Consider the following 71,359-nt stretch of genomic DNA (forward strand, 5'->3'; position numbering starts at 1 on the left):
CCATTTAGATGGACAGCCCTGAAATCAGGTGGTATTAATGGAACCTCTCAAGCCTGCAGATGACCAGGACAGGCCCACAAGCATCTGCCATCCGTCCTGGGAAGAGGTCTGTAGAGACCCCGACTCCAGGCTCTAGCGATCTGCTGAGTCAGCCACGGGCGTGGGGGGCGGGGTGGGGGTGGGGGGGGGGGGGGTGGGGGGGGGGGGGGGTGGGGGGGGGGGGGGGGGGGGGGGGGGTGTTGGCTGTTTCCAGCAGGGCGACTGTGCTTCCATGACTGGTGTGTGGACTGGGTGGTGTAATGACTGTTTTGTTTTCTAATGTGTAATTACTCTTTGTCGTCTCTATTACGAATCCACCGAGCTTGACTGGAACAGCAAGATGGAATCAAGTTTGGGGTTGGGATTCAATGCGTGGGAAACACCAGCTTCTCCCCATGCCTGGGACAACCTTGGGCCCTCCCAACACCCTAGAGCATCAAAAAAGGGAGAGTCTGGGGCCACCTCATAGATAAGAGGCCATCAAACCTGTTCCCATACCCCACATCCACTATCCCCAAAATGACTGTAAGTAGGGAATTCCTATGGATCCTTCCTTTCTTCCTTCCTTCCTTCCTTCCTTCCTTCCTTCCTTCCTTCCTTTCTTTCTTTCTTTTTTTTTCCATTTTTGGGACAGGGTCCCATGTATCACAGGCTGGCCCGCGGAACTCTGTATTAGCCTATGACAACCTTGAACTGGCAATCCTCCTATTCCCGTCTCTAGAGTGTTGGGCTTACAAAAATACACCATCATAGTCAGTTTATGTGGCTCTAGGATTCGAACCCACAGCTTCCTGCATGTTGGGCAAGCACTCTAAATCATGCAACTGAGTACATAATGGGTTCCTTTTCCTTTTCAAAATATCTCCAGAGTGTTTATAGGGAACAAGGAAGTGGGTAGGAAAGAGGGCAGGGAAAGGGGGAGGGGGTTGAGATGTTCTTGTCTGAATACTGGGAACTCCTCTTTCCACTTTCTCTAACACGCCCTGCCTGAGTTAATCTCTAGAGATGGTACCCCGTCCTGCTGGCCTCCTTCAGTCCACCCATGGAGGTGATCCCTCCTTCCTCACAAGGTTGCTTCACCCTTAGGTCAAGCAAACACGTGAACAAAGAACAGATTCCACTAGCTTGACTCCCAGGAACCCAACACTGAAGGGCGGGCCACACTAGCAGAGGCCCCAGGCCCCCAGTAACGTTCAGCGCTCTGCTGAGCATCGTAATACCTCTGGCTTGTGTTGCCTCTGGCCCATCCATAGGTGCCTGGCCCGGATGACCTAGCAGTCAGCCCAGAAGAACTCGCAGACGCCGGCCGGAAACGGGAGGTTCCTGGCCACAGAAAATGATCCATTTTCTCCACCCATTTGTCCCACAGGTCTCAGGGTAACGCTGTCTCCTTGGCGGCCCAGAGAAGAATGTGTTAAAAATTCTTCGCTGGGGAGTCTTCCCCGCCCCAAATACTTCATTCTAGGGCTTTCCCGACGCCAACTACTGGTCTCTAACCTCAGCCACCTTCTCTCGTTGAAATATGCACATCTCTCTTCAATAATTCAGATACCTGGGAGATTGGACAACTATAATTTTTTTCCAAACACTCCAGCATCCGGGTTGTCATCCATCATGCTTCTGTTTTATTTGAGATTGGCTTTGTGTGTTTAGCTGCCCTACTTTGTCCCATTTGCATGCAGTTATTTAATGGGCATTTATTTTAGCTTTGAAGATACGCTTTAAAAACCTAAACCGAGAAAAGGGGCAACGTCGCTTCCCTTGTGGATCGAGTAGATTTGCCTTCGGGGCCCATTGCTTTGAGGACAAGGGCCCTGCAGGTTCTGATTACGCATGAATTTTGATTCTGGGGAGAGGCACATCACGAAAATGGTTTGGCTTCCTCAAGCTCAAGATTTCTTTTTAACCAACCATGCTCCAGTCGGTATTCGTGTAGGACACAAGTAATTGTGTCCCAAATGCTTAAATAAATCACTGATGGGTGAAATCACTCGTGCTCACTTAAAGTGTAATGTGATTAAAAGATTATGAATTTGAAGCTAATATCTTGTCTCCCAGCTCCTGGACCCAAATCCTGACGTCAGAAATTTATCAACAACTGTCTTGAAATGTCCAGATACAATAGGTTTCTATGGCCAGTGCATTAAAGGAAAGCACTTAAAAATAAAAACGGGTATGTGTGCGAACATTCATTGCCATAATCGTAGTTTCCTGAGAAAAGGATGGAAGAGACACGGAGGCTATGGGGAGAGGGTGCTAGTTTATGGCATCTTTTATTTAAAAAACAAACAAAAAAAGTACACGGGGAAACGGAGGGGGCCCCCGCGGCGGGCGCTACGTCTGCGAGCTGATTACTGGGGCTCTGAAAGCCGCTCCATTCCCCGCACGGTGGGTAAGTCCTTTATCGGGGGAAGCCCCGGCCTCGCCCGCAGCCATCCGTCGCCCGGAGGCGTGCGCTGGGCCGGGGCGCGGGAGCTGCTCGGCGACTCCGTAATGACCCGGGTTCGCCGCAGCTGCGCCCTGACCCTTTGTGATGGCGCCGATAGCGCTCGGATGAAATTATGTCCTTCTCCGGGTGTGAAATTACCATGTTTATTAATTGAGCTAGACATTAGCTCTACCTTTTCTTTCTAAGCCGTGAAAATTTGTGATTCAGAGCAAATGGTTCTCCGACAGACGCAGTGCTCCATGTCCCTCCCCTCCCCTCCCAATCTCTCCCCTCCCCTCCCCTCTCCTCCGGTTCCCTCTCCTCCCCTACCCTACCCTGCTCTTCTCTGCTCCAGCTCCCTTCCCCCACGTCCCGGGCAGTTCGTGGGAGAGCTTTCTAGATGCGAGTACCCGGAACCCAAAGAGAGCAAGGCGACAGCCTGCGAGCGCGTGTGCGTGGCCATGAGCACACGGGGACGTTTTCCTCTTCTGCGAGTGTTATCAAAAGTAACAACAACCCCAGAGTCTGAATTACAGCTTCGCCCTCGGAATTCCTGATCAGTAAAACCCAAATCGGCTTCAGGACAAAGAAACATCAATCAGCGACAAAGACAGATTTAGCGTATTAAATCTTTATTAAAGTGAAGTCATTCTTATTGGAATGATGTATTGGGTTGCAGAAAGATTGGATTTTTTCCCCCTGATGTTTAGGATGGAGTCGTTGGTGGTGGAAAGCCGCCAGCGTTGCGGCCGCCCCCGTTGTTCTGGGTTGCGATTGGGTGCCTGGGACTCTGCAGGGGAGGGGGGTGTCACTCGCCCGGCAACAAGGCTTGGACTCTCTCCCCCAGGCTGGTTCACTTCCCCTCCTGCCAGCCTGCACCTTGATGGCATAGCATCAAGCATAGCCCTGCCCTCCCACCCACCTCCCTAGAAACTTTTCCCTTTGGTCTCTGAAATAGGGAAACTGAGGTACTGCTGGCGTTAGGTTGTTCTTATGTTTGAGAAATTGAAGTCTCCGGAGGCCTAGAAAAGAGAAAGAATCTTCTGGTTTTCTGAAACAAGACCCTGCCCCGCACAACCCAAAGGAAGTCCCTGTGCCTGGCAGGAGTCAGTATGCTTGCTCACAGCAGGCTCTAGGTCGGTCTCCACCATCTTTCCTTCCTTGAGGCAAGATTGGAGGCAAGAGCTGGCTGCCTTCACGCCTGAGGTGGACTCTCAATTAAATTGGCCGGACTGACCTCCAGCTCTGCAGTTGGCGAAAGCCCAGCCAAGAGAAGGGTTCAGAGGAAAGTCCTCTGCCCTCTGAAGATGAGCCGCCCAGAGTTTTCTGTGCTGCCTGCGAAATGGCTTGAATTCTTATCTCCCCAGGAGCAAACCGAGGGGCTGGGTCTCCAAAACTGCCTGCAGCTTTGCAGAATAGCAGCCTCAACTCCAACAAGATGTATTTGTGTCTCTCCACCTTCAGACACGCAGACCTCCACACCGACTGGAAGACTGAAAATGAATTGTTGGAATCAATTTCCTTGGAATACTCAACTTCTTTTTCTATCATATTTCAGCAACGGGCTGAACGTTCTAGCCAGTTGATTCAATTTAATATTTGCATAACCAACCGGAGAAGGTGGCAGACCCGATGAATGGATCTCTTGTTTGTTGTCAGTGTGTATGTGTTGTGGGGTTGGGTTTTTAAACATGGGGGGAGGGGTATCTAGGACTGTGCAGACTTTCTCCCACCCGTCAAGAACAGAGAAGCTGCTGATGACCTGAAGACAGACTACTGACCCTCCCCACCCCACTGTGCAGACTGCCCTTCCTCCCCCGTGCCTGCAGAATCCTCCCCATATTCACTAATAGGGCCTTTCGTTCACTCACTTCATCCAGCCCCGATCTTAGACCGCCTTGGCAAAACGTTTAAGATCACTTGGTGGCAAGGCAGGAGGACAATGCTGTCCCTTACTTTGCACATAGCAAAGAGACAAACAGGCTTTTCTAAAATCGAGGCTGTTTTAATAGGATTCCAGCCAGGGCACTAATTAAATATTTCACAGCTCCCCAACTTAATGTGCGAACACTGAGAATTTTTTCCACCAAATCATACAAATTGGCCTTCTCTAGCACCATCCCCCACCCCATCCACTCCTTCCATAACCCCCCCCCAACACACACACACTCAGTACCACAAACTCCTACCAACCGGTTTTCTGAATGGCATTACAAAGAATTTTGTTAAAGAAAAGCCAGACTAATTGCTGCCAGAAGACTGGGCTCTTGGAGAAGTCTGGTTTCCATAAACCAGATTCAGCAAAGGCTGTGGTTAAACCGAAGCCTATGGAAGGCTCTTAAGGTTTCCTCAGCAAAGGAGGGGAATACAAAGAGACACTAAGTTCAGCCAAAATGCTCAGGGGAGGGGGAGGGGGGCGTCAGAAGACTTATCTGAACTCCTGTTTCCTTATACGTCCGTCCCTCCCCTCAGAAGAACACTCAAACTTTTTAACTCCTTCTTTTTCCCCAAGCAACACCTCACAATGACTCACTGACTTGATTGTCACTCACTGTGACACTCTCTTAGCTAAGGGCTGAACCCTGAGCTAGAGGGTATGTAGAAGAGTTACTGTTTTTAAGTCCCCTCGGATTCCTAGTGGTACCTTTGCCCAGTCAGCCACTGTACGATACTTTGGGTTAGAACAGAAGGTCCCCTGAAAAACAAGCAGGTGGCCTTTCCCTCTTTTATTCAGTCACTGGCAAGGTAAGGAAGGGCCACTCCTGGAATCCTTGCCTCCAGTCCTCCTGAACCCAATCAGCAGGATGCAGGCTTGTCTTAAACTAGAGTTAGAAAATAGTATTGTGGGTGGGGGTCATTGAGGTCTTGACCTTTGCGTATTTCAGAAGGTAGAACTCCTCTAAAAAAAAATGATCTTGTTATTAAGGGGATGGTTTCATTTTAGCTTAAATGATCCAAATTTTCCTCTAGTCCTGTTCTTAAAGCTTTCACAGGTGTGGTCCCAGGGCTGGCTAGAAACGCCCCCAAACTCACTGCTTCCTAATTATGCCCCCCCCAAGCCCACCTCATTCCAGTTGATCCAAGAAGTTGGACCTACCTGATCATATGTCATGATGAAAAGAGAATAGAAACTCAAACCAGGCCTGAAAGCAAAGGCCTGTGATCCCAGGACAGGCCAGGGCAGGCAAAGAGCAAGCTTTCAAGGTCATCTTCAGCCCCAGAGGGAGCCACCTGGGGTGTGTGAGACTTCACCTCAACACCCCAAAAGGAGAAATGCATTCAGTTTCCATCCCATGGACATCAGGGGAGCCTTCAAGCGTTATTTGAACTTTGAAGAAACAGCTTCAATTTGGGAGGGCCTGTTATTCCTAGGCTCCCTGGTATTTGGAGGAAAGACCTTGCCTTTTTTGAAGCATTGTCTTGTTGAACATTTTCATTCAACTGGCTGTGGAAGGGGCAATGAGAAAAAGGGAGACTCTGCCATGTTTATTAAGTGTGCTCCTCGCCTCCTCACTGGGCATTATTAGCCCTTGTCATCCTGATGATTTATGCTGACCTCCTTCCCAAGATGCTCAGTGTTTCTTCTGAACTCACTGACCATGTAGGTGCAGGGACCAAGGAGGGGCAGTGAGCTAAGCAAATGAATACGAGTTTTAAAATCATTCTCCAGACAATCATCATGGTTGGGATGTCCAGAGAAACCATCCTTTTCTTACTTGCAGTCACTGGCAAAGTTAATGCAGTCTAGCAAAGGATAAGCCCCATTTTCTAGGTCCTGGAGGAATCAACCCCTCCCCACCCACCACCCCCACCTTTGCTTTCCATCCCAAAGCCTGAACATTTTGGAGGCTTAAGGAAGCATGTTTTCAAACATGTGCTAAAAATATGATTATGGAAATTGGCTTAAAACACCTAGACATTGACTTGACTCAACTCTATGATCTATTCGGGTGCCCCCAACAGTTTCTTCGGGTTTAGGAAACAGGCCAGTGGGATCGACATTGAATATCCATGCAACTGTGAACATCTCACCAGAGCAAGTGCTTCAGCCTAAGAGTGCACAAGCAGGAGAGTTGTCTGAAAGCTCCAGGGAATTTCATGACCTAAAGACATGCTGAATTCTACATCGCAGGATGAGAGGTGTGCCCGTTTAGCCCTGTCTCCTTCCTCTTGATGATCATAAAATAAATTGTTACAGAAAGAAACTACCCACATCATGGAACTCAGTCTCCACGAGGGATGGTTTGGGGTTTGAGATCTGTTCTTTACCCCACGCTCCCATTTTATATGCTAGCAGCAAAGCTCTTTCTCCTAACAGAACTACATTGGCTTCTGCCTATGTATTTGCAGAATAATTGCTACACAAAACCAAACCTCGTGTTTCCTTTTATATATTTGCTTTCGTATATTTTTCTCCAGTATAAAAAATAATTTTTAATCTGCTTCTCGGGTCTTTTCTAGGCTCTTTTCACTCCATCACCGCCCCTCCCCTTTTCCCCAAAAGCTCAGAATACAGTTAAAACACTGAATAATAGAGTGTGCACAGCATTCACATTTGCCAAGAGGGTCGGCTCCTCAGGTAGAAACGGCCACATACAACTTTTATTGGCGCCTGTTACTGGCAACCGAAGAGATATGATATGGACATGGAAATCAGCCCCAGGAATTTCTGTCTCAGCTTTCAGAGGCAGAGCCCACCAGTGATGTCCTTCAGGCAGGGCCTCTCCTTACACTCTGCTGACTTTGCTGAGCAAGCTTCTGCCTTTTCATCCCACCAGGCTGGCCAAACAGTACGCAGAAGCAATTCATTTCTGAGATTTCAAGGGAAAAAATAAACAAATAACTGAGATGAAACACGTTTTCCGCTTTGAGTGTGACCTTTGACCTTTTCTTTCCAGTACACCTGACACCGGGGGCTTAGAAGAGTTCTGCTTTGGGTCTGGCCTGCTGATTCTGATTCATAGTCTCTCTCTCTCTCTCTCTCTCTCTCTCTCTCTCTCTCTCTCTCTCTCTCTCTCTCTCTCTCTCTCTCCCTCCCTCCCTCTCTCCCTCCCTCCCTCCCTCTCTCCCTCCCTCCCTCCCTCTGAACTCTGAGAAAAGTTGTTGCTATAAACGCATCTCCCTGCTCAGGGCCAAGGGAGGCCGGCAGAACACTCAGGGTGTTTTGTTAAATGCTCCCGTCGTTCGCACGGGCTGGGACTTGATAAAAGGAGACAGTTTTCTGAAAAGATTTGATTGAAATGGCGTGTGCCAGGGCTGATGGGAGCCAGCGAGGGACAAAGCGCAGAGAATCCATGGACACTCGAGCAATTACGCCTCCACGCTGAAGGTGGATTAGCGCGCTGGAAAGAAGCATATGTTTGGCCCGGGGCGACACTTCCCCCCGGCTGAGCTTAGAGAATGGGAACGCGGAGAGCGGCTGGACCCGGAATATCAACTATCTGCGAAGCCCCCCTCCCCGGCTCAGCCCAGCTTGCCTCCCCGCCCCCGTCCCCGAAAAGTCAGAGTGGGTTTTACAAAGAATAGAGAAAGAGGAAAGAAGTAGGGGGAGAGAGAGATGGAGGGGGATGAGAGAGGAAGGAGGGATGGACCTATGGAAGGAGAGGGGGAGGGGGGAGTATCTCAGAGGTGCAAATGGGCCAAATACCGCCTCGGGGCACCACCCAAGCCTTTTTTCTAGGGTCATCCCACTGAGACACTCAGGCTTGGCAGTGGAGACCCAGACCAAGTCGGATGAATGGCATTTCCACACTATTAACTAGTTTAGACTGGGGTGTTCTCTCAAATCGGTATTGGACAGTGAATTAAATTGTTAAAATGAAACAGGAGATCTTGATGGCGACTGCATACGGCTACAGTATAGAGCCAATGACAAGGGGCGCTGGCCCGGCGACGATGCTCTAGGTGTAGGGGAAGACAGGCCTAGGGAGAATTGTGGACCAGACTTTGGTGCAATGGGCTGAGGGTTGGCAGCTCCTAGAGGGCTGTGGGAGAGAAAGGATTCCACTCGGGGAGTAGGCCAGTGTACAGTCCTGGGCTGGGGGTGAGGGAACTTCCGTGCTGCCTTGGGTCTGGAGGAGCCAAAAAGTTTGCCAAATCTCCCTGCAGTCTTTAATTAGAGTCGATCCTGTGGAAGGGGCCCTTAAAACCCTAACTCCAAACCTTCCAGCTCTCGTTGAACCCCATCCCCACCCTATCCACGCAGAGAAACAGTGGAGGTGGAGGAGGTGTAAAAGGTTTCCGACCTGTGCTTCAGTTTGATTGAATGGAACCTGGACGCACGCAGGTAGCAGGCTACCTCCCAGCCGCCCTCCTTAGCCCCGTGGGCACCCCAGGTTGGGCTCGAACCTGCCAGCCACATTGCACCTCCACCTTCGGACCAACAAAATCGAGTTGTGAGTTGTTCCCAATACCAGGAGCTCTAAGCAGGGTGGATCGTGGGGGCGGGGGGAAGGGGGAGATTGGGAGTGACTTTAGCAGGAGTGCCTCTTCAGTAGGCCTGTCCTGGGAAGGCTGGATAAAACCCCGCCAGGGGGTGCACAGGGTACCGCCCCCTCCCAGGACAATCCCCTTCAGGAGACAAAAAGGCAGCCTAGACTTGCTCCAAAAAAGACAAGGGGCATCCTGAAATAGGATTTGGTAGCTGACAAAGCAAACGGAAATTTGATCCTAGCATTAACTCAGTGCCTCAGGAAAAAAAAAATTTATTTTAAGCTGTATTAGCTAAATTTAGTTTGACCGTGGTGTGTGTGTGTGTGTGTGTGTGTGTGTGTGTGTGTGTGTGTGTGTGTGTGTATGTGTTCCATATCCCCGGGATATGTTGTAGTTTTAAAGAGTGACGATCTAGAGAGTACCCAGAGATTTATTCCTAGACAAAAACAGTGGCCCAGGCTGGTAAAGCTGAGAACCTGATTGACTGGGAACTTCAGCCCAATGATGGGATCACTTAGAGGGTTTGTGTTTAAGATTGTCACTGGCACCCAAAAGATGGAGGTTGCCTCTGTCTGGTTTTGGTTCTAGAATGCCGCTGATGGACCTAAGCACCTCCAGAGCTAGCAAAGTGCTCTACCACTGATCTACCTCCTCAGCCGCAAAACACAACCTTTAGCATGGTTTGAGTCACTTTTAAAAAAAGAAAAGAAAATCCTTCCTTGCAATTGAAAATATCCCCACTCCTAAGTTAACGTTAGTGTGGAAACAGCAAGTCAATCTGCAAAACTCAAGTTTAGCAGACTTGCTATTCCTGTGAAGAAGGGAGAGGGAGCAAGACCTGCTCAGGGTATGGAGGCCTCTCCTTCAACCTTCTGTTAGTCCGCAGTTTACTCAGGCACTGTTAACATTGCTGTTTTGTTCCAAAAGAGTTGCAGCCATGAAAGACAAAAGGAAAGTACAACCTTGCATATGAATAACACTTAAGTTCTGGGTTTTTTTTTTTCTTGAGGCCCCCAACTCATCCTATAACCCCGTTTCCTTCCTCTTTTTATACACAGCAGACTTTTTGCCTTAAACATGGGAACTTTGCACATAGCGGAATTACACAGTGTTCTGGCCCAGCATAGTTCTTTCTTCCCACTCTATAGATAACTCTGCAGTCCAGTTATTTCTTTGGAGATAGCACGATTTGGTTGGGAATATGTCTGGTCTATGTCCACACATCAGTGTTTCGTTTCATTGTACTGCTTACTCTTTTATAAATTGTCTCTCTCTCTTGACTTAGCTCATCCCTACTTTCAGAGAGGCAGTTAACTCAATTTTGATCATTAATGACACCTTTAGTTCTGACTCCTGGTTAACTTGGTCTTTGGGGTTATTGAAGATGAGCTTCTCCTAGAAGGGATACTCAAGAAGAATATGCTTTCAGTTTCTAGTCCCAGGTGAGTTGAAGGGAGGACAGTGTCATTAAGAATAACAGGAAGCTGAGGTAACATATTTGTTCAGTTCAGCTGTGGAGCCAAGTTTAGTGTAGAAAAGAATGGTTCATTGAAAGTTACAAGGACAGATATTCCAACACATCCTAGGACAGGATGCAGAGGTGTGAGAGGTGCTGTCACTTGCTCAGATTTTATTCTTCCAGGGTGGAGTGATTGACCTTTTCTGGAGTTGACTTTTGTGTTCATGGATTTTCTCTTCTCTCTCCCTCCCTCCTTCCTTTCTTCCCTCCCACACCCTTCCCATCCAGCAGTTAGCAATAAAGAAACATGGATCTGTTTCTTCAAGTCTCCACTTTGGATAATCAAATAAATAAGAGCAAATTTCAATCGTCTGGTCTTGGTCGCAGCCATCTCTGCACCTGTATGTAACTCAAGGGATGAAAATGCTGGTTATTTATGTTGTTACTTCTGCTCTCTCGGATCTCTAGCGAGTTGACCTGATTTTCATAGCCCTTTTACCCAGGCAATGAAGGTTCTTCCCCACTCAGCCTTCCCTCCACCCCATCACTGAGTGGCTTAAAAGATCTGTAACTGGGCTGAAGCAGCTGCTGGCTTCATGCCCTCCTCTAACTTGATTATTCTTTGGACACGTTAGGCAAGCATTAGTGATTGATAATGACGCTAATTAACCCCTTTCCTTTCCAAAGAGTAAACGGCTGCCAGCAGGATGCTGCAAACAATAAATATAAAACACTGCATACATCAATATCTGCTTAAAGCACAACTTCATCTGGGCACATGCAACTGGACTGCTTTGCTTAACAGTTCCTATTTATTCACGCATTTCTCAAAAGCCCGAGGGTGGGAGGCAGGGGAAGAGCTAGAGTTAAGGTAGCCTGTGACTTTAAGACCACAAAATGTTGTGTACCTGTCCAGCAAAGTAAAACTCTAATAGAAACCACGCAAGTCATATTTTTTTATTTCAATTCTAAACTTTAAAAATGAAGTAATTCAGCTTTGTTTTTAACCTATTTAAACTTAGAACATGGCTAATGACCACATGATTTTTTTTTTCTTTATGAGGAAACTCTCCTGCCTTACATAGAATTATTGTGAACACCCTTTGGGTTGAAGGAACTGGGAAGCATTGTTTATTAGAGTAGATAAAATTTGAATTTTAAGCAGGATTTGAGGGAATCCAGGTAAATTGGATTTGATTGTGCAGTCTAACATAACCTGAGTTGTAAAGAAACGTACATTAAATTTGGAATTTTGATAAATGAATATTCCTAGCAAGTGAATAAAATGTATTCAATTAACTAAAACCCTGTGCACTTCTGAACTGAAGTGGAATCGACTGTAATTGATTTATTTGAAACCAGAGGTTAAGGACTGAATTAGCTAAGTACAACTGGGTATTTCAGCCACTGACTTCTCAAATGTCAAATCCCTTCTATTTTAAATATTATTTCAGCTGCGGGGCATTGCGGTCCTGATGGTAGTTCCATCAAGAACACAAATTGTATTAATATTCGATTTTGGGGAAAAGTGGGTTGGATTGTGATTTTTAAAAGGGTGTTGAAGTACAGAAGAGGTGAGTCACCTAGAAAGAGCATTGTGTTTCCTTGAAAATTGGGTGTAGTAATTAGTATAGCCTGGTGAGCATCTTTTTAATTCAGCTATGTATCCTGATCTGGTTTAATCCAAAGAGAATCTTTGTTGTTAGCATATAAACACCAGACCTGTCGAGAGCAATCCTCATGTTTGGTTGGGTTCAGTTACAACAGAAAAAGCCAAAATTCACATAACCCTTGGTTAGCTCAATTTAAATTAAAAAAAAATTTTTTTTTGTAATCACCTCTTGGATCCCATTCCTCTTAAATGTACATAGCTTCTTTAAATTTTCTTGTTTAAAACCAGTGGCAATATCATGAGCCCAACTACAGAATAAAAATTACTGATTCTGTGCATTTGAAAACCATTGTTTATTTTTACCTTACACTGTTCCAGCCACCACTTCCTTTCTATCTTTCTTGGGATGCAAAGATTATATTGGGTTCAGGTTTTCCAACATAACAAGCATCTGTAAATCCAGATATGAATGAATGGTATTTAATAAGATTGTTTTCGTTTTAAAATGAGTATTTATGTGTCATTGGAGAAAGAGCAGCAATGTACGGCTGTTTATGAATGCTATTGTGCCTGAGGTTAGGATCCCCCACACAATCTGAGATGCAGCCAAGAAAAACAGTCCTGATAGACAATGCTTCACTTCACCTGCTACGACGCTGTGTGCATTTCATTTCTGTCAACAGTATGTACAGTTAGGGTTCATTCGCCTCATTATTTTGTTACATCTACGTTACAGTTAACCAGTCTCTCTAGGAAATAATAAATAACCGCTTTAAAAAACAATTGCCGCGTTGCGTTCTGAGAATACACTTTCCATTTGAATTTTTTTTTTTAACCCACCATTGTTATGAATTCTCTGGCTCTGGAAAATAGAATTTAGACTCCACCAACTCTCGTTGGTTTGTGGAGACTAATTTTACACTGCCTTTCGTAAGGAGATTAGAAGGAAAAGGTCACAAAATGGACACTCCGGAAAGACCTTTGCCTTCCTAGCCTTCAGCGTGCCAAAACACAGGAGCACAAGTCATTTCTTCTCAGTGTGCCCATCTACACAGCTTTTCTCTAAGCCTTCCTCCTAGCCAACCTCCGTATCTCTGTTATATATATGTATTTTACAAAGCCGTAAGTCAAATAAAAATAAAAAGCCACCTCATTTCCAAGGCAAAGAATTACAAATTCCATTTACAAAAGCTCTGAATTCCCCATCTTCCTGTGAAAGAAGGTCCTTCCTTCCCCCAGAGCAGGCACACAGTCCTGTTATTGTGGAGGACAGCTAGGAAAGCTTTGCAGGGCAGCCCACCCCCACCCCTCTACCCCACTTCTGAGGCGGTTTGTGTTTCTAAAAGGTCCAAGGAGGAACCAGTCCAGATAAAAAGGGGTGTGCTTGCATTTGGGGAGGGGGTGGTTGAAAATTCTAGGGATCCACCTACTTTACCACTCTCCTCTACTGGCCCCTGTGAATTCATCTGCAAATGAACTGTTAAAGCAAACAGGGGCAATTGGCCTCTCTTCTGCATCCCACCTCTATCTCTGCCACCTTCTCTCCTCCCGGAAAAATAGGGTTAGCGTAAGCCACGGACGCCTGTGCAAACAAGCGAAGGCTGAAATGGCCATCTCCTTTCTACTAATGAAGTAATCATTTCAATTTCACTTTCCTTCTGAGGCAGATTGGAATGCAGTTACGGGAGGAGAGCGTCTTCTGTTCTTCCGCTTATCACCAGCTTAGTCATTCCTAATGTTTAGTTCTGAGGGTTTAAATATTTTGGCTTCCAAAATGCAAATGAAAACCTAAAGGATCAACATAAATAAAATAAAACTTTATTTTTAATAATAAAGTTAATGCTCCCAGTCAGGAAGCAATAGTATGTCATTCCTTTAGCAGTACAAACAATCTTTTATCCAAAAGAATACATTGGCTTTTATTGTGTCATTTGTCTGAATACAGACTCAGTGGAATATCTAAATGATACCCTGCTCTGAACTCCAAGTTGAAAGTAAGTTTTTATTATACTTGAGGGAAACAATGGGTTCAGCTGCTTATTGCAAAGAGCAATTGCCAAGGGAGAGTTAAACTCAATTACTGTAACCATACTGAATAAAAAATACTGCCAAGAACAAAAATACGCCTGGGTAAAGACAGCCACTGAATAAAAAAAATCGACAGAAAGCGTATCAAATATTTATTTATCTGGGCAACAAAGGACTATGATACATTGACAGGGAACTACTGCCAGTGCAACCCAACACAGTACATCTAGAAGTGCTTCCCACGCGGCCAGTGAAGACACAGAATACCAGGTGGTCCCAACTGCTTGAAGGTGAACAAAAAGAGAGAGGGAGAGAGAGCACGGAGAAATCCCTAACCCTTGGTTTAAAGACAACATTTGTTTATTGCTCAGAGGATGCTTTTAGGGAGGACAGTGAACTCAAATAAACTTTATTTTTCTCCCCACGATACCATGGGAGGGTTATCAAACCGCTTCATTTAAAAAAAAAAAAAAATCTTTCCAGTGTCCCAGTGTCACTCGGTTCTCCTTTTGAGTTCAATGAACAGCTAAATGTGATACTAATTATATATAAAATTTTATTTTACTTTAAAAAAAGTTTTGTTCAGCTGTTTCAATGTCATCATTAACATGCTACCAAGGGGCTAAATTCATGAATTCCAGAAGGGGAGGGGGTCACCCAAACCCTGGATTTCTAAGTAAGTAAAACCACATGAGGAACTAATAGGGAGGACCCAAAACCCACTAAACAGGAGGTAAACGAGATCACCAGATAAATAAAATAAAAAAAAAAAAAAGGTTTAAAACAGACTCACCATATTTACAAATCCCATTAAATTACACATAAATAAATATATACAGAGACGTGAACACTGATTCCCTTATAGAAGTGGATTGTGTCATCAGAGGAAGTTCAAGTGGGCACCTTGCAGAGACAACTCCCACAACGGAAGACAGGACAGAGAACTTCTGTATTTGTGTTCAAGTTTATTCACAATACTGATAAAAATGTCATTATCCTCTCTGCCTTTTTTTTTTTTTTTAAAGTATGGCTACAATCTGAAGTATGCAAGGGAAGGCGATGAGTTAGTCCCATGAAGCTCGTATACTTTTTAAATTTTTTAACGTTCTTTTTTTTTTTTTTTTTTAGAAAAAAAAGTTTTAATGTTTGTTGTTGATTTGATTTAAAAAAAAAAAAAAAGAGGTTCACAAACGCGACAGAACTTCTCTTTGCTGGCTTCACGACCTGTTCTGTTCTCTGAGGCTCCAGATGAAGGTAAAGAAGGGGGTGTTGGTGCTGAAGGGGAAGTCGAGGCAGGGCGCTGAGTAGGCAGCGGCTGCCTGCCTCCCTGGCAGTCGAGAGCGAGCTGTCCCGAGGACTCCGGGGACGAGGGGCGGCGCGGCGGCGGCGGCGCGGCGTAGCAGCAGCAGGAGGAGTGGCTGTCCCGGAGCTGTCACCTGCCGGGCGGGGGAGGGGCGAGGGGGGGCGCGGGCCGGGAGCCGGGAGCCGGGCGGGCGGGCGGGCGGGCGGGCGCGGGGCGGGCGGGCGCAGAGCCTCACTTTCTGTGCTTCTCTTCTTTGTCACTGCTTTTGGCGCTGTTGTCCGTGTGGCTGTTGGGGTTGTTGCTGAGGTACATTTTGTCCATGGCCTTGAGGGCCTCGGTGAGATAGTTCTGCAGGGCGGTGACCGCGGCACACACCGCCGGGCTGCCGAAGCCGTGGGAGATGAGGTTGAAGTGGGTCAAACAACTCTGGATGCCAGGCTCCAGGATGGGGTTGGGCCGCGAGTTCCCCAGGGGAGATCGGTCCTGAGCCAGCAGGTCAGTGAACTCTTTGCAGATCTGTCTGCAGAGGGGAACAGAGAGCGAGGTGAAGCTCCCCTCGGGCCTTGGGGGGGGGGGGGGGGGGGGGGGGGGGGAGGAGGGGGGCGGGCAAGCGAGCAAAAGCATCTCTCCCTGCCGTCCGTCACCCCGGCGGCCACCTGGCCCCACCCCCACGCCCCCCAGGACCCAAGACCAGGCCCCTCAGAAGGATGAAGCCTGCCTGCTGCTAAACTTCTCTCCTCCCTTAAATGAGCAGCCTTCCTACCTCCAAAAGACTGCCTCTTCTCTCCCCATCCCCCAACCCCCAGGCACAGCAAACTTCAGCCTACATCTCTCTCTCGGTCATAGCCAACACCCTGAACACAGGACAGCATTTCACTGGCTGGATGTGGACAAAGAAAAGTTACACCGGAAGGGAGAAGCACAAGTGTCCCCCTTCAGTATTGTAGAACCCTCTGACTCGGTTTTCACCGTCACCCCCCCCCCCCCCCCCCCCCCCCCCCACCCCGCCTGCCCCTCCACACACACCCAAAGGAACCACAGTAACAGTTGGTGGAATGGAGTCTCCTCTCATTCATTCACCGTCTTCAACCAAATGAGGTTTGAATTTCAACAAAAAGGAAAACTTAGCTTTAAACAACAACAACAACAACAACAGCAGGGCCAGGGAGAGAGCTCATTGGATAAAGGGCTCGACCACACAGATAAATAAGGACCTGAGTTCGGATCCCCGGAACTCGTGTAAAAGCCCAGCTTGAGGGCTTATATCTCCAACTCCTGGCTGACAGAGACAGGGGTGCCCCAGTGGTTTGCTGGGCAGCCCATTTAGTCCAAATGGTGAGCTCTGGGATCAATGACAGACTGTCTCAAAGAAAAATGTGGAGAGCCACAGAGAAAGAACTCCTCCACAAGGAAGCCTGCCTGGCCCTGGATGCCAGCTCTAGCAGGGCCTTCCTGAGATGGTTACATCCTGGAGGTGAAGGGGCAAGGAAGCAGAGTCGCCAGGCCAGAAACTGTCCCACCCAAGGCCTCAGCCTCTCAATTCTCTGCTACAGTGCCCTCCAGTGACACCAGCTTTTGATAATTAAGGACTTCTAAACAAGCCTTTTAAATTTCCAGAAAACATATCAAAACAGTCATTTTCTTTTCAACCTGGAGAAGTCTATTCAGCCCAGGTACCTATGGAACATAAACTTGGGCCATCCTGAAACCCACTTGACAGCTTGCCTGTAGGCTAAAATTTAGAGTATGACTGTGACTCTGAGTGTGTGTGTGTGTGTGTGTGTGTGTGTGTGATGTGTGTGACAGAGAGAGAGAGAGAGAGAGAGAGAGAGAGAGAGAGAGACTGACTTCTGAAAACAGAAGAAATGGGATCCAGGATTATAGGTAAAAGTAGGGCACATTCTGGATGGCACATTTTGCAGGTCCCAGCTTAATCTTTGCCCTTGGAGAACATACGGATAAGAGAGAACACGTGGACTTAGGCAAGCCTGGTTGGTACCTCTGAGGACTTGACTGTGGTTTTTATGAAACAACACTGTCACAAACACATACTCTTTCAGTGAAATCCTTGCTGCGCCCCACACACATTCCCATTTCTTTAAAAGTTAGCAAATAAGAAAGAGACTGAGGTGCCGGCGAACACAGGAAGCACCCAGAACGTTTGTGCCCCATTTCAGAATTCCCAGCCAAGCTGAGAATGGAAAGTAAGAATGGAAAAGAGAAGAAAACACAAGACAAGTTTTGTTTCTTTTGACAGCAAACGGCCTAGCCCCCGCGGAGGTAAATGCCTTACTTTGTAGCCAGGAGCATGTTTTTTCTTGTCACTTGCTCATTGGGATCGGAATGTTGTCGGTTGAGAAATTCCGCTACTGCTTTGGCAGGGAATTCAGTTTCGCACACGTACCCAAAGTCCCTGGCTAGGTGGACGGCTTCTCCTGGCAAGAGGTAGGAGGAGGGAAGTGAGGGCCAGAGAACGAAGAAATTGGGATCAAAGTTTCCTCTCCACACCCAGCTCCCTTCCTTTTCTTCACTAAAAGCTGGAAGGAACACAGACCCTTGTTTTCTTACTTTTGACATTTCTTCTCTGTGAGACCAGGAGACCGTACTCATCAGCAGAAGTGCCACGTTGGCTTACAAGGCTAAAATGGTTTGAAAATGTTAAGCCCACCCATCACCCCCTACCCATCCACGACTGATGTTTGAAAATGGCTCCGCTGCTCCAGCCTCACACCTATCAACACATTCATCAAAGATGTTTCATAATTACTCCTTGAGCTTTTCAGCAAGGAAACAAATGAGAGTTTACATTTTAACTTGATCACGTATAATTATCTGTTCATCCAAGCCGATTAACCAGGAGGAGTTGAGGGCCACTCCACCGAGTCTGTCGTCTGTGTTGTTGATTTTCGAATCTTTGGTTTTAATTTCCTGAACCAGTTGGTTTTTACTGCAGGGCTTCCTGCCATTAGCTCCAGCTCCGGAAGAACGCATGCGCCAATTAGAGCATCAAAGCCCTCTCACAGAGCTTGTTTCCATAAAATGGAGCGGATCACAAACAATAACAGTTCTCCAGAAACTGCCTCTCCACTGCAGCTCTCAACCCCCAGACCCAGACCAACTCTCACGCTCCATCCTCAGCTGCCACCACCACTTTCAGGACGGAGAATTGGGGGGGGGGGGTAGGATATGAGCAGTGGATTTTCTACATGCTAGCATTATTTTAATATAATGTTGCCGTATTTGAATTCTTGTCCTTGAACAATGGCTTGTTTTTGAAAAGTTACATTATCATCATCTTCAACACCATTTAACACATGGGAATCATAGAATTCCTCTTCAAAAACATTTGTTTCAGATGTTTTCTAGAAACTCCCAAAAAAACTTGGAGCCAATAGTAATATCTCCTCTAATATACTATACAAAAAGATAAATATGCCTCATTGAAATATAAATGCTAGTTTTAAATCTTCCTGGGAATAATCACTATCTTTTTATTTTCCTATTAACATGAGATCTAATAAGACACAAAGAAATGCACAAGAAAGCTATGTATTCACCCCAACCCTTAATCCCAACCTTATACCAACTGAGTATCAGAAGAAGTTAGGAATCTAGGAGGCAGGAATGTGAATGGATTCTGGTGACAGTTTTTGTATAACTAGACAGGGATGCCATTTTGGCTTAAGAAATTTGGAAGGGTGTGTGTGCTAAAACCTGCCACAAGAAACTCTTTTATAATGTGTCCACTGCTTTTTCTCTCTCTCTGTATCCAACAATCCAAATTCTAAAATTGCTCCCTTCCTTCCCATTCTGCAGAATATGAACACAGTGAAGTAAGAAGTAAGGAAGGAGATGTTTGGGAAGCAACAGCCTGCAATGGCTTTTAACCCCAAGCTTTCAGGATGGTCTTAAATCAGGATGCAGGTCAAAGATTCTCACATTAATTCAGGAAGCAGTGGTCACGCATTTCTCAAATGCAGATGTCAGAATAACTTAAGTGATTTACTGCTGAGTTCTTTAGAGGAGACAGGAACTTGGGGAATGTGCAGCTCTTAAATTTGTGCATTGTTTAGGTCAAATTTGTGTTGAGGACAAGGGAATTTTGTGGGAGAGAGGAAGAAGAACATATAGGCATGAGTATATCTAAGTAGGCTCTGGGTTGTTTTTTGTTTTTTGTTTTGTTTCTTGTTTTTCCTTGACATCTCAGAATTCTGTTCATTCCAGTTACAGTTATAATCCATGGAAAGGTGAAACCCCCGAAGTGCACAAGATTCACCCCAACATCTGGCCACTAAATATCATTCATTTCCCCAGACAACAGCTCCTTTCTAGTTAGCAAGTGGATTGCTTACCTTCCACTAGTGATGTAAGCAGGGTGACATTGGCAGCTTTGCGTCTCCCTGCTGGCAGATTTAATCCTATTTTGTCCAGTTTTTCTCTTAAAGATCTTCCTCCATTCTTAGACTTCGCTCTGTTTCATAAACACGTGAAGACGGGGATTTAGAAAATATTGACTTGCTGTGTCACACTGAAGTCATTTTGAGCACTTTCTAAAATGTGTTCTTAAAAACCAAGAAGCATGGCCCCAGGGCAGGGGAGGAGAACCTAAAGAACCGTACAGAAAGGTCATAGGAAATAAAGACTTGTTCAACTGTAAAGCACTCACTGCATTCAGTTATTGTTGAGACTATTGTAGCAGGTTGGAAGCTTCTTGTTTTCCAGTTCCCTGAAGAAGACACACACACACACACACACACACACACACACACACACACACACACACAGTTCTGAACTCTGGAGTTGGAGGTATTCTTGAGGTCAGCTGATGACTGTGTATTTTCCCTGTTGCTACAATAACACAAACCCCAGTGGGGTCTTTAAATTGTCTTCACAAGATCTGCTGGTAGGTTGCTCCCAGTAACCAAAGTTATCATCACGCTCACATTTCCTGCTCTGGCTTTGGTCCCAATGGGAAATGCATCTCGACAACTGTTTACATGCCACGTCAGGAGCAGAACTGGAAATGTCAAAAGAATGATGGCTGATACCAGCTTTCAAAAATTTCCCTGATTTCAGAGACGATGGAGGCACTTCTAAATAGATGTCTAAATAGACTCCCATAATCAGAAAGTGGTTAAGATAAATTGTTTAAATAAAACAGCAAATTAATTAATTTCAGATTTTATTCCCTACTCAAGTGGTTCTTTAATTGTGTGGATTAGATTATACTCCCTTAGGTAAGCAGTCTCGGTTACTGGTGATGGGGGAAGGGGAGGAAAAAGCAGAGGGCAGAGAAAGATCTGTGGCAGTAAAGGAACTAAGGAAAAACCAAGTGACTGAACGATAAGAGTTGCGGATATTAACTCTGCAAAACCCTCTTAGAGGATGTAGGTGGCTATAACCACCAAGGCCCAACTCCGGGTCATTAAGATTCAGGAAGAAAGTTAGACAGTGAATTACGGGTCTTACTCCGAGAGAGGAGAGTAAGAGACATACTATTTGGCCAAAACTAACACTAGGCCTACAACTCACACCACTGGATAGAATTTTAAGATAGAGAAGGACACAGAGCTGGCTCTGAGGACAGAGACCCTCTGTATCCCTGGCCCTTGTGAAATCTTATCTACTAAAGGGCCCACTTCACCCCAGAGAGGTGAGAATCCCGTGTTAACAGACGCAGTCCCTGAGAGCGACTACGCATAATGAAGGGAAACTGGAAACGTGCCCTGCACACTGCCTGTCACACTTCACAGTAAATCCGAATCGTCAAAAGCTAGTGCCTCGGGCACCGAGCCTGGGGTTGGGGGTAGGGGGTGCCTTCTGGAGGGAGATGCCAGCAACCCGGGATGGGGAAGCATGCAGCAAGCGGAAGTCATTCTCTTTGCTTTACTTGAAAACCAGCCTCCACTCAAGGGCGGCCGGTTCCCATCAGAGGCTCTCCAGCGTGGTAAGGCAAAGCAAGAAGCCCAGAAGTTTTCCTGAGCTTGTAACCTGTGCGCAAGCAGAGAAAAGGCAGCTGCACGGCGCCCCATGGCTGCCAAGGCCGGGACTGAGCCCTCAGCAGAGACAGCTGCGCGTGCGTGCTGGAGAAAGCCGAGTCCCCGGAGTGCGCAGGCGCGCCGCCTCACCCCCGCCTCCGGCCCCGCCCACCAGGCGCCACTCTCTCCTCTCCGCCCCTTTCCCTAGCAGCGTGCGGGACCGCTACCGCCCCGGCGCAGGCGCATTGGGGCCGCGTCCGCGGGGCGGGGCGGGCGGGAAGGGCGGGGTGGGCGGGGCCGAGCCTCACCTCCGCAGGACTCCGCCCAACAGCGACGCGTTGAGACACTCGGGCGGTGAGAGGCGCCGCTGTACTTCCGCCACCGTGACCTTGTACTTCGAGGTGGAGCTGAGGAGCGACAGGCGACCCGGAACTGAACAGAAGACTTCGTTGGGGTTCACCACGCCACCGAAGAGGTTGTCCTTGTTGATAGGGATGGCGGAGACGGCGTTGCTGTTGGACTTGGACAGGGACACAGGGCCTGCGGAGACAGACGCGGGCGCGTGTTGTGGGGGGGGCGGGCCGACCGCGCGCTGCTCAACTCTGGAATCCCGCAGCGGCTTCCTGCCATCACCCTGGCTGCTAGCTGTCTAGAGATGGCTGGTGCTGTCGCTACCCCCTGGGCTCGCGGAGGGCTCCGGCGAGGTGCAGGAGATCGTGTTGGGGGAGACAGCGGGTGGGTTTCCTGTGCAAACCTAGGGCAGGGTTGGCGTAGCCAGGGTTTTGCAGACGAAAGGCTCAGTGCGGACAGAAATGGCTGTTAAAACCAGCGGATAGTTTCGATGGCTCCAGCAGCCGGTAAATGAGCATTTAGCTGGCAAGTGGTGGATTCTGTTGTCACATACTACACGAATGTCCTTTTATCGTAGACCCTTATGTTCCATTTTAAAAGACACTCGAGTTTTGGAGCTCATTCCAAGCCCGGTTTTGAACGGAACTCAAGAAGAGGCCTACAGTTGAACACTAGGAATGCATCCTTTTGTTGAGCGAATACTAAATGAACCTTGTCTGCCTAAGCCCCTTCAAAGAGGTGGGGGGGGGGGGATATATAATCAGTTAAAACCATAAGCTCTTCATTGTTGGACCTACCATTGTTAGAAAACAAATTCAAGACCTGCAAAACGAGGGGTCCATTTCTTAACACCAAGTAATTCAGATGCATCCGCCACCATTTAAGTACAATGCATTTGTATCTTAAAATTTCACATGGAGACATATAATAATAATATGCACACAGTCTCATCACAGCGTTCCTGTTTTGTTTTTATGTATTTTTTTTTAAATGGGGATATTCTAGTCGTATGGGGAGGTGAGGGGCTCTAGGTTTTGGATAGATCACTTGTGACATTAATAGCTCTGAGGAGGCTAATAGAGACAATAGGAGTTAAACGAACTCTTGAGAGATTACTAATAAAAGAGCCAATTATCATGTCGACTTGGAAAGAGCACCTCTTAAGATTTATCCCTTGCACATCTAATTTGACATGACAAAGACTTCACAAATGCAAAAATGAAACTTTAAACTAGCTAACAATATACTGACTGGGGTTAGAAATGGGAACAGTTTTATATAGCATCATCCTCTGGTGGTGCCTAGAATCCTGAAATTATTGCCACCATAACAACAAAAATATACTGCTAGTGCATTTAATACAAGAAACTTTATTTCTACATACTAAGCACAATGCAGATGATAAATTTAGTCAAATCATGTAACACCTTTTTAACCATTTCTAAATACGTAGGTCAATAGTGGCATCTTCAAGATGCTAATTTTAACCAAGAGCTACCTTTTTGTTAACCTAATTCACCAAGTTGTAAAGCCCTGAGACTCAATCAAGAGACTAGAAACTAAATCAGAGGACATGAAAGTGTTCTTTCCTGATAGAGTGCTTTTTTTCATCTGCCTTTTCATTAATATTAAAGTATTTGTATTATTTCAGCTTGATACACTTTTTAACCCTCATGGCCTTTAACTCCACACAAAGATTTAACGATGAAACCATTTCCAAATCGAAATGCCACTTCCAAATCAGGTCAACTCTTGCACATTTCATCTTGTCCAAATATGATTAAACTAAATTCATTGCTGAAATCATGATCTGAACAAAGCTAGCCTGTTGCCATTACCAAGATCCTGAGAGCCGGTTATTTAAGCATTGGTCTATGCCTATCTATTTGCTAATTCTGAGCCTTTAGGAAATCCTATTTGAAAAAAAAATACAGTCCTGCAAGTTCTTTTAAATAGCACTCTGCCTGTAAGGACATGCTTGGAATGCAGAAGGAAATGGCTTACCTTTCTTAATTACAGTTTGATCTGGGATGTTAATACCCGGGTCTTCTACATGCTGCAACAAAAGGATACACATGAATGTAAGTGTATAATCAAAACAAAAGGAAATGAATATTCCCTGCAAGGTGGGGGAGGGGAAGGTGGAGGATTCGAGTCCCCCCTCCCTCATAATGACATTTATATATAAACATCTCATCTTGGCTTACTGAATTTGGAGCTTTAAAACTCAAGAGGGTTCACTGTACACCCACAGCCCATTTCTTCTCCCCCCGCCCCCCAGCAGATAATCCACCTTAAAGAGGATGGGATGGGGAATAAAACTTTCTTTGAAAATTAAATGAAGTTTTGGAGTTCTTAATCTTTGTCACAGTCAATTCAACCTTTGGAAAGGCACCTAGCTTTAGCGTGGCACCTCAGCAGCTTGGGAGCCTCAGGGATCCCAGTGTCCAGGCAGCCAAAGCCACGGAAACACAATAGAAATGACAGGAGAAGAGTAACAGCAGTGTTGGGAACCCTGCAGGTAATACAACAGAGCACACACAGACACACACAGACACACACACACACACACACTCCTTCACTCAGGGAAAGCTAGAATTTTTTTAAACCGCTGCCTACAGCAAATCTGGCAGGAATGTGGAAATATCAGGGACGAAAATCCTTTGAGGCTGTTTTCCTGTTGTCCAGCAGCAGTGTGGGGTGCCCCCCTTTCTTTCTTTCCTTTTTTTTTTTTACAGATGGATGTGTGTGTGTGTGTGTGTGTGTGTGCATGTGTGTGCTAGAATCAAAACGTGATTAGAAAGTAAAATGAAATCATGTTTTCTAATGCAGAAACTGACAGGCAATATAATGTCTGGCTGTGTTTACAAATTAGCACCAGGGTTGCTGAGAGAGAAGATTTCGCAATCGTTACCAAGCACAGGCATTGCCATTTAAAAAACTATTACTTCCTTCTCTAGTCTTTGTCCAACAATAATACTGATTCGAACATTTTCCATTCTGTCTTGGATTTATGCTCCTGTTAATTGTGCCTGATCGCAATGATTCCGGGTGGATGGTACTAAGTTGCTTTATTACAGGTTTTATTATACTCAATGCTCTCATTTGTAACTTGCCTAAAGTGCTTCTGGATTTAAGTATAATTAAATTGAGAAATGTTCAGAAATGACTACTGCTGCAGTTCTTGTGTTTTAACTATATGGGGAAATATGATCCCTTTATGCATGCACCCTAAACCCATAAAGTAAATGTAGTGTGGCATAATACTTTTATTTCTGTTATTTCTAGCTAGACCTTGTCCACACAGGGAAGACTGTTAAGTTTAAAACCCCACTGAGATATTAATGATTAAATAATTTTCACCATCGACTTGATTTTCTTAAATATTTAGCAGTCATTCTTATTAAAAGTTAACTGTGGCAGCAATGGGAAAATTGAAAACAACCCTTTTCCTGACCCAAATTCCTTCAAAAGATCTTTTTTCCCCCCTGGAAAAGTGGGGGAGGGTGAGAAGAGCAGCAACTGGGTTTCTTGGTTTTATATGATCATCTAGTTAAGTTCTCCTACTGACCAATTTCACCACAAAGAGTGGCCACACAGGTATCAGAATTCCCATCAGCCACAGGATATTTTTGCAGAAGTAGACCTATTTCCAATACACAATAGCTCCAAAAGCTTAAGATATTATTTTGCTATTTGAGTGTTCCTAAAGAGCAGGCAAAGACAAGAATTCAGAGACTCTCTGAGAAAGAAAGCTAAAATCACCATAACTTCTAGTTCTGTTCAAAATTACTTTTATAAAATATTGCCCCAAATTTACTAATCATTGTTTTCTAAAAACATATGAAAACACACACACACACACACACACACACACACACACACACACTGCTTACTAAAGCCTTGCATTGGATCAAGAACCTGCTTTCCTGTGTTCCATGCAAGGCTGTTAAGCATAACCAACAAATTTCAGTGATTAACTGGGCTAAATGAGAGAGGTAATAAATTTTCTATTTTCCTGTAGAACTTCAAGAACGTTTTAAATCTGCCAGACAATCAGGTAAGTTCAGGTGGCCGTTTTCCTTACAATCTAATTCAGCAATCATTAAACTGTCAACAGACATACCACTGCTATATTTGATGCAGTAATTTGAAATAGCATTTAAGCAAAAATCACATCCAGATACATTTCCTTTCCAAAGAAAAGTACCTTTAACAGAAGTCTTTACAGCATTAAAAAAAAAAAAAAAAATTGGCTTGCTCTAATTCCATTTCAGGAAGATTGTGAGAAAACCATAAATTTATAGAGCTGAAGTTGAGGTGCTGGTTGCAATTTAATTTTTAAAAGTATTTTCAAATTATCAATAGCCTGAGTTATGCTGTAAATAGTACATGTGCTGAGGCCGTCCTTATTTAGAAATCATTTTAAACTGCATTTATTGTTAACTGAATTAGAACTCAACGCAGTGCCCAATAGTCTCCAAACATTTAATTGAATATGCAGTGTAGCAGATTCTGATAGGCGTTGGGAACCTAGCTAATGATTTATGAGGTCACCACTTAGCACCCCCAGGAAGAGAAGAAAGCTGCATTTTAATGTCCCGGTGCTTGGATTTGCTACTTGCTTTCCTTTGATCAGGATAGAAGAGGTATAACTTCTGGATTTCACGAATGCTTATAAAACCCGGTTCAGGAACCTTTTTCCTAAGTCTCTCACACTTTCTTTTACTTTGTGAGCGCATTTGAGGGGCTTTCTAGGCTAAATTTAACCTCTTTCCTAGAACAGCGAGAAATCCTCACAACATATTCAGCAGTGGAATTAAATCCTTCCCCGATCTACACAATTTACTGTCACGGAGAGGAGACGCTACAGTGAAGGGTGACAATCGCCTGATTTATTTCTGTGTTGGTTGGAAGTGGTAGACCCAGGCATTGTTGAGCGAGCTCCAGGAAGCATTGTTCTCAATTACTTTCTCATTTTTAAATTCAGTTGTTTAAGTGAGTCTCACTTCCACTCCCAACTATTATTGAGGAAAACCAAGGCCCTGCGGGCCTGGGCTCCACGAAGCTTCCGGGAGGGCAGGTGAGCCTAGGGCTGCGTTCCCTCCCCGCGGCCCGCACCGCCTCTTACCGGGACGTCCTCGATGGCGTGAGGTAAGGAGTGGATCGGGAGGTCCCCGAGCCCGGAGCCGAGCCCGTGTGGGCCGTGCAGGAGGTCCTCGTGCCGCCGGTAGTCCCTGCGAGGGTCCAGGCCCGACAGCTGGTGGGGTAACCCCCGGTGCGTGTGCAAGAGCCCAGACTCCTGGCTCTGCCTCTGGCCGGGCCAGCCCGGGTGCTGCGGCTGCGGCTGGGCGTGCAGGGGGTTCAGGCTGTAGGGGTCGTTGACGTGGGAGTAAGGATCTTGCGACTGAGGATAGATAGGCTGGTAGGGCGGGGGGAAGTAGGGAGGCTGGAAGTCGGCATTGGGGGTGTGGGACAGCGGCGGGGCACTGGTGTAGGGAGATTGACCTACAGTGCCCAGTTGGGGCAACCGTGCAGTCCCGTTGCTGGTGCCGTCGTGACGGTCCTGGAGGAAAGCAAGACGAAAGGGAAAGAATAAGAAATAGGCGCAGAGTTTTAGCTAACCCCCACTAAATCCATTCCGCAAGCTAGTGTGGGAGAAAATCACCCATTCCCCTCCGCAGGACGCCGGGGTGGGGGTAGCAACTCTACATTGTTCACATTGGAAAATACCCAAGAAGTGAAGCAGGCCTTTCCAAAAAACGCAAAGAAACCAGAATATGTAAATCCGGGGGCACAACAGACTCTCCTAGACATTCCTCTCAAAGGAAGGAAGGAGATGTAAAAGGGTGTCCTGTAGTACAGCCCTTAACACCCGCAGTACCAAACCTCCCTTAAGCAAAATTCAAACAGCAGAAGCGGCCTTTGCTTTTCCCGGATTTGAACCTGTCTGCCACCGCGTTATTGTTTACTCTTCCATTAATCTGGAGGGGGAAAAATCATAAACCTTCAAAGACTATTACCATTTCATGACTATTTAAATAGAAACATGTTTCGCACAGGGGCCGTAAGAAAGCACACGTTTAAATTACCAGCTTAAAGGTTTTAACTGCATGGTTGGGGTGGGGGGGCGGTGTCTGTCTTTTCCGCTTCCTCTCTTAGGCTTTTACACGACAGGGTCGTTTTATGATATGAATTGGGGAGTAAGGGACGCCAAGCTAGGGTTTAAAACAGAAAAGATTCTGCCTTACCCGGCTCTTTTAAAAGAAAGAGGAGCACCCTGGGGCGGGGGCCCCCGCCCCTTCCACCCCAGCCCCAAAGGGCAAACGAAGCCCCTCACTTTACGTCCCTCTATTGCAATCCTTTTGCAAAGCAAGCCAAGAGTGGGTTCCAGAGAACCAGAACCCTTCAAGGTCCAACCTCAAGGCCCCGGGCTAGGGGACACACCAGGGTGCGCTTTTCACCACCCCCCCCCCACACACACACACAGATGGATTAAGCATCAGACGTGGAGAGCGGCTCTGGAGCAAGTGAAGACGCGAGGAAATAAAGACGAACCGGGCGAGAAACTGGCCCAGGGAAAGAGCTGCCGGGTAGGTCTGCGTGCGCGGAGAGGTCCAGCAGAGACAGGGCAGTGGCGACGCGTTGGATTGGGGGGATGGAAAAGAACCAGAGAAAGAAGGAAAGGGAAGATAGGAATGCAAATGGAAGGAGATGTCCACCAGGAACCCAGGCCGGGAAGCCCTGGATCTCAGAGAGTTTCTGGGCTGCGGGTTTGGGGAACAGAATTCCTAAGGAAACAGGGATGGGATGGGTGGGGGGGGGGTGGGACTCACCATAGCTGAAAAACTGTGAACTAACATCTGCGAAGAGTCTGGGGTAACCAGTCAGGGTGAAAAAAAAAAAAAAGAAAAAAAAAGAAAAAAGAAAAAGAAAAAAGGCCAAAAACCACCACGCCTCGAGCACCCGGCCGCCCGGCGGCCCGAGAGAGCCCCACACAAAAGGCTCCGAGAGCCCCGCGCCACCCAGGACTCCAGTCACCGCGCGGACGCTCCCGCGAGCGCCGGAGCCCCGCTCGGCTCCATCCGAACTGTACCACCGAGTCGCGCGGCGCCTTCAGCTGGTCGAACCCACGATCTCTATCCTGCCGCGATCGGTTAGGATTCAAAGTTCTTTAAGAAAAAAATAAACAAACAAAAAAACCAAACAAACCAAAAAATACCAAGAAAAAAAAAAGAGGAAAAAAGTGTGTGTGTGTGTGTGTGTGTGTGTGAGTGAGAGTGAGTGTTCCTTAATCCGTGTCTCCCCCTCTTTTCTTAGCGGCGGCTTCACTTCAGCTTCTAATAACCGCGCTGGGCAGCGTTCCTGGAGCCTCCTAATAGCAGATATTCATGACTATTAATATTACACGAATACTTAATAAGGGAAGAATGCCTGGAAATCGAGCGTGAAGCGGAGAGGCAACTCGCGCCGGAGCCGGCTCTCAATGCAGTCATTGACGGGAGTCTCAGTGTAGCAAATCGGAGGTGGGGAGAGGGAGCGCGAGAGACAAAAAGCGGGCGACGGAGGGAGCGGGCGAGCGTGCGGGGGGCCGCGGCGCGGCGTCTGGCGAATCACAGCGAAGGGGCAACATTTTAAAAGGTTGCAGGGCCTGCAAAAGTGAAAGAGAAAGAAGGCGAGAGAGGGAGGCCGAGGGGCGAGAGCGCCAAGAGGGAGGATGTGTCTGCGTGCGTGTGCGAGAAAGAAAGTGTGGGCGACCAGAAGAGAGAGGAGTGGAGAGAGGGAGGGAGGAAGGAGGGAGCGCCGGGGAGGAGGAAGGGAGGGCAGGAGGGAGGGAGGAGGAGGGGGAGGAGGGGGCCGAGCCGGAGCTGCGGAGGGGGAGCCCGCGGGGGAGGGGGAGGGGAGAGGAAGCGAGGGAGGACAATCGGACCTAAAAGGCTGGGGCAGACCTCGGGATGGAGCGGGGGTCGCGCGCCGCGGGCTGGAGCTCCGGGGACCCGCGCGCGGCTGCCCACCGGGTTCTGCGCCTGGGAGGTGCTTCCCGCCGCTCTCCGGCCGCGGGATTCTCTCCTGCGCAGCGGGGCTTGGGACTCGGGACTCGGCTGCCCGCCGCCGCGCTGTTCCTCCATGACCAGGCGTCCCGCCTGGAACCGGCCCGCCCGCTTCGCCAACCCTTGTCCTCCGCCTGGTCACGACGAGCTGTCTTCCCTAGGACCTCGGGGCCGTGCGTTCCTCGGCTGCGGCTGTTCTGATCTCGGCTGGTCCCTGGACCGGGTTCCGGGAGCCGGAGCCCGGACGCGGCCCCGGGAGCGCACAGACGCGAAGCGGCCCAGCCTAGGAGCCTCTGGCAAAGGCTCCGGGCTCCCGGCACAAACCCGTCCGACTGGCTGGGCCACTCCCGCCGACACCCCCTAGATGACAGGGCTAGCTCTCCCGCGCGTCGCCACTGCCAGTCTGCCCGCCCGGTTGTCGGAACAAGCGGCACCTCGCCTCTTGCGTGTCCCTGCAGAGCCTCAGCCAAACCAGACAACTCCAAGCCCGCTCGGAAACCCGAAATCCCTGCTCTAGCGCTGGTTAGCCCGCCGCCACCAAAGTTGTTGAAATTGCCCAGACTTTTTTTCTCCTCTCCTACTCGGTTCTCATTCCCCCCGCACTCCCCGCCCCGCTCTCACGCACCTCCAGAGCCTCTCCGGGGGTCCAAGTTCATCTCGCGTCCTACCCCTCGGGACCCCTTCGGTGTGTGGAGCCACGCGAAGGTTATCAACCCTCCCACTCAGGACGCTGGCACCCGGAACTGACTTTTAGGTTACAAGAGAGTGAAAAATCACCTGGCTGGGGACCAGACCCTTAAGAAACCAACTGCTCAATAGTGCCTAGGCCTGTCCGCAAAAGGCACCCACAGCCTCGAAAACAAAGTGCCTGGTCTTACGTGGGGTCCTACACCCCTCCTGGCGCTCCACAGGAGCCCCTAGGGAAGCACCGGTACTGATGGGATGCCACCTGGTGTCCCATCCACCAGGTTGGGGGTGGGGAGGGATAAAGAGGGAGCCAGAATGAAGAAAGACGTAAAATAGTATTCAAAAGGAAAAGGGGAGGGAGTGGGTGACACTTCCTTCACACAAACCCAGTTTCTGATTTCAAACAGAATTCTTGCCTCTGAGCCCGCGCAGAAGCTGCTGCCGGAACCCCAGCTCCAAATGCCAAAGGGAAAAGAAATAAAGCAAAAGAAGAAGAGCAAATGGCAAGGCTGCTACATATTTATTTGGATAATCACGGGGCCTCCCACCCCTCCATCGCCCCGTGCACTCATCAGCTCCTTTCAATGGGGTTTGTAAAAGCAAGGTTGAGGCGGTCTCCTGCAAGCCGTTGGTTCTCTTTCCATGCCTCCCTGGCTGCCCCAAAAGTCATACTCTGGGGCCCTGGGTTTTAAAATGTGTTCCCAAGGGGAGCGCTCTGTGGTCCCAGCGGACTCTCGAAAACCGGAGGTGATCGGCAGTCAAGCCAGGCTTCTCAGGGTCCCTCAGCTAAGCGCCGGTAGGCGCAGGGGCGATTTTTTTCCCCCCGACTCAGAAAGGCCAGTGGAGCGACTGCAGCTGCACTCAGCCACTACCATGGGGTGTGTCCACCCCGTAGCTCAGCGGGAGAAACTGCTTAGAACTTCAAGGGATACAGAAGCTAAGGAGTGAGCCCAGAGGCTGACTTGAGGGCTTCCAAGCCGAACCCGCTTACAGGGAGGTGCGGCCCAGGTCAGGGCCAAGTGTGTGGGCCCTTCTCCAAATGCAAGAAGGGAACCTCTTTAGAAAGAAAGGAATGAATGAAAGAAAAAGAAATATTCACCTCAGAGAGGAGGTGAAAGGGGGAACATTTTCTTTTTTCTTCCTGCTACCGGAGGTGACCCCAGATTCTTGCTCAAGAGACACCGGAGTGCACTGGCACGTGCCCAGTTGCCAGCAATTGTTTAAAGAAAACAAAAAAAAAAACAAAAAAAACAAGCTTGTCTCTTCGTTCCACACTCTCAAGCAAAGCCAAAAGTAAGCAGAAAAAGAGAGGGGGAAATGGGACACAGGCTTCAAAGGACAAAAGTGAAAGAAGCAGAATCCACGTCCACCCTCTCCGGCTTCTCCCCCGAGGGGCGGGCGCAGCACTGGTGAAAGTTTCTTCCACTCGCGTTCGCAGCTAGCTGCGTGGAGAGGAGGAGGAGAGGGAGGGTCGATCTCCAAGCCTGTGGCTGCAAGGACGGCTGAGCCGGCGTCGCGCTTACCTCACAGTCTTCGTACTTGATATTATCCGTCAGTTTCCAAAGCATTTTCATGGATCGGCGTGATCGGATTTGCCCCTCTGCGCCTCGCACCCCAGCGGAGCTACTCTCTAGGTTAGCGCAAAGTGCGGGCTGCGGGCGGTGAGCACAGGAGGAGGAGGAGGAGAGGAGGGCGAAGAGGAGGAGAAGGGTAGGAGGGAGGAGGAGGGGGAGGAGGAGGAGGAGGGCCAGGAGGAGAAGGGCGAGGAGGGAGGAGGAGAGAAGGGTTAGAGAGCTCCCGTGTGCGCTCGGAGAACTCCCTCTAATGGTAGAAACTTTTCCCTTTCCCAGCTCTTCACTAACAGCCTAATCGCCTCATTAGCATATCAACAATAGTCCAATTGCTCGCCAGTACCACAATCTGCCGCCGGCCGCTCCGACCCAGGTATAAAGGCCTCTTCAGCCCGCGAACTTGCTCCCAGAGCACACGCCTGCACGCCTGCCTGCTAGCCCAACAGCTCTGCCCAGAGCTCCACCACCCTCCCTTGCTCGAGCTGCCCCTACCCCGGCCCAATTTCATCCCTTTCCCCTCTGCCTGTCTTCGGATCCTGCCAGCCAAAGATGCCTTGGATTAAGCTCGGTACTACGCAGGGTACCAGCGGCGGGGCCAAGGAGCCAACTTTTAGTACCCCCTACCCCTGCTACTACAGCCACCACTACCCGATCTGCCTTTCGTCCCCGTCCGATTTTATTAGAAATCATTATCCCTTTCGCAATGAATCGTAACCACCAAACCAGGACCAGCAAAGTCACTCCAGGATTTTTGCCCAACTGGAGATCGCCTCCGCTCACGGCTGTTACCCCCTCGGGCTGCAGCGCCCTGGGAGTTTTATTAGCTTTGCGCTTTCCCCCAGGTTGGAGATTCTGCCAACCGGCTCCGGTGGCTCGGTTGGGGTTTGCGATCTTTTAATTGCTACGTGTAAAATAAAAGTTGTACCCTGAAGAGGTTACTCGACAGCTCCGGGGGTTAAATGATTTTCCTCCCGTTTGTGTGAAGCTGGAGCGGGGTGCTTGGGCTGGAAGGTTTCCCAGGTGCAACGTGGACAAGAACACAGAATTCGGATGAAGACGCAGAGCTGCTTCTGGAGTGAGCCGAAAAGCAGACCCATGAGCGCCTGAGACTCTCCATGCTGTGTCATACGTGCATCAAAATAAATCACTGGGAATCAACTCTTCCTGTGCTAATCGGCTCCAGTTTTCCCAAGATTCTCCTTTTTAATTAAAGAAGGACGCGATCCTTCATGATTTGATGTTACTAACGCCGGAGCGTTGGCGGCGCAGTGGCCGGCTGGTGAAGAACCCGGAGGAGACACCTCCTTGCCCAAGTTGACCACTCCCGACTCTCCAGCTCCACTCAGGGGCTTACTCACTCCACGGGGGACCCTTCCTCCCTTTCAGCAATTATTTTAAAGTAAGAAAAAAAATTCAAAGACTTTAATGTGATAGTTTGATATTCAGGGATTTCTCTGGCTGAGTTTCCCCATCAGCACTTTAAAAAATATTTCCATCTGTCTTTCTCTTGTTAATTGTGGAGAACTGCTCAGCAGCAGCAGATCTCCTCAGAGACCTCTGCTTCATCTGGTTCTTTTTTCCTTTGGTTCTCACCCACCCCCCCCCCCCAAAAACCTCTACTAGGCCTCCTCGATTTCCATAGTGAATCCATCATGGGAGTGAAGACTTCGCCAAATCCAAGCGTTCAGTAACAGGTGGAAAAAAGACAAGAGAAGGGAAGAGCCCCCCTCTCTCCACTCAGAGCCGAAGGGGAACAAGTTTTCTTTCTCAAGACCCTACCTAGCTAGCTAAGCTAGAGCTTCTCTCCCCGAAAAGCCAGAGACAAGGCCAGAGGGGACAATCTCCCTTTCAAAGACCCAAGGCCCTGGGTACTCCCTAGAGATGACTTCTCACATTTAAGCAGTCATTTGGCCGATGGGTCTAGAAGCGTGGCACCCCACTCTGTCTCCAGAAAATGGTCAACATTCCAAGCAAGACCCTGCAAGGTTTTCCCCCAAAGCCTGCTGAGCAGCAAAAACGGCTTGAACCCTGGGGCTCAGATTCTGGGAGGGGCCAGTACCTCCACTCTCCCAGAGGCAGCCGCAGCACCGTGCCCTATGACCTCTAGGCCAGCTCCTAGGCCTTCGAGCACGGGTTTTTTACATCCTGCGGACTGGGACTTGCCAGGGTGCTTGAGGGAACTCTTAAGTTTCGCTTTCTTTTCCTTCACTTGTGACCTGGGAAAAGGCGCTTAAGGGTTTATATCTTCTCCTACCCGACCCTCATCCCCTCCCCTCCTCGCTGCTCAGTGCCCCACAGATCTCAGGCTCTAAACCAGCTAAGGGCTACTAAACTGTTGTTGTATTCCCGCCAGGGGCACCATTGACGTGCAGATTGGGGCCTGCCAGCTCAGTGCCGCCGCCGCCCCGCAGTGTGGGCGCTGATGAAAGGCTGGGGAGAGCAGTTGGGTAGCCCCTGAGCCCGGCGAAGCTCAAGCTTGCATGAGCCTCATTACCACAACTCATCTCCCCGCAGCCAGTGCTGCGTCTGGGCAGGGGTTCGGGTTCCCTGGAACAGCAGCGCTAAGGCTGGAGTTATGGCTGAGGATGTAGGCCTGACCTGAGAGAAAGAAGATTGTGACACCAGGAGAGAGACCAAGAAACACCAGGGCCAGAATGATCCTCTGTCTGATCGCCAACATCGAGTCGGGGGATGCTCAAGTGACTAAGCCTGGTGGATCTGGTCCCGTGAGACTCAAAGCCACTAGCCCTCACCCCCAGATTCTGGCTCCAGCCACTTGCCAAACAGTAAGGCTCTCAGCTGCAGGCCCTGGGCTCCACCCTTCCTTAGCAATCGGTGGCTTTCAAATCCAGCCAAGCCTGGGTGGTGGGCGCCTTCTCAAGGCCTGCAGAGTTCTTGGGAATTTAAGGATGATTGCCGCCTCTGGCCTCAGCACCCAGAAAGAGAGTTAGTTAAGCCCACACGGTGCCGGGAGAGAAGTGAGCTCCAGCATTTGAGCTTGGAGTGAGGCTTCCATCCTTAAATTAAGTCAGTCTAATTTTGAGGAAGGAATATTATTTAGTACTTTTAGCTAGAGAGAGAGCATAAAAAAAAAATCCGCTCAACAAATAAAAGTAGAAAACCTAAAACGAAAACAAACGCAGAACTTTCTTTCTCCAACCCCTGGGAATGTAATGAAGAAGTCACCTCTTCCGAACTGTATGGCTGAACTCTCAGGCAAAAGGAGGGGGAAAAAATAGGCAAACTCCAGGGCCTTGTCCTGGGAGGAGCAGAGCTTTTAGCTCTGGTTTTTAATTTGGGAAGGTCGAACGAAGCCTTTGGTTCAAATTGCCCCTTAGGCTTGTGGCTTACAGAATCTCCCTCTAACCAGGCCTCTGTTGGCTGGGGCAAAAACAGGGCCCCGCGGTTCCTATTATGAAATCCCCGACCGGGGAGAGGCTCCTTCAACCTGGCCAGAGCCGCCCTTGTTTCCCTCCAAGGAGAATGTGTGGAAGCCTGTTCCGGGGCGGGGGCCGGGGTCTGTGGCTCCGGAAAGACCAGACCCAGAGCCTATCCGCTTTGGGATGCCCGCGGCCTAGCAGGGTTACCTTTGGCAGGCTCTAGTACCGGAAATTGCTATCTTTACTCACCATCCCACCGTTCCGTAGTCCAAGAACCGAAAACCCATCCTAGGAAGCCAATTGAGCGAATTTCTAAACTTTGGACTAACTTTTAAAAGTGTCTCTCAAAAAATGTGCTCCCGGCTATCTAGCCATCGGGACCACTTTCCACCCACTCCAAAGGTCCCCCGAATGTAGAGATACCAACCGGACAGGTGCACCAGAACCCCACCCGGACGCGCAACCCTGGGGTCTAAGGGCGGGGCAGGCACAGCCATGGGGAACCCACACCTCCAGCCCTGCGTCCCTCCCCACTTCTTAATTAGTCATCCACCTAAGTTTCTGTTAGCGTGAGGGTGGGAAAGTGGCTGGAGATCAAACCAGGAGTGACCCCAGGGGCCACCTGGCCACCTGTGGAACGTGCGCTGGACTTTTCCGGGACTCTGGCCCGGAGGGCGGCACGCTTGGCCCCCAGCGCCGGGGCTGTCGAGACTGTCGCCTGCGCTGGTTCATCCGGTCTTCTCTCTCCTAGGAGAACTCTTGGGTGCTGCCAGGCGTGCCTCACCTAGGACTCCCCAGCCCTGGGCCACGGCGCTTCTTCTCCGCCTCCCTACTCCCGGCCCCCTCCTCCGCTCCACCCCCGCCCACCTTAGCCCCAGCCAAGGCAAACCCCCGTACCTGCCAGTCCCCCATTTTGGCAAGTATGGACATCGCGTCTAGGCGCTCCTGGCGACGGGTCCCCGCCGGGCATGGGCTGGAGGGCTCTGCCGGGCCCGCTCCCTGGAATCGCTTAGGCAAATCCTCCTTTTTTTTTTTTTTTTTACCTGCTCACTAACATCTCACCTGGCCATAAAGAGCTGGTTACTACCTGCAGACGCATGCGCGCTGGCCTAGGAATTCACTCCGCCAGCCCCAGTCCCAGCACCTCTCTGAGCTGACCTGGGAAGTGATGGATTTATAGCTACGGCAATCTCACCATCAGCTCCAGCTTTTCCCAACAGCCCTAACCCGCTTTCCCGGTCAGTCCCTGGCTAGTGAACCGAAGCCAGGGACCGGCTGCTGAAGGTTGCTGAATCCCACGCGGGTGTGAGCGTGTGTTTGAGCAGTCGTGTGGTGGGGACACCTGCAAGCTCATTCCACCTTTCCCTAGCCCCCGGAACTTTTGGGTTAGAGGTGGGGGATGGGTTGGGGGATGGGCCAGACCTGGAGAAGGGCCCAGATCCAGAGTCCCTGCACACCTGGACGCTAGCAATGGGTCAGGGTCCCCGCCCCCTCCTCCTCACCCGCCCACGAGCTCCAAGGCACTGCCTGCCTTAGCGGATCTGGCTTCCACCCCCAGGGCTGCCTCCGCGGTGGATTCCAGATCAAATGTTGCTCAATAGGTGAAGATATTCGCAACTCTGCTTCATTTCTGTCTCCGAGATTTAGTCTCCTCCCGTGGGCAGAGGGGTCGGGGGCGGGGGGAGGACTACAAACACATACTTGCTCTTTCACGCTGAAAATTTTAACACTTAAGTATAAAGCCCACCAGCCCACGTCCACGGTTCCGGGTCCCATCCTCACGCCCCATATGGCTTCTAGGCTCTTTCTCTTTTTCACTAAAAACTTTTAAAAGCGAGAGTGGGGCGTTGGTGGCTCTGGGCTGGGCAGCTGAGGTTTAGGGTTGGGGTTTGCTTTCCCATGACAGATAAAATCGCTCAAGTGACTTCACTACTGCTTCTAATTAGAGGGGAGTTTAAAAGAAGCCACAGGATTTGGGGCTCCCATCTTGCTCATCTCGGCCAGCAATCACACCTGGCCAGGAACGAGGCGAGGAGATTCGCCCGGGGGTGGGCGTCCTGCTCCCACAGTGAACTATGGTAGCCCTTTACCCCGGGAACTATGAGATCGGGTTGTACTGAGCTCAGGCCTGGAGCACCTGGAACAGACTCAGTCATTTTCCTGTAGCTACCTACCATCGCAGGGACTTGGGGAGAGACAAAGAACTAGTCTCAAACCATTTCTCTGACATGTCAGCAAATACATGTAAAAGGTCAGCCCTGCAGAATGGAGAAGACCGTCTCCACCCCAAAACTACTCCTTCCTACCGTGACGGGGAGGCCGGTCTAGATGGTGCACCCCACTTGAGTGTCCAGGGGAGGAGTGCTGGTGTCTGTGCTTGGGGTCCCTTAAACTGTTGGCCTTTCATCTCAGTGCCGATTTTCTACTTGATTGGAAACTTTCTTGGACCCGTCTTCAAACCTTGCTCAACAAGTTTTGGAGTTTATTTGGAGTTATTAGGTAGAGTTTTTGGGTTCTTTTCCCTTTATTTTGTTTTAGAGACAATGAACAGTCAGGTGGTGTTTTAAACTCATGAATGTCCACACTGAACTCGCCATGGTTATTTTGTTTTTTGTTTGTTTGTTTCTTACAGGCTGATGAAGAGTAGTAAAATCTGCTTTTAGTTTATGTATGTACGTATGTATGTCTTTAATTATCCAAGACGCATGTGGAGGCAGTGTTTGCAGCTCCTTGTGGTTCCCTTGGGGGGCGCTGTGCTCTTTTACAAGTGAGCAATAGTTAGAGATGCCGTCAGCCGTGCCGTTCCCTGACATAAATGGAACCATCACTCACACCCAGAGTGCGTGGCCCGGCCCTGAAACACCAAACAGGATTGTGCCAGGCCAGGGTGGAGCATGAGGAGCTCCATCTCCACCCTTTTTTTTTTTTTTTTTTTTTTTTTTTTTTTTTTTTTTTTTTTGGCGGGCAAGGCGATGCATGCAGGAAGAGGCAAGCAAGGCCGTCGTCGGTGGTGGGGTGTACAAAGTCAATCACTGCTCAGAGAGGGCAGGGAAATTGGAAATCAAAGAGCCTGAACCTTGGGGAAGAACAGTCTTGGGGATCCCTCGTCAGAAGCTGGAGGGAGGAGAAAGATGGAAAAAGAGAAAAGACCTGGAATGTAGCTTACCAGTGGAACTTCAGAGTCCACATCACTCCTACCCTTTCCACTTGTTGATTGCGTGGTCTTGGGCAAGATTCTGAAGTTTTCTGAAACTCGGTTTCCTCAGTTTAAAGCGGGTAGTTGGTGAGAACTCAGGAGGGGAAGCTGAGAAAAATCCCTTTAGCAAGTCACATGACCTTCGATGAGCTTGGAGAGGCTGCCTAGCTGGGAGAGGTGGTTCAATCCTATCACTCCAAACACACCTTGGATTCATAGCACCCAATACCAGTTCAACTCAAGATGAGGCCAGCTCCATTTTCCTCACCGCTGACCCACCAAGGCGGAAATGTTTGTCTAGACCCCTCCCAGGATTCCCTTCTCAAATTCCAGACTTTTGCTGCCTCCTGGTGCCCCGACACCAGTTCCCAGCCTCACAGCCTCTCTATATTGTGCCTCTTCTCATCTGTCTTCGCCCTTCTCAGAGGGACTCAGACATCCACAGTGCTCAGGACAGGATGGAAGAGCGGACCTGAGCCGCCTCCGGGCTTCTCGAACCTAGGCTTAGGGCAGCCCTCCTAGACAGGCAGCAGTGCCCAGTACTGGACCCCCGTAGGCTCCGCAACTAACAGGGCCTTATGACTTAGCACCAGATTGCAAACTTTCTGTGCGCTTCCAGGACGCGCTCTCCGGGAAAGGCAGAGAAGATCGAGTGACAGATGGCACGCAACTCCAGCTGCAGGTAGAGCTGAGTTGGGGCTCTGCCAGGCCTGGAGTATCAGCTACACAGGAATCCATTTCTCTCTTTTAGCGCCACCAGCCCCCAAACCGCAAAAGGAATCCGTGGCTAAGATTACTCTCTGCACCTCATTTTCATTCACCCCGGGGCCACCATGACTCTTCGAATTTGTGTCTGGTGCAGTATTTCTAGCGCTGGCCCCTGAAGTTCTTTAAAAGTACTTGCGAATCTGGATCCAAGACTGAGGAGTGGGTTAACTCTGAAGTCGCTGGTGTGGTGACCTGTGTGTGGTTCGCTTTTCCCTTTGGGGATCAGGAGTCAATGAGCAAGTCCTCAGCACCGCCCTCTTTCCCAGCCGAGGCTAACCTTCCTGGCTGCCCGAGGGCCAGAGAAAGTTCAACTCAACTTTGAATAGTAAACTAGTTCTTAGAGTCCGAGCCAGGTAGAGAGATTGAAAAGAAAGTGTGTGTGTGTGTGTGTGTGTGGGGGGGGGTGTTGAGTGGCGTTTTCCCATTGTACCTGAGTCCTCCATTGGAAGCAGTGTCTCCAGGGCCCCAAAGCCCTCTGGACTCTCCAGTAGGATTAAGGCAAAAGAAGAGGATTACCAGGAAACCACAGGAGAAGGAAGCCAAGCCTCTTTTGCAAAGGTGTCTAGGGAAAAGATGCTGAAATGAGGACTTGCGACCTTGGAGTGCGTTCAGGCTGCCCTATATTGACGTTTCCCGGCTCCAATAGAGACAGCCATCCTGGGCAAAAGGCCCTAGGTGCGCACCAGAGGGAAGGAAGGGCCCGTGACTGGGAATGTGCCCCGAAGGCTGGAAGAGCGTGCCACCACTCGGTGCAGACCTTTCACGTCCAGCCTCCGGGCCCTCTCTGCCCTGGGCGACAGGTGCAGCGGCTGCCTCGGCCGACCGCTGTGCCAGGGCTGCTGGTGCACTGGTGCGGAACCACTATCGGAACGAGTCTGTGCTTCTGTTTACAAAGCAATCCTGCCATCAAAAGAGGAACAAAATCACCACTTATCACACCCTGTCATAAAGTGATCTTGCCTGGCAGCGAAACTGCAGAACCGCGTGGTGCTGTGGGTGAGGTGAGAGGGGACAGAAGAAAAGGGCACTGTCCTAACCTCATGTAGAGTAAATCGTTTGTCCACAGCGAGTCCCATCGTGTCCTGTCCTGTCAGGCCAAGAAAGAACCAGAGTACCTGCGCTTTGGAGCTAAAGGGGGAGCGCTTAGCCGGCGCCTAGGACTGTGCCTGGCAAAGTGAGGAATCCCCTCTCCTGGCTCTTTGGAATGAGCCCACTCGCTGCTCCCTAACCCTCAATGCTAACTTTCCTCAAGTCTTCAGATGCCCTTAAGGCCTTTCAAAATAGATGGGTGTGTGTGAATTATTCAAACTGTGGGTCCCTTTTTGTGTCCTTGGCTGCCGGAGTACTCATGAAACTCAAAACTGGTGCCAGTAGATTTTGCCTCCTGAACCTGAGGTGACTCTTCTGAATTTGTTCTGGAGGGGAAAAACTAAAGTAGAGCCCGGCAGTAGCCACTAAATCTCAAGGCAAAACTGGAAAGGTTGGTGTCCTAAGAAACCCCAAGAGATCCTTGGAGTCTTCTAAGCCTTTCTAGGTCTAAAGCAGGGTGAGGGGAGCTTTGTGTAGCCAAGCTAACATACTGGGGGGACTGGGGGTTCCACCCCAGGTGCCTCTGCCTGCCTCTCTATTGCAAACAAACAAACAAGTTAAGAGAAGGAGCTCTTCCCTTTAGATTGCCTTTTTGTTCTTGGTATCATTTTTCACACCTTACTATAACCAACGTTTGAGTTAGTATTTGAGCATCCAAAACTGTGCCCTAGCTCACCACCCCCACCCCTGGCCATTCCATCCCCCATCAAGAATTCTTGAAGGGCCAGCTCCCAGGAAGCATGTGCATCCACATTTGGGAGTTTGTGCACGTAAGCCAGCCTAAAATGGGGAGTCTCGGTCTCTGTCATCCCAGCCTGGAAAGTCTGTGGCCACTAACTAGCCTTTCAGAGATCACGGGGGGGGGGGGGGGGGGGGGTAGGGAGGAGGGGCTGGGCAGTGGGGATCATGTTGGCTTTAAAAGACTAGCCTGAGCCCAGAGTGGGGGAAAAAGGGGGGGGGAGTTTTAAGTTTTTGCCCCAGATCTGGCAGGAAATATTTCCAGTGTAGAATTCTCATTTGCACTTGTTGAAGGCCTGGGAGAAACTGTGGCACCCTTAACAACCCCCATACAGCTAGGTAGTGAGTCCTGGTGCAAGATCTCTGTCCGTGTGACAGTGTCCTTTCCAGGGGCTGTGGAATTTAGGCTGGACGATCTTCAATAGCCCAATGTGAGCTCACCCAGCCTCCTCTCCAGTTAAAAAGCTTTCTGGGGAGCAATGGATGACTAAGAAGGCTTGGCCTTCAAGCTTTGCTCTCCAGCAAGGTCACCTGCAGAGCTTTCCAGTTTTGATGCCCAAGCGGCTTTCTGACGCAGTTACATAAGAATGTCTCCGGGCAGGAATGGAGCAAAGATATTTTAAGAGGATTTAACTCCATGACTGGCCTAGCAGTGAGGCCTTGGGGGTTTGATTCCCCAGCACTGAAGAAGAAAAAACAAAACAAAGCTAACAGGTACTGCCAGCCTGCAAGCTTTTCAGGGGAAAGTAGTATCAACTGGGAGTTTGTGGGATTCTACAAGTCCTCAGATGCCACTTTAAGTAACCCCGCTGAAAATTGTGGGAATTTTGGCCTGGCAATCGGCATTTTAACCAGCTGCTCTCCTTGCTTTACCCATCAACCTGTTACTACACACTTGAAGTAGTTTTTTTTTTTTAATAAAAAGATTTAATTTTTTTTTCTTTTAATGTGAAAAGTGAAAAGTGACTGCAGAAGCCAGAAGAAGGTTTGGGATCTTTTGGAGCTAGAGTTACGGGGTATTGTGAGCAGGCCAATGAGGGTCCGTGCCCTCGCCTGATCTGGGGTCCTTTGGAAGAGGAACAAGTGCCCAGAGGCTGACTTTTAAAATCTGCAGCCACTCTTCATTTTTGACCCCTAAATTATGAGGGAAATTTCTCTCTGTTCCATTCTGTCTCCTAATTTTTCTAGCTGACCGCTGTCGCAGTTACTAATCTCTCATTTTCCCTCTCCTGAGACAAATTTTCTTCTCTTTTCTTTCCGTCCGTCCGTCCTCCTTTCCTTCCTTCCTTCTTTCCTTCCTTCCTTCCTTCCTTCCTTCCTTTCTTTTCTTTTCTTTTTTTTTTTTTTTTGTACAAAAGTGGTCTCCTGGACAGAGGAGCTCCGATGACTTTTCCTGCAGCAGCCTGCCGGGTTCGGTGGCAGGCGCAGTTTTACGAAACCACCCTAAAGCAACAGCTCCAAGCCTGGGGGCTCTGCAAGCAGCTCTTGGAAGGAGGCGCCTGTCCCTCCGGCAGCTTAATCTGCAAGAGGATGTGTGCCTCTGTGGCTCGGCCGTGCCTCTGGTGGAGTCTGGCTACTAGTTGCGGTGTCTGCCTGTGCCAAACGTGAGCAAACAGGTGGGCGTCGCCTGCTGGCGTCACCAAGGGGACACTAGGGGCTTCCGGCCATCTGTAGGTCCAGGCCCCCGCCCCAACAACTCTGATCCTCCCAACTCCGGGGGGAGCTAGGGTCGGTGGCTATAGAGTCCAGCCTGGGGGCGGCGCCGAGCACAGGGCGCCCCCTCGGGATGGACGGTCCCCGCTGCGCACTCCGGCGCCAAATCCTGCCGGGCCAGGGGGCGGGGAGCCGATCTGGCTTGTTCTCATTCAGAATTTAGAGGGTGGTGGAGACAGAGAGTCTCCTAAATTGAAGCGAGTCTCCTGGAAGTCTGGGAAGGAAGCCTCAAAACTTTCTGCCATGCAAAATCCGGGCTGTCGCCAGCGCTCTGTCCTCGGTCCCTTTATCCAGGTCCTTCCACTTATTTTCCTGCAGCGGCGCGGGATGCGAGGGAATCCGAGTCCCGCACAAGCGTGGATAAGATTGCATTTGCTTTCAGTTCATCTTACGTGACTGACGGAAGACTGGGCTGCAAGGCGTGGCCTGAGACTTTTTAAGTTGTTACTCTAATCTGGAAATACCCGGTAGGGCTTTATTTTCAAAAGGATCCCCGGACCCCATAGTTCTCCCAGCGCAAACCTCGGGTGCCATTAAAAGCAAAGTTCTATATTTTAGTTGACCCCCACCCCCACCCCAACGCCCCCGTTGTCTTCTCTTTTTCTTTTCTTTTCTAGTCAGGGTCTCTCTCACTCTGTAGCCTAGGCTGGCCTCAAACCCTGTCTCAGCTCCCTTCCCCCCATACTGGAATTACAGATGGGAGGCACCAGTCTTAGCACTAGTCATTTGTTATTGTTGTTTGGTTTTTTTTATTATTTTTGTTTTTTTCTAGGCAGTGTTTCACTGTGTAGCCACGGCTGTCCTTGAACTCCTTTATGTAGACCAGGTTGTCCTCAAACTCAGAGATCCCACGCGATTAAAGGTGTGCGCCACCACCCACCAAGCTAATTTCTTTTCCTTCTTTCCTTCCTTCCTTCTTTCCTTCCTTCCTTTCTTTTCCTTTCCTTTATTTATCCTTTTGCTGTTTTGTTTTGTTTTGGGAGGCAGGGTCTCTCACTGTCTGTACTGGATGGAACTCCTTATGTAGACTCACAGAGACTGGCCTGCCTCTGCTTCCCAAGTGTTGTGATTAAGGGGGTCCCAAAGCCTTGCTGGGTAATTTCTTAATATCAGAACCTTGTTTATTTTTGAACGTGTGACTATAAAGATAGTTCTCAGTGTCTTTAGGTGTGCTGGGCTTTATAAGATGATGGACTAACACAAAATAACAAGCCAGATACTTCTGGGTTTCAGACATAGCTGGATTTTCAGAGTCTGGGGAGGTACATTGTTGGGTTTTTAAAGTCATTTCATCCCACCTCCAATAAAACAGTAGTTAACACTACTCTGGCACCTAGGGAGAACTTCACATAGCATTTCCCTCTATTTTAATACCGTAAGTTTTATTCGGATTTTAACCAAGCCAGATCAAATACACACGCCATTGGAGTGGGAGGAGGCTGGGGGATTTTTCACAGACCCTCCCACATCATCTGCTGCCCAACATAAACCCTCTGGTACTGAAGCTCACAATGTAAATTGTGTAACCATTTTAATTAGATCATTTCCGCCACGGGGCTGGGAATGTGAGAATTTCACCATTTTCCTTTGAAGAGTGGTGCTTAGAAGAAGGAAAAGGTGATTCCCCCCTCCACCCACCCCACTGAGTGATTGAAAACAAATGCACAAACCTGACAATTTATACACACTTTCTGACTTTGAGAATTGCTATGTAAAATACACAAATTATAGGATACTAGGATAATTGTGGTCTTCAGCCTAAATAGTTTATTTCTAATTATGAAAAACTGGTTTTCATTTGCCTGGGGAACTTCTAAAGGCATAGTTGTGTGTGACACTTAGTTGAGCAAGGATTTTACAGCAGCACTTGGCTGTTTTTAGTTTCTATTTTAATTTTTTGAAAAATTAAATTTGAATGAAACTCATATGTGTACTAAATGAAGAATATGTACTTAAAACTGTCTCCTGTTATTATTAGAATATTCAAGCAACTATTATGTAAGATGCAGGGTAAGCACAAGCGTGTAAAGACACATACCCAGCTTAAGTATTCCTATTCCATTCACATATTTAAAAAATCCTAGGGTATCAGCACTATTTTTAACACATATATATGTGCTTTTTAGTTTCACTACTAGAAAGAGAGGCTAAGAAATGGACATTCTAGGTCATTGGCAAGTCCCAGTGTGATGAGATGCCAGCATGCAATAGGGAACATTTGACTTGTGGCGTTTGAGGTTAAACAGTGGCTTGGCTCAAAGAGACAGAAATGAGTACATTTTCCACCACTTTATCCTGAGGAAGAAGCCACCGAAGTAGACTTCGAGCACATTAGGGTTTTTATCAAAATGCCCCTTGTAAAATTTTAACTATGTATTTATTGAACTCTCTGCAAATGTATATACTGATCCCAGTTCACCCATGTGTAATGATCTCAGAGGTACTTAGATTTTTGTGACAGAAGCAGTCAGATCTAGACACCCAGGCTAGTGGCCTTCTCTCTCTACACACATTTCCTAAGGAGTTAATGCACCAATGTGTGTCTTGGATTTAAGACCTAATTAGAATACTTTTTTCATTAATGAATGTTTGTAAACTTGGGGGAGGGGTGGAATGAAAAAAATGATGGTTATGTATCCATTCCTGTGTGGGCAGGAAGTGTGCAGAATGGAGAGGCCTTGATTCTGGACAAGGTTGAGAAAAGGCCCACTTCAATGTTGACTTCTTTCTTTCTTCTTTCTTCTTTCTTCCTTCTTTCCTTCCTTCCTTCCTTCCTTTCTTCCTTCCTTCCTTTCTTTCTTTCTTTCTTTCTTTCTTTCTTTCTTTCTTTCTTTCTTTCTTTCTTTCTTTCTTTTCTGGTGAATACTTTCTAGCAATGAGCTCAACCTTCTTTGAAAAGAAAACCAGAGAATATGAATGTCACCTGATTATGCAGACCTGTGCCTGTGCCTGTGCCTGCCTGTGTTTTTAATGTGCCTCAAAGAGTCTGGATGCTGTGGAGCTGAAGTAGTGTCTTTGGGGTTAAGAATATGTGATGCAGCCAGGGGCACACCTTTAATGCTAGCAGTCCGGAGGCAGAGGCAGGTGGATTTCTGAGTTCAGGGCCAGCCTGGTCTACAGAGTGAATTTTAGATAGCCAGGGCTACACAGAGAAACCCTGTCTCAAAAAATAAAAACACTTAATGCTCTTGCAGAATACCAGGTTCAGTTCCCATCACTCCAACGGCAGCTTACAACCACCTGTGACTCCAGTTTCACAGGATCTGATGCCCCCAACTGGCCTCCAAGGGCACTAGGTACTCCAAAAAGCACCAGACACATGGTAGCACAGACACACATGCAGGCAAAAGACTCATATACATACAAATAAATAGATGAATAAATAAATACTTTTAAAAGACAAGTTCTTGCTGGGCAGTGGTGGCGCACACCTTTAATCCCAGCACTCGGGAGGCATAGTAGAAAACCAGTTGAAAATTCAACAGTCATGATTTGATTGATTATCTTATTAGAGAAGAAAAGATAATAAAAATGAAATCATTACATGAGCAAGAACTTTAAAAATATGTAACTACCAAAGGAGGATTAAAAAAAATCTATATAATAAAAATGTGTTAGTATAGCAGCAAAAAGAAATCTTCACCAAGTTTCATGATTTTTTTTTTTTTTATTTTTTATTTTTTGGCAGGGGAGGGGATTCAGACAGGGTTTCTCTGTGTAGCCCTGGCTGTCCTGGAACTCTTTGTAGACCAGGCCGGCCCCAAACTCACAGAGATCTCCTGCCTCTGCTCTCATTGCCAGTGCTGGGATTAAAGGTGTGCGCCACCACCTCCCCAACAGTTTCTTGATTCTTAATCTCCCACCTTACACTAAACCTCACAATTTCTGTAAGGATGTAACTCAAAATTAGCATTCAAAAGGAAACAGACTTCTGGCCTGTAGCTTAACATTTCTTTATTTTTTGATTGTTTGTTGCATACATGTGCACATTTGTAAAGGCCAGAGGACAACTCACAGAAGTCTATTCTCTCCTCCTATCATGTGGGTCACAGGGACTGAACTCAGGTCATCAGACTTGGTAGCAATCACCCTCTCCTGCTAATCTCTATTACCAGCCCACACTTCCTACTTCTAAGGAGCGATTTTCACCGTTTCTTAGCAGAAGTACGTTTAGAAACAGATTGAACTATGGTGAAGGACACTTCTTCTGAAGGCCTTAATCCCTTGTTGAAGCGTACAGGTAACAAACAACCTGAGAGTTATCAAATAAACAAACCCAAGACAAAACCCCTACAATCCTAAATATTTTGCAATTGTGTTGGCCAATGAACCAGACATTTTCCCTAAACCTTTGCTGCCCTCGTGTGTCCCTTTAGAAAACTGACGGTTAAATCTAAATTCTGTTCATGCCGGGCTTTGCTGGGAACCAGTCCACAATTTAGGTCCCCAGAAACACAGGCAGAGAAACCTTGTAAGGAGTCAAAGATCACAGAAAGAACAAGCCCAGAAAGAATATGGAAATGAGGAGGGAAGGCCTGACCTTTGCCACCGACTTCTGGGACAATCTTGTCATTGCTCAATCCCTTTGTCCCAAGCTCTTCAAACTTGAAACCAGTAGCAACTGGTGGTACATCTTTTCTGAGGTCCTACCTAGCTCTTAGATTCAGTTATTCTTCTGGAGGTTAATAAAAAAGAGACTTCGGGAAAACCCAGTTACCCATTTCTAGCAAGCCATCAACTTAGAGGTCAGTGAGACAAGAGCTTGTGAATGAATTTCCTGTTTCGTCATTGGAATCCATGACCTCGGCTCTCTGTCATCTTGGAAAACCTGCTTCAGTGTCTGGATAGCTCTGACAAGAAAGAATTCGTTTCTGTAATGGCCAACCATTGTGCTTTGTCCCACTGTGCCTTCTGTGGTTCCAGGGGGGAGTCAGGAAGATGCTATGCCTCTCCCCTTCCTCCCAGGGTCTGCTTTGTTATCAGGCCACCAAGTGTCTAAAGAGAGGACGGGACTCTCCTTTGCCCAAAGGGATGAATCTTGACTCGAGTCACACATTTGGGCAAGCGAGATGACTCTTTGGATAAAGGCACTTGCAGCCAAACCCCAGCAACAGGAGTTCAATCCCTGGGGAGCCACGTGGTGGAAAAGAACACACCCAGAAAGCTGTCCTTGGAACTCCACACTCTGCAGAGATGTGGCCCTCTGTGCCACAGCACATGTGGAGGTCAGAGGACAACTTTGTGGAATTTGTTCTCTCTTTCCACCATGTGAGTTCCAGAGATTGAACTCGGGTCACTGGGCATGGCAGTAAGCATCTTTACCCACTCCTGTGCCCACCCCCCAAATCACACACTTACTGGTTCATATCCCTTTCTGGAGTGGTGCTAGCTGATTAAGGGTACACACTGCTCTTCCAGAGGACCTGAGTTTGGACACCAGCCCCCATGTCAGGTGCCTCATAACTGCTCATACTGTACCTCCACCTCTAGGGGACTCAATGCATCTGGCCTCAGCAGGCACCAGTATTCAGGTGCACACCGAGCCCTCCATTTACATAATTAAAATAATAAAATAAATCTTTAAATAGAAAAACAATTACTAAGGCCAGAGGCACCTGCAATGATTCAAACTCAATTGATTTAGAATTTGACAGCTTTAGAAAACTCCAAGCATAAGCAGGCTGGATCATAAATCAGGTTATGTACAAATTTTGGGAAGAGGGGGTGGAGAGGGAGGCAAAGTCTCATGTGACTCAGTCAGGTCTCACACTGGCTGTGAGGTTGAGGCTGACCTTGAGCTCCTCATCTCCAGGATCCACATTTTAAGTGCTGCTTACAGACATACAACACTGCATCTGATTTAGACCAGCACCTGCCACCCCATCTGGTTTATGTGGTGCCAGGGATTGAACTCACGGTTTCATGCATTCTAGACAAGTATTATATCATCTGAGCTACATCTCCACCCAATATGTACAAGTCTTAAAGTTATTTTAACTTCCATCTTTTTCTATGTGATTATTATCAATTATTGTTATTATTATAGTTTTTGGTTGTTGTTTTTGGTTTTGGTTTTTTGTTTGATTTGGTTTTGCTTTTCTGAGACAAGGCTTCTCTGTGTAGCTTTGGAGCCTGTCCTGGATCTTGCTCTGTACACCAGGCTGGCCTTGAACTCACAGAGATCCTCCTGCCCCTGCCTCCTGAGTGCTGGGATTAAAGGTGTGCACCACCACGGCTCTGCTATTGTAAGTTTTTCCCCCTGTGGTAGGGTCTTGCTAAATAGCCCAGTCTGACCTCTAGTCCTCTAGTCCTCTTGCCTCAGACTCCTCAGCGTGTGAGTGTTGGTGTGAGCCGCTATGCCCAGATTCCACGTGATTGTTGGTGATAAGAGCTTAATTACCATTTGGCTCGAATCCTCATCATTACATTTTTACTAGCTTAGCAGCTCTTCCTGGTTGTTTTTAACACTTAACTTTAATCATTGATGTGTCTGGAGCTCCTTCACTCAAACCTATTTTTCCCCCATCTCTAGCCCCTTCCCACTCTCACTGTGCTTGCTTGTGTACGTGTACTGGAGTGTGGGCACACGGTGCAAATGTGGAGCTGAAAGGAGGACCTTGGTTGTGGGTCCTCAGTTTCTACCCTGTTTGAGATGGGGTCTTTGTGGTTGTGGGTACTTGAAATTCGCTGGCCGGCCAGCCACTCCAAAATGAGCTCCATAATTGGGAGAAAACCGAATACGGCTCCAAAACAAGGTGAAGGGTGAGCGAAGAAAACACCCAGTGTTGATCCTCTGGCTTTTATACATACCAACACAAACATGCACATACATCACATGTGTGTGTCCGCACACGCATGTGCACATGCACATGCACACACCAAAATAAGTGGGGGGGGGAGTTGAAGGGGAAAGGCTGGAGGGGTTGGAGGAGAGAAGAGGAGGCTCTGTGATTGGTATGCAAAATGAATAAAAAACCTTCTTAATTAAAAAAAGGAAAAGAAAAAGAGAACATCAACATCAATTAGTGAATGATATGTCTCGGATTATAGGATTCCAATTCACGGTCATATTAAAGAAGCCTACTTCATTTATCCTGCATCAGTAGCAGATAGAGCAGATATTAGCCTACTGCGCCTGACAAGGCAAGGTACCGAGAGAGCACACCCTCGGTTGCATACAGAAACCTGACTACAGTTGTTGACATTCTTATGTTTCCAGAACACCTGAGCTCATCAGCAAGATGTAGATCTTGCAATGCAAATCAGATGCACATACATCCAGACTTAAACCTGTGCTCCTAGCTGAGAGAGCTATTACTGATTAGCATCCTAAACTTTAAGAGTTAAAAAATCCCGGCCCCAAAGGCAGGAAACAAAACATTTCAGGTTAACCCAGCTAGATTTTGACTTTCTCCATTCCCAGGTAGCGTAACATTTAGCTGAATGGAAAACAGGTTTACAGAGTAGAAAATGTCTGTGTGTCCTCATCTAAATAACAGACATGTTATTTGACTTTTTTCATCAGTGGCATTTAATAAACAGTGTTATTGTGCTGATATTTTATTTACTCAGAGGCTTCCAGTTTGAGGAAACAAGATCAGCCGAGAAGTTGGCAAGGTGAGGTTGGATGTGGCTTGTTCTGTTTCTCTGATCTTTCAGTATTCACCCCAAAATCTGGCTCCAGGTTTGTTTTTATTAATAAGACCTTCTAGTAATTCATCTTCATGTTATCGATAATATTTGGAGATATCTGGTGTCAAGAGTGTGTGGGATGACAGTCATAAAGTCATTCTGAGGGTCACAGTTCAATCTAATGGGAAGCAAGGTACTGGAGCTGTTCGGGTCCTGTTCTTCATTCCCACAATTCTGCCACTGTGGCCATGATTCCTAAATTCCAAACTTTATTCCCAGGCCTTAGCTATATCTTTTCCAAATCTACACAATGGAATTCAGTATCATACATACCTCCCAAAAGGCCAGTATCCACACTTAGCAGTGTTTTCTCTAGCATCAGGCAACTGCAGTCAGAGGAGCCCGATTCTAACGTCAGCTACCCACAAGCTGACTGGCTGTCCTGGGCAAGTTCCTTCTTGTCCTGGAGTCTCATTTCCCAAGCAGGAATGCAAGTTGTCAGTCCTAGTGATTTCTGAGCCTTCTCCAGATGTACAAGCTCCTCAAGTTCCCCAGCAACTCAGGCTAGAAACTATGGCCCAGTCGAAACACACAACTGAGAAATCACAGCTGGGAGACTGGAAGAAACCAGGCAATGTCTTTTGTCGCTTTCCCAGGGAACAAGTCAGAACATAGGAGTATCAGTCCCATTTAGATTTACCATTATTTGTAGATGGTTCATATCTCACTCTGTAAAATCCAAGTACTTCTCTCTAGTACAGAAATAAGGTAAAAGCTACCTCATTGACTCATTATCTTCTGTGAAGAGAACTATAGGAAAACATGCCAAGAATATCCAGGAATGTCAAATGTAAAAATTAGGTGTGTCCTTAAGGGAACTGGGTTATATAAGCCATGAATGAATTCTGTATAATAATCTGTATAATCGTTTGTGCTATTTTTTTAATTAAAAAATTGTGTTATTTGAAAAGCCACAATTAGTGTTACAGTGTTATTCATCATTTATGTAAATAATCATTTTGCAGTTGCATATTTAAATGCACAAAAGTTGCCAGGTAGTGGTGATGCACTGCTTTAATCCCAGCACACAGGAGGCAGAGGCAGGTGGGTCTCTGAGAGTTTGCAGTCAGCCTGGTCTACAGATCAAGTTCCAGGACAGCCAGGGCTACACAGAGAAACCTTGCTTTGAAAAAACAACCACCGAAACAAAGTACAAACAAAAATCATATAAAAAAATACATTTATTTTAACCATGAGCACGTAAGCCTGGAAAACCATGAGAACTGCCCACCTTACCTTCACAGCAATTGTAAACACCATCAGCAAGTTAAAACTCTGTCGTGCTTTCCAGCTCCTGCAGTGGGCTGGCTGTTGCTCTTGGTGGCATCCTTTGGTACTAACTGTTGCAGCTGCTTTCTCGTGGCCTTGACCACACACCTAGAGAAGCCACTGAGGGGTTTTTGCCTTGGAGAACTCCACCAGGGGAGGCTGAGGTGGGGAGATGGGGGTGCAGGAGTGAGGCTGTGAGGGGCTGTTCCCTCACACCTGCAGATCAGGAAGCAGGGAAAGGAGAGTGTGGGTGGTCATCTGGCTTCTTTTTATTCAGTCTGGTTCCCCAACACATGGGATGGTGCCACCAGTGTTCAGGGTGAGTTTCCCTCTGGAATTCAGTCTGCTTTGGAAATACTCTCCCAGACACACCTAGAGGTGTGTCTCATCAATGCGGTTTGACTCTGGAACATCCTCCATAGATAGGCTCCTGTTCTGAACACTTCTTCATCAGGTAGTAGGTTGTGGTGTCTAGCTGGTGGATTTTCTAGGGGAGACCCACCCCTTCCTTTTTTCTTCTGCTTCCTGGAATGTGACCTTGTGAACCGTCCCCAAGGTTGCTCTTTCGCTAAGGATTGCCTGTTAGGACGGACCATACTCCTTAGAAACCAGGAGCTCAAGTGAAGCTTTCCTCCCTTGAGCTGGCTCTGTCAGGTATTTTGATCACAGGGTTAAAAAAATTTAACTAATTCTCTAGTTGAGGTTGCCTGGGGTGTGGTCACAGATGAAGAGGGAACAGACCCAGGACGGAGCCTTGGGTTCTTCCAGTCAAGGACATGAAGGACATCCACTAAGCACCCGCAAGAAGGGTGGGGCCAAGGGGGAAGAGGAAAATCTCTGAGCATGATTCTTAGAAGGCAAACTTCGGGTGAGAGGAGTGAACGGCTATGTCCATAGCTGTTGTGACTCCAAATGAAGCAGATCCTCGGCATGAGGACAGGAAGTAGGTCCCGGGAAGGAAGTCAGTGGGTGGGTAAGAAAGGAAACCAAAGGGGCCTTGTAATCAAGTGTCACTAAATTCGGTTCAAGCCACTCTGCCCATGTGACGCTTCCGCACACACTGGTCCGACCAGAGCACTAATTCCTGCCCAGGAGCTCCCGAGAGAGGTTTAGAGCCAATACTGCGCCATTCTGCTAGGGACCCGGGGACCTGGCGGCTTGAAGTTCCGACATTTGTTCTCTCACAGTTCTCGAAGCTGCCAAGTCCAAGCTCGAGCGCCTCCAGGGCTGGTTCCTGGTGCGGTCATTCTGTCTGGCTCAAAGGTAACTATGTTCTCTTTACATTTTTAAAACTTTATATTTCATTTATTCATTTACATATATGGATCTTAATATGTTGCTCACAATGGCCTGAAACTCAGGATCTTCTTAGCTCAGACTCCTGATCCCAGGTACATGTGATTATGTGCAGATAGGCAGTGACTCTCTTGTAGTGCCCTTACGGGACAATCTACTCACACCCCCCACTCTGTGACATAGATCAGAGTTTCTTCTGCTCCTTCCCTCCTCTTCCTTCCATCCTTTCTTTCTTCTTCCCTCCTCCTCGTTTTCTTCTTTTGTGGTAACAGCAGATCCCAGGCTCTTGCCTAGCTAAGGACCTTCTTGTCTTTGTGCTCCACCCCCAACCCTTTACACGAACACTAACCCTGGCTGATTAGGACCACACCCCCAGACCTCATGCAGTTTTATCTCCCTAAGTCCCTATGTCCAAATACAACCATACTTGAGCTCCTGCTTCGGCCTATGAATGTGTGAAGAAACATTACTACATCAGCAACAAAACCTCTGGAACACACGCCTGTAATCCCAGCACTCGGGAGGCAGAGGCAGGTGGATCTCTGTGAGTTCGAGGCCAGCCCGGTCTACAGAGCTAGTCCAGGACAGGCTCCAAAGCTACAGAGAAACCCTGTCTCGAAAAAAAAGCCTCTGGCGCTCCAAAGTCACTGTCTACTCGTCCCTTAGTGACGCTGCTTTGCTGGGCTTTTATTGTTGTTCTTTTGTGATTTTTATTATTTTACAATATTTAGCACAACCCGTAATCAAAACACACACAACTGTCATCCTGAATTTTAAAAGATATTTATTCAACCAACTCTAATCAGCATCTTCAGGAAGTCACTGTTTAACAAAAGTTGGTCAACACCGCCATCTACTGGACTTTTGTTCAAAGCATGTTTGTTGGATTTTTTTTTTTTTTTTTTTTTGTCTTTTGTCAATACTGTAACTTACCTCCTGCTACTTTTTTTCCTTTTTCTAATTGGAGTAAAAGTACCCTGGCTTTCAGTTTAATCTAATTAATATTCTAAGCAATATGCAAGGATCCTAACATCACAGGCATGGTCTTTTCCTGTCCTCAGGATCCAGTCCAAATCTGTACCTGTAAAGTGTATACCTGTAAAGTGGGCAGAAGATGAAGTTAGGGTGCTCTTTACTTCCGGAAACAACCAATACTCTCTTCATAATTAGGTTGATTTTGTTTGTCTGTCATAAAGTGTTTTATCTCCCAGCTCACCCAATCATGAACAGACAGAACGCTCCCTCAGAAGCCTGGTGGTAGGAAATGAGAGTTTATGACCCTAATCTAACAAATATGCTCCTGCTGGCAGTGAGGACCAAGCTCAACATTACAGAGCTGGTTTCAAAGGCTTGCAGCACTATGGGAATCAGTGTTTCTTCAGAAAGTAGAAACACCACTACTGACCATGTACCCAAAACACTCCCAGCTACTGTCCCACAGAGGTGCTTACGATCCATGTTCACTGCGGTGCTCCTCACAACAGCCAAGATGTGGAACCAGCCTAGATGCCCATCAATAAATATTGTGGAATATATAGATATATAACTTAGATTTAAAAAATGTTCAATGTTGCAGAATATTTGTTTAACTATACAAAGATGTGCTGCATTTGTCTAACTATGTGAAGATGTGTTGCTGTTTTACCTTGCCTGCCTAAGGCACCTGATTGGTCTAATAAAAAGCCGGATGCTAATAGCAAGGGTGGAGGTATAGGCAGAACTTCTAGGCAGAGAGAATAAGTAGGAGGAAGAAAGAAAAAGAGATGACAGGAAGACACTAGGGGGCAGACAGACAGACACAAATGAAGCAGGAAAGTAGGACATATAGAATGAAAGAAAGGTAAAATGAGGCCTGAGGCCAAACATAGATGAATGAAACAGATTAAATTAAAAGAACTAGTGGGACAAGCCTAAGCTAAGGCTGAGCATTCATAATTAGCAATAAGTCGGTATGTCTTTATTTGGGAGCTTGGAAGCTGGCTGATGGCCCAAAGAAAATTCCAACTACAATTCAACATCTTTTGTTTTCTTTCTTTCTCTTTTTTCTTTTTCTTTTCTTCCTTCCTTCCTTTCTTTCTCTCCTTCCTTCCTTCCTTCCTTCCTTCCTTCCTTCCTTCCTTCCTTCCTTCCTATTTTGAGACAGGGTTTCTGTATGTAGCCTTGGCCATCCTGGAACTCACTCTGTAGACCAGGCTGGCCCTGAACTCAGAGATCTGCCTGCCTCTGCCTCCAGAGTGCTGGGATTACAGGCATGCACCACTACTCCCTAGCTTCAACATCTTTTCTTTTCTAAGAGGTTTGGCTTAATTACCTATTTGTGTATAATTATGTTGGTGTGTTTATGAATGTATGTGTGTGTGTGAGTGTGAGCCTGCTTCAGCACACTTGTGGAAGTCAGAGGACAATATGCAGGAGCTGATTCTCTCCTTCCACCACATGGGCTGGGGATTGGACCCAGGGCATCGGGTTTGGTGACAGGTGTTTCTACCCACAGAGTAATCACTCCATCCCAGTTGGGTTTTTTCCTAATTGTAAAGAAGAATATGTCATTTGCAGAAAAGTGAGTCAAAGTGGAAATTATCCTGTGAAGTGAGATAAGCCAGATTCACCCTCTCTTTTGTGTGAAGAATCCAGAGGAAAAGCAGACACACAAGTAGAGGGGGAGATTAATAGGGTGCAGGAGGGGCATGGAGGTGAGTGATATTGGGCTGTCATGGCTTGTGTGGCTGGATCCTGGAAACATGACTGAGGCGATAAAGGAGTAAAGAGAGGACAGACACACAGGGGTCAGGCCATGCACTCTGATGGAGACACACCAACAGCAACCCAGATTCTCACTCAATGTGTTTGTTCTGCTCAGCATGAAGGAGGAGGAGGCAGTGACAGGTTCGAGAATCTCAGTAGCAGATCTCTGTAGGGGACCATTCTCAGACTGCAGTCATCTGGGAGCAAGGAAATGTGGTTAATAGTTTCTGCACACATTGGTTATAGTGAAAGGTCAGTCATCCCTAACATCTGTCCTTGAACCACAGGAAGGCTTTGCCATGCCTCTGACACAGACCTAGGAAGGCCTTACCACCTCCATGGATCTGAGGCAGTGGAGTCCTTGACATAGTTATGTCAACAATACACAGTCACTCAGAACTTATCTACTCCCCATGAACACAAGGTTATCATAATAAAAGTACATGCATATATGGCAACATTGCAATGAAATCTAAATGTTGTGATATATTTGATTACACTGTGTGAAAATATGTCACTGCGATTGGTTTAATAAAAAGATGAATGGCCAATAGCTAGGCAGGAAAGGTTAGGAGGGACTTCTGGGGAGAGAGAGGAGCTTGGGATGAATCCAGGTGTGTGGGGGAGATGCCAGGGTGACATTAAAGAAGTCAGACATACAGTACAGAGGAGAAGTAACCAAGGCATGTGGCAGAACATAGACTAATAGAAACAGGTTAATTTAAGTTATAAGAGCTAGTTGGGAAAAAGCCTAAGCTAAGGCTAAGATTTTATAATTAACAAGTCCCCATGTCATTATTTGTGAACTGGTGGCCCAAAGGAAAATCCGACTACATCTAGTGCACCACACATAAATCCACAGAGGACCTGAGAAATCTGAAAAAAAGTTTTGAGAATGGAGTCGGGTGCTGCTTCTAGGCGACCACGTCTCTCAGGAAGGCTGGTAAGCTTGGAGCTCCAGGTTACAGAGGTGTGGCTCCTGCTGTTGCCTGCCACTGCCTGCAGGACCCAAAAGAGGTGGAGCTAGCCACCAGTGCAATGTGCTAAGTGGAGCCACAAGGCAGTTAGAGAAATGCTGCAGTTGGGGGGGGGGGGGAGCAGCCAGGCCGAGAAAACCTCTGAACAGGTTGTACAGTGTGTTTGGAAATGTGCTTAGGTGCTGAAGAAAAAAATGGGTATCAACAGTCATAAATAAATAAATAGTTTAAAAATAATAAAGTCTCAAGAAAAAAGTAATATAAAAAATATAAGCCATGTGAGGATGAGAAATACACAGGGATACTGGATCCTGTATGTTACTTTTTTGACTTTGAATTTGTTGAATGCTGATGAGCAAAGGGCAATTGCTGCTGAGAGACAGTGCACTGTAGAAAAAAACTGCTAAATTAAACCAACCTACATATTTTAAGAATGTCTTAACTTCAGAATGGAAGTCAAGAAATATGGTACACTGGGGGAGAGGTTATGCCTTTGTTTCCACAGGAAACAAAAAGCTGTGGATTTCTTCAAAATTAATAAAGATGGTAATAAACAGTTTGGTTATACAGTCTGAATGGACTTAAAAAGTTGACAGATGTCTTCTACCTGCTCAAACATAGAACAGAGAATCACCTTTATTCATCTGATTCATGTATACCACACATTCCATACTTGTGTTTGTGCAGATATACATGTTACCTTTAAAAGTTTGTGTATTTTCAGGGGGGAAAAAGGATCATATGCTGGGCGGTAGTGGCACACGCCTTTAATCCCAGCACTCAGGAGGCAGAGCCAGGCAGATCTCTGAGTTGGAGGCCAGCCTGGACTACCAAGTGAGTTCTAAGAAAAAGGCACAAAACGACAGAGAAACCCTGTCTTGAAAAAACAAAACAAAACAAACAAACAAACAAAAAGAACACAACACCCACATTTCCAAGAGGTGGGGTGGGTGGTTTTTTGTTGTTCAGTTGATTATGAATGTTTGTGATTATTTAAAGGGGTTGGCTGCAAGTTGTTACTGGTCAGGGAAAAAACTATGCAAAGGAGGTTAGATTCAGGAGTCTCTTTATGAAAAGAAAATAGGGGGAATATAGGAATGATATGATAAAAGAGCAGATATTGAATCTATTTTAAACTAAAAAAGCAACTACTAGTCTTAAATATTTTACAGTGGTATGGATTTTTGTATATTGATACAAATTTGAGGTTAGTTTTGTTTTACTGTATATCTGTTTCTACTCTTGTTTAAGGTATTGTACCTATGCAGCTCATTTAACAATGTGTTGTAAATTTCTAGTTCTTGAAAGTTATTATTATTAACTATTTAGGATAATTAAAAAATACAGGTTAGTAGTTAGTCATTTAACAATCAAATTTGTGGCCATATTAGGTATGTTTTCAAGGTCAAACAGAGATTTTTTTTTTAAGATTTATTTATTACATATACAGTGTTCTGCCTGTATGAATCCCTCCAGGCCAGATGAGGGCTCCAGATCTCATTACAGATGGTTGTGAGCCAACATGTGGTTGCTGGGAACTGAACTCAGGACCTCTGGAAGAGCAGCCAGTATTCTTAACCCCTGAGCTATCTCTCCAGCCCAAGATATGTTTTAGATAGACAGATGGTCTTGTCTTCAAACACTTCAGAGACCTACAGAATATAATACTTAAGATGTTTTAATAACATAAGGCTTTCCATGACAATGAGACACATTTGCTCCTCACAGTACCAATTTACTTCAAAAAAGGATCATGGGCATCAGAGAATCTCCACACAGAGTTTGCTTTCATTGTAGCTAAGTTAGCCATTGGGCAAGAAACTGCCCTTGCTTCAATTGCCGACAGTATGGCTTCCAAATTTGACAAATAAGACACAAAAGAAGGCAACTGCTGAACTTTGCCAAGACAAGGTAGGACAATCCTTTAAAATTCCTGCTTCAGAAAAATACCTGCCAGATATTCTAGGCCTGTAGGCCAAAGACAGATGCCCCAATGTTGCAGAGGAACTTTGGGTGACTGTCCAGGTAGCCAGGTGTGGTGGTATTGTGCTCCCCGAAATATTGTGCACCCAAATACACTTATCTAGGGTCAGAGACAGAACAGCCACAATATTAAACATAGAGGATAGGCAGTGGTAGCACATGCCTTTAATCCTAGCATTCCAGAGACAGAAATCCCTCTGGATCTCTGTGAATTTAAGGCCACATTGGAAATAGCCAGGCATGGTAACACATGCCTTTAATCCCAAGAAGTGAGCCTCTAATCCCAGGGAGTGATGGCAGAAAGTAGAAAGGTATATAAGGTGTGAAGACCAGAAACTAGAAGCATTTGGCTGGTTAAGCTTTTAGGCTTCTAGCAGCAGTTCAGCTGAGATCCATTGGGATGAGGACCCAGAGGCTTTCAGTCTGAGGAAACAGGATCAGCTGAGGAACTGGCGAGGTGAGGTAGCTGTGGCTTGTTCTGCTTTTCTGATCTTCCAGCATTCACCCCAATAACTGGCCTCAGGTTTGATCTTATTAATAAGACCATCTAACAATTTATGCAAGAGCCAGGTGTCTCTGTTGTTTCTATAGTTTTGGAAATTGTTGCTCTTGTTGAAGACTAGATAGTTATAGTTTTACAGTTTTCCTTGTTACCAAATTCAGAAAAGAAATTCACAAAAGAGGTGTAAAGTATATAAGGTTGAGAGACATAAAAGCTTAAGTTATTTAACTAAAAAAAATGTTTTGGGTCTAAAAAGATAGTTTTGGGTTAGCAATGAAAGTTATGATAAGGGGGCTGGAAAGATTGTTCAAGAGGTTAAGAGCACTGGCTGCTCTTCCAGAGGTCCTGACTTCAATTCCCAGCAACCACATGGTGGCTCACAACCATCTGTAGTGAGATCTGGTGCCCTCTTCTGGCCTACAGGCATACATGCAGACAGAGCACTGTATACATAATAAATAAATCTTAAAAAAAAAGAAACCCCAAAAGTTATGATAAAAAGTTTTTTAGGTATAAAATTTTGGACTCACCATGATAGGACAATAGACAATAGAAATAGAGTACTTTCTCCAAATTTGCCAAATACAGATAGACTGGACATTGTAAATGTAATTCCTACCTGATAATTATTCTTATTACATATAGTTTTATTATGTTAGAGTTAAAACCATTTTCTTCTTATTTAGACAAAATGGAGAACTGCTGTGAGAGATTTGATTACACTGTGTGAAGACATGCCACTATGATTGGTTTAATAAAACGCTGAATGGTCAGCCGGGTGGTGGTGCACGCCTATAATCCCAGCACTTGGGAGGAAGAACCAGGCGGATCTCTGAGTTTGAGGCCAGCCTGGTCTACAGAGCTAGTCCAGGATGGGCTCCAAAGCTACAGAGAAACCCTGTCTCAAAAAACAAACAAACAAAAAAAGCTGAATGGCCAATAGCTAGGCAGGAGAGATTAGGTGGGACTTCTGGGGAGAGAGAGGAACTCAGGATGAATCTATGCATGCAAGAGAGAGACACCAGTGAGACACTAATGAGGTCAGACATACAGTACTGAAGAGAGGTAATCGAGTCATGTGGCAGAACATAAATTAATAGAAACAGGCTAATTTAAGTTATAAAAGCCAGTTTGGAAAAGGCCTAAGCTAAGGCCAAGCCTTCATAATTAATAATAAGTCTCTGTGTCATTATTTGTGAGCTAGTGGCCCAAAGGAAAGTCTGACTACATCTAGAATTTTGTACAATGATCTGTAATGATAAAAATAAGTTCAATAAATAAAAAAGACAGAGTTCAGAAGATGTAGAGAGCATGCTGAGCATGAATGAGACTCTGTTTCAACCCCCAGCACCATGGGAAAGTAAAGGATAAAGAGTTGCAAACGTCGGAGTCATGTAGGATATGAAGGTGCTCGGCTTCATGAAACACAAGGCTGGGTGTGCAGCTGGTAGAGAGCTTGCCTAACGTGCACAAGGCCATGGGTTCCTAGGGAGAAAGTAAAGAAGGGAGGGAGGAAAGGAGGGAGGGGAAGGGAGGGGAGGAAGGGATAAAGCTGTAACATGAAATCTTAACGAGAATAAACACTACACAATATATATTCTCAACAGTCCATGGACTTTTTCTAAAATAAGTCAAAACAAGTCTCACCAAATATATATTTTTGTTTTGGGTTTCTTGTTTTGTTTTGTTTTGAGACAAGGTTTCTCTGTGTAGCCCTGGCTGCCCTGGAACTTGCTCTTTAGACCAGGCTGGCCTCAGACTCAGAGATCTGTCTGCCTTTGCCTCCCAAGTGCTGGGATTAAAGGTGGGTGCCTCTGCTGCCCAGCTAATCTCACCAAATACAGAAAAGTTGAAATAATCCCTTGTATTTTACCAGTGAAATAAAATTAGAAATCTGTAGCAAGAGACACCATAGAAAATATATAAATGATATTTGAATTGAATGATGAATGGGTCACTGAAGAAATTAAAAGGAAAAAAAGTAGTCCTCTAATTAAATAAAATTAAAGCACAACATAACAAAACCTAAAAGTGTTTACAGCTAAAAAATCAGAAACCTAGTCAAGTGGTGGTGGCACATGCCTTTAATCACAGCACTCGGGAGGCAGAGGCAGTCAAATAGATCTCTGTGAGTTTGAGGCCACCCTGGTCTACAAAGCGAGTTAAGGCTGTTACACAGAGAAATCCTGCCTTGAGAAACAAACAAACAAACAAACAAAAAAAATCATTCATCATGATCAAGCTAACTTCATTCCAGAGCTGCAGAGATGGGTCAACATGTGTAAATCAATAAATTCAATTCATCACATAAAGAGACTTAAGAACAGAAACAACATGACCATCTCAATAGACACAGAAGGCCTTTGACAAAAATCCAATATCCTTTCATGATGAAAGCCCTGGTAAGGGTAATGATGGAGAGAATATATTGTAACATAATAAAGATTATATATGACACACTTATAGCCAACATCATAATAAATGATAAAAATGAAAAACATTCCCACAAGGATTAGGAGCAAAGCAATGATATCTACTCTCCCCATTCCTATTCAATACAGTGCTTGAAAACTTAACTAGAGCAATATGACAGGAAAAGGAAAAAAATATAAATAAGAAATGAAAAAGTCAAGGTATTTCTATTTTTAAATGATATGATTCTATATGTAAAAGTCTCCACTAGAAAATTCCTATAGGTGATAAACTTTAGCAGTGACATGCTAAAAAATAACATAAATAAATCAATAATCTTCCTATACCCCAATGACAAAGATATTGAGAAAGAAATCAGGGAAACAGTCATAATAGGCTCAAAAACAAAGCAACAAACCTTTAAAATACAGAAGAGAGAAATTGAAGAAAACACTTAAAAGATGGAAGACCTCCCAAGCTTATTGATCAGTAGGATTACAGCTGTGAAAATGACCATCCTATCAAAAGAAATCTACAGATGTAATCAAATTGAAATCATTATTAACAGTCAGAAAATAACCTTGAGAGTCATATGAAAGCAAAAAGCCTCAAATAGCCAAAGAAATTGTGAGGAAAAAGATGCTACTGGAAATATCTGATTCCAAGTTATGTAAAAGTATGGAGAGATGGCTCAGAGGTTAAGAGCACTGGCTGCTCTTTCAAAAGACCCAAATTTAATTTGCAGTTCCCACAAAGTGGCTCACAACCATCTGTAACTTCAATTCCAGTAGATCCAATGCCCTCCTCTAATCTCCACGGGCAGCAGGCTTGCCACACACACAATATACAAACAAATCACTAATACACATCAAATAAAAATATACCTTTGATTTTAAGTAGTACTACAGAGTCATAGAAATAAAATGGCACTGCCCCAAACAGACACATAGAATAATGGAATAGAACCAAAGACCCAGATGTAAGTCCACACAATTACAGCTACCTGCTTTTTGACAAAGATGCAAAAAATACTCATCAGAGAAAAGATAGTATCTTCAACAAATGGTGCTGGAGAAACCGGATATCTACATGTAAAGAATGAAACTAGAGGGTTGGGCATTTAGGCCAGTGGTAGAGTGCTTGCTTAGGCCAGTGGTAGAGTGCTTGCTTAGCAAGCGCAAGGCCCTGGGTTCGATCCTCAGCTCAAAAAAAAAAAAAAGAAAGAAAAAAGAAAGAAAGAAAGAAAAGAAAAGAAAAAGAAACTAGATTCTTTTCTCTTGCCCTGAACAAAAACCCAACTCCAAATGGATCAAGGACCTCAACATAGGACATGAAACTGGAACTGTAAGAGGAATTGGTATGGAGAAGCCTCCAAGACACAGGCACAGGACAGGCACAGGTTCATCAGAAGCTTTCTGCAGCGGGCATTGGTCAATGTAGAGATTCGTGGCTGGTCAAAGGACAGACAAGTGACTGTGGGGTACTCAGCCCTAAAGAGAACATCTATGTTACCCCTTCCAAGGCTCAGGGACATCTAGAAGATAGGAGAGACCTAGTGTAAGAACCAAAGGTGGAGGAGGAGGCTGTGAAACAGTGCTTTCTGGACATGAGATGACTGAACTCACTGTTGTCCTGAAGAAGACAATCCACCACCATTTCATCATGTGTGGGAAAGACTTCACTAAGGAGTGCTGGGTAGTTATTGGGTGCTATGAGAGGCGTGTTATTTTCTTCAGTAATGTAGCCACTGATATGTTTCCTGTGTCCCAATAAATAGCACCCAAAGGATGCTCGAGCATCAACCAGAATGAAACTCAGTGGGTCAAAATAACAAGGAAGACACCAAAGAAGAAGGGGCTATTGTGAGGAAGAAGGCTTTAACAGAAGAGAGGGTGGGTGAAAGGAGGTAACTGGGGTGAAAATGGCCAAAAGTTCAGTGTGTACATGTATGAAATTGTCAGAAAAGAAAAAGAATTATGTTCCCTGCAAGCAATATAATAGCCTCATCACAGGGGTTTGTACTATTTCTCTGCTCCATCCATCCCTCCCTCCCTCATGCACACACACACACACACACACACACACACACACACACACACACTCACACATTCACACATGCACATACACACCTCCTTCCCAAATGTTCCCTAGCCTTGGCTCATAAAGAGATTCCGAGATCCTTGGGACCCAGCTTATTTTTATCATGTTGCTTACTGGTCTTGAGTGGATGCTTTGTGGATGCAGCCAGCAAACCCACACCCCAGCTCTCAAAGGCAAGAGGCTTTTCAAAATGCAGCACAAACTTGGATTCTTGGCACTGTGTTACATGCACAACTATATTGTCAGGAAAGAGAAAGGCAGAAAATGCAGGCTTTTTAAGCTGGACAGCAAAGAGCAATATCCCCAAATTGAGAGTTCTGACTTAGAAAGAGTAGCATAAACAATGTCAGGACAGACAACTTGTAGCCCCTGCTGTGGTATACTAATTGTTATTTGATGGGAAAATAAACAGTGTGCATATGTTGGGAAATCTTGGCTAGCTAGACTCAAGTGCCCAGGGATAGTCTGTGTCTTTGGAAAGGAGGTGTGTCTGTTGGAGAGAGAAGGAAAAAAGACAGTTTTAGGAAGTTACCTTTATGGTCTTTGAATGTTATATTACAACCTGGTGTTTTCTTTAGCATAAAACCTGTAATATAAACACTAGCATTTTATTTTGGGTCTTGGATGCTGACAAAAACCCCCACTATTGCATTATGGAGGTGGTCTAAGTGGTAAATTAAATCGTACAAGTTCAAAATATGAAAGTGATGCTTTTGTTTCCCCACGCTTGGGCTGCAGAGGTGGGGCTGAGACAGGTTCTCATGATGTAACCCAGGATGGTCTCAAATTCACTGCACTGCCCAGGCCAACCTCCGATTTGATCCTCCCACCTCAGCCTTCCCAGAGCTGGGATATTTACTGGGATGCACATCACTCCCAGCTGTGATGCTTTGATGTAGAGTTTTCATAGTTCATGCCTACTATTGTGAAACAATGACCGCATCGACCTAATTAACACAACCCTTGGCTCATGCAGCTGCCATTTTTTTGTGTGTATGTATGTGTGGTGGAAATGGTTAAGATCTACTCTCTGGTGCTGAAAGTTTCTGGGGAGAATAGAAAAAAAAAAAAAAAAGAATCGAAATCCCTTTGTTGGGAGCAAAGAGACAGAGAAATGTGAGTGGTGGGATTAATTGATTTTTTTTTTCAGTGCTAGGGACTAAATCCAGGGCCTTGCATTTGCCAGGCTAACAGTCTAACCACCGAGCAACCTCTCAGTCCCAAGAGTTGCAGGTTTACTGTGACCACTGTGTTTCAAGTTGGCCCTACACCCTTCATTTTACTCTGTGGCTACAATGTATTTATCAGCTGAGATGTCTCTACCCAAAGGACCATGTATGAAGGTTTGATCCCCAGAGAGATGCCCTTAGGCATGGTGCCAGGTGTTAACGGGTTTCAGGTGATCGGAGCTGTTTTTGGGGTCCTCAGCTTGTTGTTCTTTCTTTCTCTTTCCCACCATACAGTGAAGGATTTTGTTCTGGCACGTGCCCCCACTATGAACTGCCACCTTTGCACAGCCCCCAGAGCAGCAGACCAACAGGTTGTTGCTGGAGCCAATGCTGCACCAGAACTTCTTCTTTGTCCTTTTGCTGTTTTTATTGTTTGTTTTTTGAGACAGGGATTCTCCGTGTAGCCTTGGCTGGTCTGGAACTCACTCTGTAGACCACGCTGGCCTCGAACTCAGAGCTCTGCCTGCCTCTGCCTCCAGAGTGCTGGGATTAAAGGCGTGTACCACCATGCCTGGTTTCAATCATTCTGTCTTTAAAATCTGATTGTATTAGTTATCAGTTGCTATCACAGAAAGCTGATGAACCAAGTTGAGATTTGAGAAGAAGTTGGGAGACTCAGGAGGAAAATATAAACTGAATAGGCTGGGAAATGACATATTTGTTCTTCCAAGTCAGTAAATTCTTTTAGTATTTGTTTGCCCTCTGCTACTTGCGCTAATAAATTTCCTAATGAAAAACAAACGCACTGGAACGTCGGTAGCAGACCCATAGGATTGGGGGAACAGATCTGAAAGGTTAGCCTTCCTTCCATTAAAGAAGAGGAAAGATCTTTGGTAGCATGAGTCTGGTGCAGCTGCTGAGTACTTGTGGGGTGGATCATGTGAGTTTTGATCACATTGGGGCTGTGCCTTGATGAGCTGATGATCCTATGACCCACATACCTACTTGATGATGCCTGAAATCCCTTTTAGCATTCCATATACCTCCCACTCTGCAATTCAGAGGAAACCAGGAAGGCTCAGGTACGGCTTGCCTGTGAGACAGGACTGAACTACTCTGCCAGAGTACATGAGCAGATAGCACAGGGCAGATCAACAGCCAGCTGCCACCACAGAGAAGGAAAGGGGTGTGCAGAATGGAGGTGCATTCTAGAATGTTGACGTAGAGAAGCAGATGTAGTCAGACTTTCTTTAGACTGCCAGCTTCCAAATAAGGACACAGAGACTTCTTATGAAATGCAAAAGCTTGGCCTTAGCTTAGGCTTGTTCCTAGCTAGCTCTTAAAACTTAAATTAACCTGTCTATATTAATCTATGTTCGGCCACATGGCTTGTTACCTCTCTTCAGTACCGTACTTCTGACTCCCTCTGCCTCTTGCTGGCGAATACCACCTCTCTTCTTCCCAGAAGTCCCGCCTATCCTCTCTTACCTAGCTAACTGGCCATTCAGCTCTTTACTGAACCAATCAGAAGGTGCCTTGGCAAAGGCATATCTCACAGTGTGATCAAATATCCCTCAACAAGCAGACACTCTTTTGTGGAAAACTGCTGGGTTCAGAGTCAAGACACAGGAGAAAGGAAGACAGCCTGGCTAAGAGGCATTCTCAGGACACTCCTTTCCCAGAGGATATGATGCCCTCTTCTGGCCTCTGCAGGCACCAGGCAAAGGCATGCACCACCCCGTCCTCCCACACTCCCTCACCCCACCCCACCCAGGCCGTAGGAAGTGTTCTTATGAGGCTGGGACAGCATGTGGGGGGTGGTGTGCAAGAAAATGTGCCTTCCAATGAAAGCAATTTTATTGTACTTGTTTGTGTCTTCTAAGATGGGACACAATCGATAGATGCTTTTTGAACGAATGATGTGAATGAATGCATGAATGAGTGGAGCAGTCCTCAACTAATGACTAAAAACAAGAGTAGAAAGTAGTCCTAAAATGAACAGCACAGGAAACACGAGTTTGCTAGATCTGGTGGTAGAAGCCTGTAAGGAATCCAGGCAGTCAGAAAGCCGAGGCAGGAGATCTTACGTTCAAGTCCTACCTGGCAATTCCGTGGTCCCATTTCAAACTAAAACATGTCCAGAAGGAGGGATGGAGGGAGCTCAGTGGTGAGGCATCTGCCTAACATGTTTGAGGCTCTAGTTCAATCCCCAGTGTGTGTAATTCTCTGAGGTGAAAGTGAATATCGTTATTCTTCCCCTAAATGCATCACTTCTAACAGGTGTGAGGACCTGCTTCACCATAAGTCAGACTCACCAAAGCAGCTAAGTTACTTTCATGGTTGACATCCTGGGCACGTGGAGCTGTGCTCTCTCCCTTTTGAATTATTTATTTATTTATTTATTTATTTATTTATTTATTTTGTTTTGTTTTTCGAGACAGGGTTTCTCTGTGTAGCTTTGCATTTCCTGGAATTCACTTGGTAGCCCAGGCTGACCTTGAACTCACAGAGATCTGCCTGCCTCTGCCTCCCGAGTGCTGGGATTACAGGTGGTTTCCTTATTTTTAATTGATTTTTTTTTTTTTTTACATTTGTTGTCAAGTGTTTATAATACATTAGGAAAAAGGATAAACTCTGCAGTCTGTCATCACACTCAATCAAGATCATCCATAAAAAAAAAAAACAGTACATAAAAACACCAAGATGCTTGAACTAGGTAACAACTATTATTTTAACACTATTGCTTCTCTAACAGATAGCTAGACAAGTTTGGTAGACAAATCACACTTATTTTTCTAAGTCAACTGTAAACACTGAATACTCCAAAATACTTCAAAATATACCTCCTAAAAATTAATACATCAAGGGCAGGCTTTGAGAATGAGGAGAGGTGTATTTAGCTAGACTGGGTCACTTGAGGGAGCCTGACTAGATTCTGGGTTTAAAATCGAAAGAAGAAAGCAATGTCAAGTTCAGGTAGCCATGAATCCTGCACTTTTGACCTGGATTTGGATTTTCTAACTGGAGCACCAATTTGAGGTCTACCATCATGGTCTGTGAGGGCTGCCGTAAGAAATTATAAGCAGCGAAGCCTAGTCTTCACAGTTCTGGAGGAGAAGTCGGGGCTCCACCATGCCGGGTGAAGGCCCATTTCCCAGCTCCTGCAGGGCGCTGGTTTTACTGTGTCCCACCTGGAGCACAGAACCGACCAGCTCTTGGAGTCTAATACATAGCACATTAATACTTGGACAAGGGTTCTGTCCTCATGGCTTCATCTTTTCTCGAAGGCCTTGGTACTAAGCCTGTCTAGTACCATCTGCCTGGGCTTTAGAATTGGATAGAATGAGAAAACGAGCATTCAGTCCCACACAACCCTGCAGTAACAAGTGCTCATTCACCAATACAACAGGATTTATTGTCAAGCTAGCCTTAGTGAAGAAGATAAGAATCTTTGTCTACACCCTCATAGCTCCTATGTCCACCCCCAACTCACCCCCTGAAAGTCTCACATAGAAGAAAAAATAATCACTTATACTAAATGTCCTAGTTTGCTTTTCTATTACTATGATAAAACTCCATATCCAAATGCAGCTTGTGAGTGGGAAGGGCTTATTTTGCTCATAACTTCAGGCCATCATCAAAGGAAGCCAGGGCAGGAAGCTGGAGGCAGGCACTGAAGCAGAGCCATGGAGGAATGCTGCTAACTGGCTTGCTCCTCATGGCTTGCTCAGCCTGCTTTCTTATACAACTCAGGACCATCTGCCTAGGAGTGACACCACCCACAGTGAGCTGAGCCCTCCTACATCCATCAGCAAACAAGAAAATGCCCCTACAGACTTGAGGTTCCTTCTTCCCAGATGACCCTTTGCTTGTGTCAAGTTCACAAAGAACTAAGGAACGCAGTAGACAACAGGCTCAGCTTCTGACCCACTTGAGTTTCTAAAAGGCTGTTCTGGAACTTCATCTGAAACCATCTCTGCTCTGTTCTTTCAACTCACCAATTTGGGGTAGCATAGGCATTAGTAATATTCTATCAAAGCTTATTTATTTGTATTTCATGTGTATGAGTGTTTTATCTTGTACACATGTGCACCACTGCTGTGCAGTAACTATAGAGGCCAGAAAAGGGTATCAGATCCCTTAGGACTGGAGTTACAGATAGGTATGATCTGCCATGTGAGTGCTGGGAACTAAACCTGGGTCCTCTACACAAGCAGCAAGTGCTCCTAACCTCTGAGTCATCTCTCCAGTATGCTGGATGAAGGTCCATTTGAAAGCATTAATTTGAAATAAATTATAACTCTGACCACATTCCAATAACTGCTTCCTACTACAGTTTTCCTGTGGCCACACCATCTATCCACTAAATATTCTGACCACATTTCAATTTCCTTCTAAAGCTTTTCTATGGCCACACCATCTATTTGCTAAATATTGCCAGTGTTCCCACTTATTTAGTACATTATTACTTCAAGATTGTTTTAGACTCAGTCCAATATTTATAGAATATATCTCCTACATAAAAATCAGGGAGGGAACTGGGGGTGTGGTTCAGTTGTAGTAGAGCACTTGCTTAGCACATGTGCGGTCCTGGGTAAGATTCCCCAGCACTGCAATAAACAAACAGATAAAAATGAAAACAAAAGAAACAAAAAGTAGGCCGGGCGGTGGTGGCACACGCCTGTAATCCCAGCACTCGGGAGGCAGAGGCAGGTGGATCTCTGTGAGTTTGAGGCCAGCCTGGCCTACAAAACAAGTTCCAGGACAGCCTCCAAAGCTACAGAGAAACTCTGTCTTGAAAAACTAAAATAAACAAACAAACAAACAAACAAATAAATAAAAAGAAACAAAAATCTGTGGAGAATGCACTTTGAGACTAGGAAATTTTTAAGTCATCTTCTGGCTAATAGCAGTTTTCAGTTGTATTTACATTCCCTGATGTTGATATTCTTATGTACATCCACCACATTAGGATGGAGACAAAGAACAAATACCGCTGTATTTATGCAGCGACAAACGACATGGAACATTTAAAATAATACACACTCATAAGCAAGAGCAAAGATAGTGTGGCAGCGAGGTTAAGGATGTTGTGACCCAGTTGTACAGGAGGAACCCAAATGGCTTCCTGCAACCAGGCACTGGCAAGACTCATCCATATTCAGTGACAGCCAGAGTGTGCCAATGGGTTCAGCAAATTGCAACCAAAGAGAAGTGTTATTCCCCTACATCTGTTTGTGCAAAGTGCACAAAACACTTAATGCAATGGGTGTTCACTGCCATCTGGATTCTGTTTCTCCATCTGTGACTTTTTGTCAAAGTTAGTATGTTTATTTGAGAACCATTGCATGCATTTGCTGGAACTAAAAACAGACACTTGGGCCAAGCTTATATATTTTGATGTCACTCAACCAGTTTTCCATGAAGCACCCTTCTGATTTCTGGGAGTGTGAAACCCCCATGTATTGACAACTCTATCCAGAAGGAATACTGGGTCTTTGGTTCTAAAGGAAGAGAATGGGATCTGACCTGATGGTTCATGTTTTTAATCCCTGCACCTGGGAGGCAGAGGTGGTAGACCTCTGAGAGTTCAAGGCCAGCCAGGGATAAAGAGTGAGACCCTGTCTCAACCCTTCCTTACTCCTCCCCACCTCCCCAAAAAAGAAAGAAAGCACTGTTTGGGGCTGACTCCTTTTGAGAAAGAAAATGAAGGGGAAGTGATGAAATTATATTTTAATTTTTGAAAAGGAAAGAAAGAAAATGTGCTGGTTCCACCTTGCTGCAGGAAATGTGTTTTCTAGACCAGCCATGTTGGAAGCACCTAGGGCTGGATAGAAAGAACATAGACCCATTGTAGACTCAGAATCTTCATGCTAACAAGATCTTGGGCTGATGGGTTTAAACAGTGAAACTGGAAAAGCACTGCTTGCCAGTGAAGTACTAAAGGCCCACAGTGACCTTGTCTTAGTTAGGGTTTCTGTGCTGTGAAGAGACATCATGACCATGGCAGTTCTTATAAAGAAAACATTTGGTTGAGATGGCTTACGTTTTCAGAAGTTTAGTCCATGATCATCACGTGGACATGGTGGCGTGCCGGCTGAGAGCTGAGAGCCCTACATCTTGACCCACAGGCAACAGGAAGTGGTCTGTTGCCCTGGCCAGCGGGGTGTCAATGAGGGGCGACCCACCTGTGGGAGAGAATGAAAGGGAAGGGCGACACAAAGAAACGGACAGCAAGACAGTATTCTGATCAAGCCACCAATCTTTATTTTTCTCCGCAAGGCTTATATAGCATAAGGGGGGAAGGGGCAGGAAGGAGGGAAAGGGAAAAGGGGTGTGTAGAACATAGAAGGGGTGCAAGACGTGTGAGGCAGATAGTGCAACTGCGAGA

General features: G+C 46.5%; 1 protein-coding gene across 2 annotated transcripts; it reads right to left on the reverse strand.

The window, feature by feature from the left end:
* Nucleotides 1-14,135: 14,135 nt before the first annotated feature.
* Tfap2a (transcription factor AP-2 alpha) lies at nt 14,136-32,018 on the reverse strand. 2 transcript variants are annotated; one of them, XM_036188141.1, is made up of 7 exons: nt 31,892-32,018; nt 26,762-27,196; nt 23,635-23,686; nt 21,588-21,819; nt 19,654-19,772; nt 17,595-17,736; nt 14,136-15,821 (listed from the first exon to the last, which is right to left on the reverse strand). In XM_036188141.1, the coding sequence occupies exons 1-7, from the start codon at nt 31,940-31,942 to the stop codon at nt 15,533-15,535; spliced, it is 1,320 nt and encodes a 439-aa protein (XP_036044034.1). In that variant the 5' UTR covers nt 31,943-32,018; the 3' UTR covers nt 14,136-15,532. The 2 variants fall into 2 exon arrangements, with proteins under 2 accessions (XP_036044034.1, XP_036044035.1); XM_036188142.1 differs by lacking the exon at nt 31,892-32,018 and adding an exon at nt 28,467-28,516.
* Nucleotides 32,019-71,359: the final 39,341 nt, after the last annotated feature.

Source organism: Onychomys torridus, chromosome 5 (genome assembly GCF_903995425.1).
Source record: "Onychomys torridus chromosome 5, mOncTor1.1, whole genome shotgun sequence".
Taxonomy (NCBI): Eukaryota; Metazoa; Chordata; class Mammalia; order Rodentia; family Cricetidae; genus Onychomys; species Onychomys torridus.

What these genes read in the sequence shown, in the direction of transcription:
- Tfap2a (XM_036188141.1), bottom strand. Translation starts at nt 31,942, where the DNA reads ATGAAAATGCTTTGGAAACTGACGGATAATATCAAGTACGAAGACTGT. An exon ending in TCAAACTGTAATTAAGAAAG is followed by an intron (nt 21,820 to 23,634) that starts GTAAGCCATTTC and finishes CTGTCTCCGCAG; the next exon opens with GCCCTGTGTCCCTGTCCAAG. An exon ending in AACATGCTCCTGGCTACAAA is followed by an intron (nt 15,822 to 17,594) that starts GTAAGGCATTTA and finishes TCCCCTCTGCAG; the next exon opens with ACAGATCTGCAAAGAGTTCA.